The 71452-nt window shown below is 36.6% G+C and overlaps 8 protein-coding genes across 10 annotated transcripts; 4 read left to right on the top strand and 4 right to left on the bottom strand.

Moving 5' to 3' along the window:
* Nucleotides 1–1079: 1079 nt before the first annotated feature.
* Nucleotides 1080–4455, top strand: LOC125227523. The gene is made up of 2 exons (XM_048131857.1): nucleotides 1080–1750; nucleotides 2135–4455. The coding sequence occupies exon 2, from the start codon at nucleotides 2141–2143 to the stop codon at nucleotides 4376–4378; it is 2238 nt and encodes a 745-aa protein (XP_047987814.1). The 5' UTR covers nucleotides 1080–1750; nucleotides 2135–2140; the 3' UTR covers nucleotides 4379–4455.
* A 6446-nt stretch (nucleotides 4456–10901) lies between these two features.
* On the bottom strand, nucleotides 10902–27511 carry LOC125227522 (protein FAN-like). Its single transcript, XM_048131856.1, is given in 14 exon segments — nucleotides 10902–11973; nucleotides 16326–16470; nucleotides 17860–18067; nucleotides 18440–18572; nucleotides 19875–19963; nucleotides 20138–20561; nucleotides 20872–21133; nucleotides 21461–21583; nucleotides 22559–22802; nucleotides 23641–23843; nucleotides 25936–26007; nucleotides 26527–26609; nucleotides 26612–27135; nucleotides 27281–27511. Coding segments are annotated over 14 exon segments (2625 nt in total). The 5' UTR covers nucleotides 27295–27511; the 3' UTR covers nucleotides 10902–11872.
* Nucleotides 27512–30997: 3486 nt separating this feature from the next.
* Nucleotides 30998–41313, bottom strand: LOC125227040. The gene is made up of 6 exons (XM_048131231.1): nucleotides 41276–41313; nucleotides 39327–39406; nucleotides 37183–37266; nucleotides 34709–34933; nucleotides 33072–33138; nucleotides 30998–32415 (listed from the first exon to the last, which is right to left on the bottom strand). The coding sequence occupies exons 1-6, from the start codon at nucleotides 41311–41313 to the stop codon at nucleotides 32343–32345; spliced, it is 567 nt and encodes a 188-aa protein (XP_047987188.1). The 3' UTR covers nucleotides 30998–32342.
* Nucleotides 41314–41709: 396 nt separating this feature from the next.
* On the top strand, nucleotides 41710–47402 carry LOC125227525. 3 transcript variants are annotated; one of them, XM_048131860.1, is made up of 6 exons: nucleotides 41710–41959; nucleotides 42059–42203; nucleotides 42694–42789; nucleotides 42896–42962; nucleotides 44104–44389; nucleotides 47199–47402. In XM_048131860.1, exons 1-6 carry the CDS (start codon nucleotides 41858–41860, stop codon nucleotides 47328–47330), a joined length of 828 nt encoding a protein of 275 aa, XP_047987817.1. In that variant the 5' UTR covers nucleotides 41710–41857; the 3' UTR covers nucleotides 47331–47402. The 3 variants fall into 3 exon arrangements, with proteins under 3 accessions (XP_047987817.1, XP_047987819.1, XP_047987818.1); XM_048131862.1 differs by lacking the exons at nucleotides 41710–41959; nucleotides 42059–42203 and adding an exon at nucleotides 42322–42611; XM_048131861.1 differs by lacking the exons at nucleotides 41710–41959; nucleotides 42059–42203 and adding an exon at nucleotides 42324–42611 and having other exon boundaries at nucleotides 42694–42962.
* LOC125227526 (proteasome subunit alpha type-7-1) lies at nucleotides 47344–48594 on the bottom strand. The gene is made up of 3 exons (XM_048131863.1): nucleotides 48396–48594; nucleotides 47774–48244; nucleotides 47344–47582 (listed from the first exon to the last, which is right to left on the bottom strand). The coding sequence occupies exons 1-3, from the start codon at nucleotides 48495–48497 to the stop codon at nucleotides 47406–47408; spliced, it is 750 nt and encodes a 249-aa protein (XP_047987820.1). The 5' UTR covers nucleotides 48498–48594; the 3' UTR covers nucleotides 47344–47405.
* A 276-nt stretch (nucleotides 48595–48870) lies between these two features.
* LOC125227527 (coiled-coil domain-containing protein 43) lies at nucleotides 48871–50464 on the top strand. Its single transcript, XM_048131864.1, has 4 exons — nucleotides 48871–49050; nucleotides 49139–49360; nucleotides 49443–49588; nucleotides 49824–50464. Exons 1-4 carry the CDS (start codon nucleotides 48886–48888, stop codon nucleotides 49894–49896), a joined length of 606 nt encoding a protein of 201 aa, XP_047987821.1. The 5' UTR covers nucleotides 48871–48885; the 3' UTR covers nucleotides 49897–50464.
* Nucleotides 50465–50501: 37 nt separating this feature from the next.
* LOC125227524 (secretion-regulating guanine nucleotide exchange factor-like) lies at nucleotides 50502–54247 on the bottom strand. The gene is made up of 3 exons (XM_048131858.1): nucleotides 54106–54247; nucleotides 53170–54025; nucleotides 50502–51003 (listed from the first exon to the last, which is right to left on the bottom strand). Exons 1-3 carry the CDS (start codon nucleotides 54121–54123, stop codon nucleotides 50729–50731), a joined length of 1149 nt encoding a protein of 382 aa, XP_047987815.1. The 5' UTR covers nucleotides 54124–54247; the 3' UTR covers nucleotides 50502–50728.
* Nucleotides 54248–54774: 527 nt separating this feature from the next.
* LOC125227528 lies at nucleotides 54775–57530 on the top strand. The gene is made up of 4 exons (XM_048131865.1): nucleotides 54775–55205; nucleotides 55558–55707; nucleotides 56021–56111; nucleotides 56388–57530. The coding sequence occupies exons 1-3, from the start codon at nucleotides 55011–55013 to the stop codon at nucleotides 56042–56044; spliced, it is 369 nt and encodes a 122-aa protein (XP_047987822.1). The 5' UTR covers nucleotides 54775–55010; the 3' UTR covers nucleotides 56045–56111; nucleotides 56388–57530.
* The last annotated feature ends 13922 nt before the right edge of the window (nucleotides 57531–71452 follow it).

The raw sequence follows: 71452 nt of genomic DNA, 5'->3' as shown, positions 1-71452 counted from the left end.
GTTTTTACGCGATACGAACTACGTACTACAATTACGTAGGTATTTATGTGCACTAGTATATAACTACGTATGAAGGCCCCAGGAGGGAGTTTCCTCATCGACATTTCGACTGCCAGACATGCCCGAATGCTTTAAAGACATAAACATAAAAAAGTATGATTCATTCATAAGTTATTGGTAGTTAATATTGTGCACAAAGCTTACAGTGCTCTAAAATAACCTGAGTTTTCGACAGGAAACCAATTTTAAATTTACCTATGTCACACGAGTTTGGCAAAACATTAAACAAAAGACAACAATGACTCCTTGTGCTAAATGTTTTGACTGGCTGGCTACACAATAAGTAGGTAGAGCACGGGGAAAAAATATACGTGTAAAACAAGCCGAATGGCGAAGTAATTACTGTATTTATTCAGCTCTATATCTATAGCGGTAGCTATGGAACAACAATGACGTCGCTGCTGCTGGCACGATGCGATAGAGTATGTTTATGTAGAGCTCGCCCAACCAAGTAACAGCAAAAGGTTGTGTGCGAACGCTGTTAGGGTTGCCATTGCCGTAACTATTTCTATTTACCGAACTTTAAAGAAATAGTCAGGAATCAAACTTCTCGACATTTTTAAATATGCACTTTTTATCACTTATGCAAGGAATGCGTATTGCAAACACGTTGCAATCAAAGATTAATAAGGCTGATAAAATTAGCCTATGACACAACTGCATGATAGCAACTTACGCAGATATTAAGTAACTTGCATAAATTGCTGCGTAAAGTAGTAATATAATTTGTGGTATTAACAATTTTAAATGGAAATTCACGGGAACGTATATTTAGAAGATGGTATCACAGAATTCGAAAGACGGAACGCGCTTGCGCGAGCCCAACGGTGAACGCAGGGCCACTATTTTCATTGCATACCGAGCCCTTTCCTCGGCCAAACCAATACAAAAGATAAATCAGGGATGCGCTGCAAGTATTCGTACCCAGAGGCCATTTTTTTATAGATTCTATTGAAGCGATTGTAAGAGCGCAATAATAATAATAGTCCGGAGCGGCGCGGAGGGTCGCAAGGCCGGAGTGAGGCGCGCGGCGGGGCGGGGCTACGTCACGTCGAACAACGCACGAACACGGCTAAATATAAAATACCCCTCTACCTGGCTCTGGCGGCCATCTTGAACGCGCACCGCAATTTAGCCGGGTAAAAACTTGCCTGCGTCGTTCGTCCGAGCCGCCCGCTGGCGGAGTCGTCCAACGCGATTAGGCGAGGTGGGAACAACGAGATCAGTGTAGTAAAAGTAGCTGGCTCAGTGCGACTGTTGATCTTTATACGCGTGTAAATAAATTTCTCTACTAACGAAATCTATCTTCTACTAGAGTAATATCGTTTCGTAAAGATATGGACGGGCAGCTATAAAAAGAGCAGAACATTGCCGTCAAAATAAGGCGGAAAATAAATAAATAGGGTTAAAACTCTACATCGCCCAGTGATTTGTGATTAAAAGTGAACCTTATTGTGCTGCGGCGTTAGAGTGAATCTCGCACGAAGCAATTTGAGTTGGTGACCGAATTATGGAAAGAAATAATTATGATTAGTTGGAACAGTGGTGATAGTTTCGGAATGTCGGGCGGTGATGAGCGGTGAGCAGTGTTATCGCGGGTTGAGCGAGCGTTATCACCATGGACTGGAGAATTCGAAGGCAAGCCCGCCAATACCGGTGAAGTTCGTCGAGGCCGCTGCCTTTTGAACAGGTACCGGTTTTGAATTATCATTTTGTTTGATTTATAATGTTGCCTCGGTCGTCTGAGTGCAAGGTGCCTTGCGCTTTGTCAGTGTTATACATTGTTCGTGGTTTTTGAAAATAACGGTCCTAAGATTTGTTGAAGGTAGATCAAGTATAGGCCAAGCAAAAGTTTTTCTCAGGACATTAAACCCGTCTCGTATTTTTGTCTCTTCATACCAAATAAAGTCCTTATTATATGTCTAAAAAGACTTTTTGGTACGTGTGGAGTAGTTGTGTTGTTAAGGCTGAGAATTCTTTCGCTCGATGTAGGTACTATTCATTTTTGAAAAAAATTTATCAGAACTAATATATATTATTTACGATACTAATCTTGTTATTTATGTTGTTACAGATCATCATGGCTGACACAACACAACCTGAAAATCAGCTGGATTTAAATCCGGACCCAACAAAGGACATTAGTGATCAAGAGGCGGTTCCAGACATAATGGAACCTAGAACTGTAGAACAAGAATCTTTATTTGTGATAAAGGACGAAAAAAATAGTGATAGTGATGTTAACAGTGACGATCTAAGCTCGAATGATGAACAAAGCCATGTTGATAGCAGCAATAACTCTCAGTTTTATGAGAATACTGATAGCAAAGCAGATTACGCTATTAAAAGTGATGATAATGATACATTAAGTGATATAGATGATATTAAGACAGACACTGCGTCAGCTGATAGTGAAGACTCTGCGCTCGGTAGTCTGCCTCCTGATAGCACCAGCAATGATCGTGACGAGGAGGCCCAGGACCGGTCAGATGGAAGCGACTCTGGTATCGGATCGGAAACCACAGAAGAACGAAAATTTAACCTTGAACTGCCATGCACGAGCGGCCTAAATAATACTGAAAGTCAAGAACAATCAGCCGGTCTAATTAATAATTTCAATGAATGCACAGAATATAATTCTGAAGCACAAAGTTTGAAACCCCTCCGAAGTAGTCTAAAAAGGAAATGTAGCGACGAAAGTCAAGAAGAGCCACCAATGAAAAAAAGAAAAGAGGGCATTAAATTTGATAACGTGACTGTTTACTATTTTCCTAGAACCCAAGGGTTTACCTGTGTTCCATCACAAGGCGGTTCTACTTTAGGAATGGAAAGAGAGCATACTCATTCACAAAAGTTTACGCTGGCTGAACATGCTTTAGAACAAAGAAGATTACATCGGCAAATATTGCAGCAATTAAAAAGTGAGCGTCATTCGTTGCAAGGAGCGGCGCTATCTTCTAGCGAGGATAGTGACACGGAAGAAGAAGCAAGCGATATTTCTGAATCTGAATTGGATTTAGATAGCTATTACTTTCTACAGCCAGTTCCCACAAGGCAAAGACGAGCTCTGTTACGCGCAGCTGGAGTTCGGAAAATTGAAGGCTATGAAAAAGACGAGTGCAGGGACATTAGAACTTCGCGAGAGTTCTGCGGGTGTGCTTGCAAAGGTGTATGCAATCCAGAGAATTGCTCATGTAGTTTGGCTGGCATAAAATGCCAAGTCGATAGATTAAACTTCCCCTGTGGCTGTACTAGAGATGGGTGTGGCAATACCACAGGGCGAATAGAATTCAATCCTGTAAGAGTTCGAACACATTTTATTCATACTCTCATGCGACTGGGTTTAGAGAAGAAAAATGAAGAAAACCAAGCAGCAAAAAGACAGTGGGCCGAAGCTCACAGTACCAATACAATTTCTTGTGTTTCAAACACATCATATGATAGAGAACGTTGTCTGACACATGAAGACGGATTACTACGCGATGTCAACTTGACTCCTAGAGTAGAAGTCGAATCGTGTGTAAACGCTGGAAGTTTTAATAATGTGCACTGCGACATGAACAATGTTCCGATCCAAAGCAATAATGTGCAGGATAACAAAACTTACAATTACGCAACCAATACATTAAACCATAGACACATTAATGAAAACAGTGTTATGCATTTTGAAGAGAATTTGCACAGCAACCGCGCGAACTCATATACATGCAACATACTTCAGGGTAAAGGTCCCCCTTACTCCATGCCCAATAGTATGGGGTTTGACATGTCAAACAATGTACAAAGGTTTCACAACGATCTCAACTACGCTTATGGACAGCATTCTGATAACAATCACTTCAAGGGATTGCAAACGAGCTTCTCGGCAACAAGTTTCGAAGAGTTCGCGCACAACTCCCACATTTCTATGTTTAGTCACTACGGCCATATGTACGTTCCAGACTACAGCCATAAAGCGGGCACGAGCCTGCACGAGCATGACTCAATGCAGTATCCTTTATCTCAGAACCACTACGGCGTGTACAAGAATACTACGGAGTGTATGAATAACATGAATACTGATAACAAGCCAGATTCTCATTACAACATGATGTTGCCATATCAAACTAGCAATAAATTGCAAACGGAGGAGAACGATGAGAACTGGTTCAGTCATAATACCCTGCTGAACCTGGACCACTCGGACCAGACGACGCAGGATGCGTCGGAGCTGCAGCAGCAGGCCGCCGCGCCGCCGGCCGAGACCAATGCCGCCGAGACCACTGACAATTTCGGTGAACTAATTAAGAAAACTATGGTAGAATCTGTTACTGTGTAGATGAATTCTTGTTGTCTTTTATCGTCTTACTGATTATCATGTTATTAAGTTTTAATTATATTGGACTATTCAGCAGATCATAATTTATATCCTCTTAACGCTCACTCATTCCTTAATTATGAATTACTCCCATTTACCTATCTTCCCTTACCATATATTTAAACGGTCAGATATCTGAAGCTAAACAGGCGTCGCTCTCATATAAAACTCCAATGTATGTCAGTACCTAGTTACTTACAATCGTCACAAACACAGCTAATAACTGTTTGTTTTTTGGCATAGAAAAGGAAATTACACCAATAATGTTTACGGAATTTTAAAGCACCTAACACTAAAAACATACCGTAAAGTTTCGTATCTTCGCCTGCGCTACTTAACATCGCCTAGTTGACATAAGTTGCCATAAATTAAATATTTATAGTCCTAGCCTTACAAAAAACTGCTAAATACAAAGTATTTTTATGGGTGGCAAGATTCTCCGAACAATCTGCTGCTAACTTCATCAAGTTGATGATCAGGTGCCATAGCCGAATGGCACTTCTGCGACGCGAAACGAAAACGAAACGCCGCGATAAGTAGTCTGGCTCTGTCGCGCCAATCCGCAAGAGCGATAGAGATAGATATTCTACCCAACTAACAAAAAATAGTCTTATAGTGGCTTATAATGCCAAAAATAGTACTCTTATAATAACCTTGTAAACCCTTTACAAGAGGGCATTTGGGCACACCTTATAAGGCCAAAAACCTTATATCCCCCTTGTAGTTGCTATATTATTAGCTTTCTTATCTTGTACGTGCTTTATTATGGCATGCAATAAGAAAGTTAACCTTATAATGGCAAGAAAAGTGCTTTTAAAAGGCTAATGTACTAATAAGAATCATATTTAAAGCTTTAATAAAGGCAATTATACTTGTAAGAATCATATTCAAAGCTTTAATAAGGGCAATAGCTCTTGTACACGTTTTGTGATCATCAGATATAAGGGAGTAAAACTCATAACGGCGAAACAGGATGCTGTTTTAAAAGTTTATTGTGCTTTTCGTAGTGATTTATGTGTACATCATCATCAAGTCATCCATTTTGCAAGTTAGTAAACGGTAAGTTAACTTTTACATATTACAATTATTTGCTTATTTATTATGAAAACTGTGTGGGAATCCAATTTCATGGTGAAATGTGATATAAAATGTGTTGTATTATTAATGCGCCCTTGTATTTCAACGGTTTTGTACTAAAAATGCGGTTAATTAATTTTGACATGTCTTGAGCAAGGCTGTTATAAGAGTAAAAGCAGTAAGCACATCATTTACAAATACTCTATAAGAGTAAAAACTTTATAATAGCCACCGGTGTTACTTATGATTCGCCATTTTATATATCTTTAGGGTTCCTTCTCACAATTAGTGAAATCCCGAACCTTACCATCTAGTTAAATATTTGTAACGGATACCAGTTAAAAATTCATAACGTTATCGTTAGAGAGCAGATTTCAGGTAGCGATTTAAATATTAATATGAATATGACTCGCATACAATATTTAATATTTTTTCTACACACGAAAAAATGTATGGGAACATAAAAGTAAAACCCTTTTTGGATGCTTTTGTGAATATTGGACAAAAATTATAATGATATTAAATAAAAATAAAAAAAATATTTATTTATACTTATTTCTTTAATATTTCTTCTGCGCATTGCACAGTAAAAACTTCTATTATGGCTCAAAGAATATAAAAATGAAAATAATTCGCTTCTTATATATATTTAAATTGAAAGTCCATTATTTAGAATAAAATACTTTTTTTTAAATGTAGTTTGTTGAAAAAATAACATTAATTTAATCTAATTATTCAGTGAAGTTTGTGGTGTGCGATGTAGGTAATAATAATAGATTATAAACCACATGACATGTATTTAAAAAATTGCACTAGTCATATCCATATTCATATTTAAATCGCTACCTGAAATCCGCTGTCTAGTTATCATGTACTTGGCGCAAACCTTTGAAATTGCATTTTTGTTCGAAAGACCGTTCTTTTTAAACCGGTATTTTGGGGAACGCTTTGATAAAGGTTTGGTTCGATTAACCGGCATAGAACAAAATAAAACCGTGTAGTCCGCAGCATGTCAGGTAATACCGATATTTTCAATATTTCATTAGGAAGTTATATCTAGAATTTTCAATTTAAAACAAACTTGTGCTTCGGAATATTTAATCTTTTGGTGCCTTATTTTATTACTTCCTATTGATTTATTGTAAATGCTGAGTCAAATACTCTATTTGATATTTATTATTATGGTTATTGTTACAGAATCTGTGGATGAGATACATAGTCAGCCGTTTTTAGTGACGTGAAGATGACAACTCTTCTCCTCCTCTTAGTAAGTAAGTGCTATTGAAAACCACAGACGATTTCAGTACCGCCATCACAATGGACTTTGTGTCGATAACTATAAACAGCCTAGCCTAAGACTTCAAATAAATATTTTTTTTTTATTACAGATGAACTACAAAACGGCACGTATTCTGATGGAGAAAATCAGTCACAATCATTACTTACACCCAAAAATAAGCCCGGAGTAGTGGATCAAAAAACATGCAAAATGGAAGAGGACGCAGGAAATAGTTTAGGTTGTAAGAAAATCACACCAAGCAAAGATGGCGCTGATAATTCAAAACAAGAAAAATTTACTGATAGGTTAATTACAATTTCTACCACCGTGTAGGCGCTCTGAAGAATATATTAATATTTTGAAGTATGTAGACTCATTGAAACAGCAACATCGTGAGCAATAGAACTGAAAATATTAATCTTATAAAGTTACTTGTATCGGTTTGGTTTCGTTGCACATAAATAAATATCTTAAAAACAGTGAGTTTGTCTTTATTTGTCCTCAATTTTAATCTGTCTTAGTCCCAAAAGGACTACATATAAAATCGGTTTCTTCTTAAAATAGCAGAACATTGTATTCACTTATTCAGATCGTCCAACATTCACAATGATAATCCGCAATAAAAGATTTTTTTTTTATTTCAGACCAAAGTCCATAAATTAAGGAATACACCTTTGGAACTTATTCTAATAAAGTTAATCTTAAAAATTAATATTAGTAGGTACTGATGGATAAAAAAACTGAGTGCCTTGGTAATAGTCTCTTATACGCTCAGTTATGTATAATTGGCCACCTCCGAGTATGCACTCGCTAGTCTGGTATAACCGGTGGACACTCTATTTAATAATGTAAACATTGTAAAACATGGAAACAATGGACCAGTTACATTTGCCCTCCAGTCGAGATCTGCCCCGCGGCCCCGCTGTATATACCTTAAAATTTTTCACCGCAGAGCTACAGACACCTTAAATAAGAACAAAAAATATAATTATTAAGCTAAATCCAAACTCAATTCATCATTTCACGATATACCTGTATTACTGTCACTGCTGCTTGCCTGCATATTCTTATAATTATTCCATAATGGCATCCTCTACGGAACCACTAATCGATAAGTTGGGATCAGATTGTTCACATTCGCTGGATTTTCAAAATGACGAATCAAGTTTTATAAAAACTTTTAATACGACACTTTCAAGAATAATGCCTTTATAATTATTGTATAAGAGAAAATGTATTGCTTTAATTCTTTTAAACACTTTATAAAATGCTATAATTTGTTTGCTGGATAGACGTTTTATAATATGCTCCTATGAGGCATAAAGCATCATAGTTATCTTATGCATTACTTTTATAAGAATAATTGGCCATAACAAAAGCTTTTATAGTGCTTTGAATATTATACAGCGAAAAGGCATTTTAAATGGCTTCTATAAGAATACATATTTTTAAACCCTTATTGCAGTCATATAAATTGGACTTATTAACGTGTACATGGCCAAGTTATAAGAGTAAATGTACTATTGGCCAAATCCTCTTATAATGAGCTACTATAAGAGTAAATATTTTTAAACCCTTATTGCAGTCATATAAATTGGACTTATTAACGTGTACATGGCCAAGTTATAAGAGTAAATGTACTATTGGCCAAATCCTCTTATAATGAGCTACTATAAGAGTAAATATTTTTAAACCCTTATTGCAGTCATATAAATTTGACTTATTAACGTGTACATGGCCAAATTATAAGAGTAAATGTACTATTAGGCCAAATTCTCTTATAATGAGCCGCTATAAGGAACTCTGGCATAATGAATGCTATTTTAAAACTACTATGAGTGTTTAGCCCTTATAGATTGATTTTATAAGGATGTTTTGTTTGTTGGGTATGAGCGTTTCGTTTGTGCCATTCGGCTACGTACCCAGTTAGGTTTTTGTGCGACACGAACCACACTTTTTTTTAAGTCAGTGTTTTAACTTTGATTTTATAAAGTGATACAGAGCTGACAGACACGCTATAAATGATAAAATATCAGCCAGGCAATCATGGTCGCGCGATAAACGATAAATCATCGTGCCGTCCCTATCGCACTTACAAATAGTGCGATAGGGACGGCACGTTGATTTATCGTTTATTGCGCGACCATGATTGCCTGCCAAGCCGTCCCTATCGCACTGTTTTATCAGTTATCGCAAGACCATGGTTGCCTGCCTGGTAATGTTAAATTATTCACATTATTCTGTGCTATAACTATTTCTCTTTCTATAACTACTTATTACGTATAGAATTTACAACAGAACAAAACGTTAGTGATGGTAGTTTTCGTCCATCATGTTGCCAAATTTCACCTACCCGTACGGTTGTCAAATTCGTTGTGACACGTTAATTTGTTGAATAATAATACCAGTTTTTGACATCGAAACCAAAGGTTGATTTGATCTCAATTATGAAAATGACAATAATAAGCGGAAAGCGATAAGTTTTTGTTATTTGATTCAAATAATCAACATATTTTACCTAAAACAACATATTTTGCCCTGTGTGGTGACGGGTTAAGAATTTCACCATCCCCTTTCTTCCCGTGGGTGTCGTAGAAGGCGACTATGGGATATGGGTTAAATTGTGGCGTAGGCGAGAGGCTGGCAACCTGTCACTGCAATGTCACAGTTTCGTTTTCTTTCAACCCCTTATTTGCCAGGAGTGGCTCTGAAGCTTTGGTAGTTTCGTGTGCTCTGCCTACCCCTTTATGGGATACAGGCGTGATTGTATGTATGTTGTATGTATGTTTTACCTAAAAACCATTACTCCCCTTTACTTGACCAGTTGGTTAACTTTTGGCAACTCTAGCATCTTCATAGAAAATATATGAAATATCGTCAGATCGACGCTGAACTACGCCTACTGCCCATTTTTCAAAAATGGACATATTTTTGTGTAATTAAAGTTCATATTATTTAACCCACTCTAAGGATATACGACTTAACGTGTTTGAGTCACAGAAAAGTTTATTCTAAGCGGTAAAGCATGCCATAGGCGAAGTTTGGGGAAACAACCCAATCTTCGCCTATCACCTTTAATCCCGTTTATTGCCAAGTTAACCAATGAAATTCGAACCTTTTGAGGACTATACTAAAAGTCCAGAGTACTAAATGGAGTTTTTTTGCCAGAACGGACTAAAATGTCTCCAAACTTGGGTGATTTTTTAGAAAAGGTGTCAAAACCCAGGCGAAGATACGGTACCTACTAATTAGGTATTAGTCGTGTATTCGGAGTAAGTAGGTAAACACCAAAATAAATTTTATGATACATTTTATTGTCATTTAAATGGATCTTATACAGGTACCTTAACACTTTCGCTACCAAGAACCCGACTGTCGGGCACACCGCTCGTAGAAGCGTAGCCGATTACATGGGTTTCCCCGTATGTAGCGAAAATGTCGTAGCGCCGCGTAGAGCCCGGTTTCGAAAGTGTTAAACATATCACAAGGAGATTTAATACGAATAAATATTCTAGAAAGCAAACTAGCACGCTGTGCAAAACGCTATATAACTGTTCAAAACAACCTTGAATTTGTATCACATCTTAAAATTTTGAAACTTCTAGTTCATCGCTAAAATTAATCGATTGTATTCAATGCTAGACATTATATCTACTAGTGATTGGACGATTTTAAATAACACTATTCCGTAGTTAAGAAGTGAAAGGGACATAACACAGAAGGACATTTAGTACTGAATTTTAGTAATTCGTATAATGTAATTTATGTGTAGGTACCAGGCATCGGACAAAAAGTGCCTATGACGTCAAACCACTTATAGGATGATTTTAAATAGTATCTATGATTTTCATAAACAATTATCACTTATCTGTTTATCAACCTCGTTATTAAACGATATCGCCACTTGAAATGAGTAAGTACGTACGTTACGTTTTTTACTAATCTTACCTACTGTTCCCACCTTTGAGTTTTAAACCTATTTATCTGAGGTTCCCACAGATTTATTCAGTCCTAATTGAAGGGATGTTTACAAAAACAACATAACTGACTACACTGGTTGACACCTGTCACGATCAAAAATGTTGTTCTAAAAGTGTCAACCGCTCTAAGCAGTTATGTTGTTTTTGTAAATATCCCTTCAATTAATTTCAAATAATCGTACTTTATGTTAACAAATCTCGTGAATACATATTTTATTCACTAACATCATCCTACCTGTATTATGAATTCCATAGATTTATTTACGATTATTTTGTTACTTCATTAATACTACTTCATTAATAATAATACCAACATCCTGTGTAGAAGATTACCTTCGTCATTTTTACGTCATCCACACTTTTTGTCCGATGCCTGGTAGGTACTTATCTATTTTGTTATTAATTATTTTAAAACACTTATTGATACTTAATGCATTTTGTTCTGTTCAATATCTTCTTAGAACTGAACTGATTGGAACACAATCAATCCTGGTATTTTTACATAAAAGGGGGAACCGAGATTTTCACATGTATAGCGCGGTTTGTACTTACCTATTTAATAATTGCAATTATGCATTATGATGATTCAAAATTGCGGAAGAGCGTGCGACTTTCAATCCTGAGGTCGCAGGTTCGAATCCCGGCTCGTAGGTCAATGACTTTATTGGAACTGATGTGCGAAATGTCATTTGATATTTGCCAGTCGTTTTTCGGTGAAGCAAAACATCGTCAGAAAACGGGACTAATCCTATTACCCTTCGGGTTGGAAGGTAATCAAGCCAAATTTTGGGATTCGTTGTCAAAGCGGACCCCCAGGCTCCCATAAGCCGTGGCAAATGCCGGGATAACGCAAGGAGGATGACGAGGATTCTAAATTGATAGTATAAAAGACTAAAGATATACATATATGTTATAGACCAAGTGATTATTAGTGATTAATGAGGGCATTATGAATAATGTCAAGATGTATCGGGCCAAGTGATAAATGATGATCTCTAAAGACTGTTTTAAATACCCAGGATTGACTGCAAAACTTAAGTTAGCACTATATATAATTTATTATATAAAGAACAGTAAAGTATAATGAATAGCACTCTTCACTAAATTGAGCCTCTTTTGTCAGGAGCTTGAGATCATTTTCCAAAGTTTGACAGTTTTGTCTTTGCTGGCGGTGACTAAAGTTTCAGTAGCGGCGTCATAGTATACGCAGTTGATCACATCTGAAACAATACGGGGAGTATTAATCGTTCGTTTATTAGTAAATATTAAAGGACTGAGTGCACGCTCATATTGGGCGTACAGCGGGGTACACTGAGAGAAAATACCTACAACCAGTTTTCATGTTCGTTCAACAAGTTTTTTGGTTAAAATAGCGCCTACGTGCTCTTTGGTTCAAACAACAAGCTACTTGTCATTTGAATCGGCAATATATTTGAATCATCAAGTCGATTTTATAAAAACAACCTGACACATATTGTTTTAAACATACGTTTGGCTGATTCAAACGGATAAACCGCAACAAGTCGAACTTGTTAAATTCACAATGCAAATTTCTCTCAGTGTAGAGTACTCTTTATTATTTATTAATATCTGGGCGACCGAGCTTCGCTCGGTTCTATTTTAATATATCACGTCTTTAGATAAAAAAAAAACTCTTATAAATACAAAAACAAAAAAAAAAAGACAAAAACAAAAACTTAATTTCTGACCGGGATTCGAAACCCTGACACCTACGATCTATCTGCGTACATTAGACCGACCTCGTGCGACTGAGCTAAGCGGAATCGATGCGCGCGCGGCGAAATTAAGGACCATATTTTACGTTTACAAATGCGAAAGAAAAACTCATGAAAACTCGAAAATTCGCGTTTTCCGGGTTCCGAGATCGTCGGTATATATAAATAAATAAATAAATAAATAAATAAATAAATAAATAAATAAATATACAAGAATTGCTCGTTTAATAGTATAAGATACTGTGGCGGGGTGTGGCGTACGTCGTGAATGTCAAAAAATTAAAGTTCATACAAGTGTCCTGAGTGGACTGGACGTACACTCGCCCGCCGCGCTGCACGCATCACCGAACGCTTCGCTCCGAGCGTCCTCTCAGGCCTTACTTAGAAGACGTTTATATTTTGTACTTTTAGGTATTTAATAAATCGTAAACAAAAATTGGTACATTTTCGGGTAGATACATTTGTTGGTTAACCAACCAAATAAATAAATATTATAGGACATTCTTACACATATTGACTGAGTCTCACGATAAGCTCAAGAGGGCTTGTGTTGTGGGTACTCAGACAACGATATATATAATCAAAAGATATGTAACTCCGTACAGACAGCTAAAGTCTGAGAAAAAACTGTACGTCAAAACCATACAGAAAAAGGTACGGTGACCTAGATGGCGATACCCCTTTGGGGGACGCTCGGCTAAATGGCGCTAATATTAATATTTGACATTTTCACACATATCAAGCAAAGAATAATATGGGCCAAATTGTCAAAACTGAGGTTCAAAAGTCTTAAGCTTGTGTCGAGAGATGGCTGTCTATGCACTGTGATTACACATTTTACTTTGACAGTAACTCTCTATAATACTAGATTTATTTATTTGATATAATATACAAATACTTATATACCTCTACATAGAAAACATCCATGACTCAGGAACAAATATCTGTGCTCATCACACAAATAAATGCCCTTACCGGGATCGAACCCGGGACCGCGGCTTAGGAGGCAGGGCCACTACCCGCTAGGCCAGACCGGTCGTCAAAACCAATCGGATTTGTCACTGGGCTGGGAGACTGTTTTTAACCTGTTTTGGTTATACAACGTGTTTCCGGTATCACTCAAAACCTCAGACACCCCAACTGATTTTTATTTTTTTAAACTCATCTAGAGTATTCATCTTTTAATCTGATGGTTGCTTTTTTTTTAAATTGAATTTTTAATTTTCTGTGCAACTCTACTTGACTTTTAGCTCTACACTCAATAAAATAATTGCTAACTACCATCATAAACCATTAAACTATGTATTTATTTGTGTACGTTACTGCAACAACATAAGGTTTACCAATAGACAGCTAAGATGTCACTGTAAAACACTTTAAAGCTTTGCCACAGTAAACTTCAAATTGGACAGGTAATCGCAGTAAGCAAATTTAAACCCAATATATTCAAAATGACAAGGTTGTAATTAGGTACGAGTTCAATTTGTTATGACTTATGATAAACATTAAGATGAAATTGACAAACAACGTCAAACTCGTAGCGGAAAAAATAATCGTCCAAGTAACCAGCCAGTATTAATACCCCCAAATACTGAAAAAGGTAAACAACCTCTAGCAATGCGATATACACAATGTTGTTTTACGAATACAATAGAATAGGCACATAAAAAATAACTAATAATACTAATTTAAATTAAAATATGAACAAACGGTTTTCAGGTTTTTAGTGTTAAGTGAAACACGGTGTATAATTTTGTCATTTACCCTCAACTGGTTTAAGGAACCTTTTGAGGGTAAATTTTGTTTACTTTCAGTTAAATACCTAAAGATACAGACTATACACTGCGCCTGTAGCCTGCTCGTCTTGGTCATTCTGACCTGCCGCAGGCAGCGTGTAAGGAACCGTCGTCGGCAAGTTCGTCGAGCAACATTCGAACTCTACAATTTCATCCAAATTCCATCTAACTCTGACAGATTGCTGAGCTGTTCTCTTGGACTAATTAGAGCAAGCGAGCTGCGCCCAAAGATGGGTCAATCCGCGGCAAGAGTAACGTGAGTCACGATTTTATGACATGTTACATTTACGACGCAAGTTCAAGTGATAATTCTCTTAATGGACATTTTAAAAATTTGGGACACCCCAATTAGCCTAAGTTGTGTGTCATCTGTAGTTCAAATAAATACTCGATGAAGTCGTGACTTACGTTACTTTTACGTGGATTCACCCAGATGTTAAAATGAAAATAGATACATTTAAACGTCGCTCCAAGAGAGTCGAGTCGCGGGGTGATTTCGCTTACATGGTGTTCTAAATCGTGTCATTCACGATGACGCAGCACATATTTGTCGGAACGAACCTTGTTTGTATGACATTACAAACCCGAGCTTGCATCTTTGAATGAAACGATTTATACGAATCTTGAGAGGAAAGAAGACAAACTCATACTTCGATGGTGATATCTCTTTTTTAATCGTGCATGCATCTCGCTTGTACTTACCCGTACCTATGTTGTTACATGTATTGGCGAGAGCAAGACGCTCTGGCATCTACCATATATCATTTCGATGTTACAATGTAAGTTCAAATTAGTCTTTTAGACACGATTCGTTCGGAAAAAGCATGTGACAATTTACAGCGAACCATTTTTGAAACGCAGATGACATAACCCTTAATATCTTAGGAGAATCATTCTCAATATCTACGGATACTCATCTATAAATAAATTAAAGCAAACTAAACAATACACCTACATTTTACATCAAAAACGAAATATAATAAAAATAAAATAAATTAAAATAGTCACCCAAATCTTCTCTTAAGCTCGTATAACGAAGCTCGCAGAATGCATAATGTTCCTCTTTAATTTCTATCATACATTTTCGCAATCTTCATTTTTCTGTCATTCTTCAAAAGTGCGTACTTTCCTCTTCAGTCCTACACTTTCGTTCCATTCACGGATAATATAAGGTAAACGCGACGAACAAAACGTAAAACATAGAATGCAAATAAATATTAACACTAGTCTGATGAGATAAATGAAATATTGATATTTAAGATTCCTACAACTATGTATTATGATTTTCTTGCATGAGTTGTGTTCTCGTGTTTGACTCCATACATCTTGCACGACTTCAAGTATGGATTCTCGCGCGGGAACGCAACTCTTGCTAATAATCAAATAAAAGGTGGGAATGTAAATCTCTCAAATACCATAAAGTTAACTGATCGCATTTTGGCTTTAGGTGTTGAATTAATTAAAAAATAGCCTGAGAGCGTAGGCCTACACCCATGTCAAAGGCCGGCAACGCACTTCCATCCCTTCTGGTGTTTCGAACGTCCATCGGAGGCAGTGGACGCTTACCGATAAGGGATCGGTCTTCTCAGTTGCCTCCTATCGCATAAAGAACCCCTAAATTATTATATTTAGTCAGTCAAGCCTTTTTCGTCACTGGAAAGAAGCAGCATTTTTTTTAAATGTAGGGGCGAACGTTTATGGTTCCATCGAAAATTTAAACTTCACGCCTTGTTCTCTTGACAACCTTGTTAATCCCCGACGCAAAAACGACGGGGTGTTAGAAGTTTGATGTGTCTGTCTGTCTGTCTGCCTGTCTGTCTGCGTGTGAGTCTGTCTGTGGCATCGTAGCTCCTGAACGGATGAACCGATTTCGATTTAGTTTTTTTTGTTTGAAAGCTGAGTTAGTCGGGAGTGTTTTAGCCATGTTTCATGATATCGGTTCACTAAGTCGCGGTCGAGGTCGAGGCGAGCCGGGGCCGGGGGTTTTTTCAAAATTTTAATATTGTGGTTATTTGACTGGGTATATTTTTATCTACATACCTTGGTGCGCCTGCATTTCGGCACGCGGCTGCGCTCTCATCATGTCCCACTGCAGGAGTGCGCCGCGCTTCCCGCCCAGCCACAGCGCGCGCGGGCCCTGCCAGCACAGCGCGGCCGCACCTTCGGACAGTTGCGCGTGGTATACCTGTAGAAAAAACGCTTCATTACGTCGAGCAAGATCGAATTGTCACAAATCATTACAGAGATCTTACTTGATTGCACTTTAAAACAATAGCACTAAAAAGATTCCTGCAAGCACAGAGCGCTCTAAGTCACAAACGAGTAGGTATCTCAATGTCATTATCATGTCTGTATCGCGCGCGATGGTAACAATGTGGTCACTGGCGGGCAAAGAGGATCGAGTATTATAGAGAGTTACTGTCAAAGTAAAATGTGTAATCACAGTGCAAAGACTGCCATCCTCGACACAAGCTTAAAGCTTTTGAACCTCAGTTTTGACAATTTAGCCTAGCTTGATATGTGTTCAAATGTCAAATATTAATATTAGCGCCATCTAGCTGAGCGTACCCCAAAGGTGTAACGCCATCTAGGCCGCCGTATCTTTTTCTCTAGGGCTTTGAGGTACGTTTTTTTCTTAGACTTTATCCGTCTATACGGAGTTACATATGTCTTTGGTAGTAGTAAAGTATAGATAGATTCACTAAAGCTGGCACGAATGGATTGAATGAGTGAATGATAATATTTAAGTGTGCGTCACAAAATGATTACATACAGGTTGATACAAAAATTGATTATTGAAAACGTATTTGTAGATAAATTATACCGTATGACAGCCCAAATTCATCAGTATAAATAATACTACAAAAACTGAGTACCTACTGTCAAAGAAATTGATTTGTATACCATTTCGTACCTTGTCACAGAGACAATCAATATGAAACCCGGTAGATGTTATACGGTAAGACTTTAGGCAAGCTATGGAGTCGACATTTGCCATAAATCTAAAACCTTATTCATATTCATACTCATTTGTTGATTTTATGTTAAAATGCCTTTATAGCGATAGAGTATGATAATAGTACATTACTACAAAGGCCGGGACAAATGGGGTTGCCAGCCGAAGACATATAGACGGCCGAGCGAAGCGAGGCCGGATAGGTCTGAGGCGGGCAACCCCATTTCCCGCCGAGGTATGTATAGTGCTTTTCTCAAACATGGTATGAAATAAATAAAGTCTACTGAAAATAGTAACTTTGGATGGCTGTATCTCCTAAACGGTGCGTCGTAGCGCAAAAATAATCGAATTTTCGTTCCCCTTTAATATCCCGTATACGCCTATAAAAAAACAAAAAATAAAAAAAAAAAAAAAAAATTTTTGTATGAAAACGCACCCTAAAATCAAATAGCATAATTTTTATTTTTCTTGAATAACAAATCCCATTTTGTTGTTGTTTACAAAATATTAGGAGCCACCTGTATAAGAACGGCACTCACACTAACACTCGAAGTGACAGGTGACATAACTTTCATTCAATCCATTCGTGCCAGCATTAGTGAATCTATCTATACTCACCGAGTCACATACAAGTAGATCTGTCACACTCATATCCGTATCGCGAGCGATCGTAACAATTCGGTCCCCAGCTGGTATAAAACAGGCGCCGACGATAGGTGAGGTATGGATGGACATTTTGGCGAGTAGTTCGCGGGCCATGAGGTCCCAAACGTAGAGCTCGCCGTCGCTCGTGCCAGCTATTATGTCCACACTGTGGCGTCGACGTCTGAAACAAAAAAAATAGTCATTAAGTCGGTAAAAAAGTAGTAAATTGGCCAGGTAAGCGATTCTGTTTATCGCGGAGACTCCGTTGTCGATCGGGATAGTCCCAGTTTGAAAAACATACTTTATTCCCGTTAGTGTAAGTCATGGAGCGCAGCCGAGTTGACAATCGTTTGAGCTATACGAACGGCGTGCTGTTTTTTTTTCGAAATGCTGTTTATATGAAAGAGTGATGGGAAAACATAAAACGTTTTGTAGCACAGACGATATCAAGATGGAATTTTCTCCAACGGGAAGAAAAAGGACGGCATGTTGCCTATGATCATATTTCTATGATAAACATATGATAGTGGACTATCGGCCTAACAGTACATACCTGAAGGTGACAGCGCACACTTTCCCGTCGTGATCAAACTCGACGCGCAGCCCGCGTAGCGCCTGCCCCGTGCGCCCCAGTTCGCCCCATGCGCGCACTACTCCATCGTGCCCGCCAGATATTAGAAGTCGTTCTGAGAAATACAAATAAATACAGTTTTAAAGAAGAGGCAAAATGATTGGTCATTGGATACGACATGATACCTTCTTTAAAAATATTCTATAAGGAAAGGTAAAAGGAAGAAGAGGGCGAGGAAGACCAAGGAAGAGTTTTGTTGACCAGCTCAAGGACAAGGCCGGTGTCATGTCGTATCAAGAACTAAAGAGGAAAGCGGAGAATAGGAAAATATGGCGCATACTCCACCGACAAGAGCTACATAGCTCTTAAATAAGAAGAAGACAGTTGTCAAATTAGGATAAAGTAATGTAGAATATTCTCTATTACATAAAATATATGTTACGAAAGGAATGACGTACGAAATTAAATATAGGATGTGGGCGATCTGACCATGTATAAACAGGGAATGGCATCAAATCACGCAGGATGTCGGCCAATAGACACGCCACGTTTTGTCATTTCACTAGATTTGTTTAGGGATTTGATAAAATCCCTGAACCACGACAGTGAGTTGACGAAACGAACTCAAAAAGTCAACTAGTTTTAACATTTCCCTAATCAAATTTAGGGAAATGATAAAGTCTCAATTGGTGATTTGATCAAATGTCTGAACCGGTTTCGTGAAGTGACAAAGCCAAGAATCTAATATATTCAATTAGATTTATTAGACCCTTGCCTTTGTCACTTGATTTGATTGAATCCTTAGCTAGATTAGTGAAATGGTAAAATTGAATCCGTTTTTAAGAGTTTTTGGTTTTCTATAAATAAGAAAAAAAAAAGAATAAGTGTAGAAACAAAGCTAAAAATGTTTCATTTTAAATTATTTTCATATTTATTAAAACATTTTGTCTTTACACTGAACTTGTTTAGCGAAATGATAAAACTAGTTAAGTTTATAAGCTCGTTTCGTCAACTTACTGACGTGGTTCAGGGATTTTATCAAATCCCTAAACAAATCTTGTGAAATGACAAAACGTGGCGTGTCTATTGGTCGATTTTGTGATTTCACTAAACAGAGTAAGGGATTTAGTCAAATGACTGAAATCTTCTAGAGAAATGATAAAATGGATTCGCCATTTTGACATCCTGCGTGATTTGATCATATACCTTAGTGATTTGATGAAATCTCTGTTTTGACCATTTCCCTGCCACAAACATACTCATTTCTGAAGCGTCCAGTCCAGTGATAGAACGAAAAGTGATTTTGACTTTGACTCAGAGTAGAAAAGTACAGATACCGTACGTAAAATATAGGCCAAAATAATTACCATTACTGAGGTTATGAGGTACTTAGTATCATAGTAGTTCAAAGGTTTACCTTTTTCTAACCACAGTAAACAGCTTACGCAGTCATCATGCGCTCTAAAACTCTCCACCACCCTGCCGTAATCCACGTCGTACAGATATCTGAAAAAAAAAACATTTATCAAATGAAAAGACGCCAAACATTTCATGACACGCCACTAACGATATGCATGGCGTTCATAGTTCAAAAGGTTAAAGCAGAAAACCAATATCAATGTCAAGGAAAATTATCAGCAGGCAAAAACAATAGTTACATTTACTACACAATACACTCACATTTCATTGTCCCACGAGCCAGCTGCGACAATATTTTCATCGACCATGACGCACGAACTAAGCGGAGTCGTACTCAGTATGACGCTCCGTATTTGCTTCTTCAATGACGTATCATACACTTTTAAAGTCCCATCTTTCCCCACAGAAATCAGTCTTTGACCTTGCCTTAACGCACATGTAACTTCCTCTTTATGTATCTGAATACTATCAATACATTCCAATGTGTAAACAATATCGTTTTCTTCCAAATCCTCTTTTATGCTCTTAGGTATTTCATGCGTGACTCTTCGAACGTGGGGCTTGGTGAAAAGTTGCTTTGGTACTTGACCGAATTCCATTATTTGTACTTCTAATGCATGCCTGTCGTTCATATCGTAGATGTCATCTAAGTCGACGGAGCCTTCGTAGCATACGTGGTGAAAAACTGAAACGATAGGTGAACAATTACTACGAGTCTCAATACTCTCAATCAGTGGTGATCAAGATGTGTATGAAATCCTTTAAAATCAAAAATTATTCAAATATCTATTTAGAAATGTGTACCTAAGTAATTAATACGAATGTAGTTCCTTTCACGAACTGCTAGCAAGCTTTGACCGCCAAAAACGTAAACACAGGCCAACCAAAACAAAGCTTCGTGTGTTCGACAAGGTTTACAATCACGAACAGCGCATGATAGATAAGTGTGGCGTTGAAAGGGTTAGAAAGATAAAACAATGTAAGCGAATACAAACCATTATTAGCTTTAATAGCCTCCTCCCCTCTCTGTTTATATCCAAAAATGAGATCGATCCACAAATGCAAGTGCCTAGAGACATATTCCGACTCTAACGCCGCCCGAAGTTTTGCCACGAAGTTAGCCGGTGAATCCGCCCAGGGCGGGAGCGCGACGTTGTTCACTTTAGTCCCGTCGTGGCGGTCTCCGAAGTTTATTTGGTATTTGTTTATTAGGAAGTCGCCTTTGGCGTCTGTGTCGTAGAATTCGGGGACTAACTCCTGTAAATTAGAGATGGTTTTGTAAAAATAGTGAGTAGTAGGATCACTGACTAATATTAACACTTCGCCACGGCAAAATATGGGGTCAACGAAGCAAATCAAAATTTAACTCTTAAACTCACTCCTTGTGTTGCAGGCGTATGGACGCCGTTACGGTGACCGTTTTCCATCAGGCGGACCGTATGCTTGTTTGCCACCGACGTAGTATAAAAAAAGACTAACCCTCTGACTCAAATGGTACCGCCGTTATTGTCTTTATTTATTTCAATGATAATATTCTTAGACCTATAGTTTCATTATAGGTACAGGAAAATGTAATGACTTTACCTTAAAATCGGACATGTTTCTTAAACAGTTATTATAAACGTCTTTCACTGAGTTGAACATTCTGTCGGGATGGTCAAACCTTCCGTTTTGAAGACAAAGCATATATTCGGGATATTTTCGGACCTGAAAATTAGAACCAATCTATTTCACAGTCTTCACAGATGTATGAAACATTTTACACCTTATTCCATTATATAGGTAACAAGATGTAAATTGCAAATGGACTTCAGCTTATCATTGACGTCGTAAATATTTGCAAATGCAATCATAAATACTGCTCAAGCGAAGCGTCTCCATTTTAGCAAGGTCAAAAATGCTTTTTCATCACATGCGCACACTAAATGTGATTTTGCACGCTGGCAGAGCGTGAGTTATAGTAAAATCGTTCTCCCAAGGGAGTTATGAAATTTCTAGTACCGTATTTAACTTCTTTTTATCTTTTACATATTTTTTACATTGCGAGTGTGATGAAAAACATTGTGTGTAACTCGGGGAGTATGAATATTACTAACTCGAGTCTTTAAATCGCTCCGGCAAGCCGTCGCGATTTAACTTACTCTCGTTAGTAATATTCAACTTCCTCCCCTTGTTGCACAATGTACTATTGTATGTGCAGATGACATCTTTTACAGATTGTTAAGTTCGAATTATTTTTGATTATATTGTGGATACCTTTTTAATGGCAGTGTGGCTTAACATAATGTAATATAACAGTACAATAGTAGTTTATACGACTGTGCATAATGAAGGGCAATTCAACGCGTGTGGGTTTATGAAACGAGCCGAAGGCGAGTTTCATAATAGTATCACACGTAATTATTTTTCAAATCGGGACTTAATCGCGTATAAGAATAAGAATAATTTATTGGAAAAACCTTATTGCTAATGTTACATTTATGCATTTACTTATATTACGTGCAGTGTTACGTGCGCCCGAACTAGGAAAAGAATCCTGTATATATGACTACATATTAAACTCACCTCCAACGTTTCAGGGACGGCGTTGTCCCCGTGGTCTCGGAGAAGACTTCACACGAGCGTTGTGAAGGGTGAAAGCTCACCCGCATTATAATCATTAATAAAAAAATGTTTACTTACTAGATAAAATAGCACCAATCCTGGAGCAGAGTAATGTGAGCCATACATAAATTTAGGATGTGACATCTCATGGTATCTTTCCTTTAATTTCTCTAACCTATCCGGATTTAACGCCCCCATGGGCTTAGACAGGTCTCTGTATACATCAACATTGTCGAGGTCTAATTCTGTAGATGTGTAGTCTGATATTACCCAGGGAAAAACTGGGTATTGTGTGAGATCATTTTTACTTCTGTCTGCGAGGCTGAAAAACAAATGAAAAATGATAAGTGGATTTGCAATCAAAGTAAAAAGCTGAGGAGAGCATAATTCGTGTCATATAGCTACAGACAGCATTTAATAGTAACGGACACGTTTCGTTATTTCTATGGTAATGAAACTGTGTCACTATCATTTGATGCTGACTGCATACCAATAACCAATTTTATTTTCGACTTATTTTCGCTTTCAGGATCAGCAACTGAATTATAAAATGGGTCGTTTCAAACACGTTATAATACCTAGAAGTCACTATTAGTCCCATTTTTCCCACTCCTCCTAAAATACTCACAATAAAATATTTGATGATAAAGCGTAATTCAAAGGACTCCCCGGTCGGGCTTTTCCCACTCAAAACAAAATAAGTAGTATTTCTGACTAGTTCTTCTTTAAATCCTATTACCTTCTGACTAGTGCCTAAGAAATCAATGGTTTTGTAGTTTCAAACCTCACTTAGTAACAGGCGCGTAGATAAGGCCAATCGTTCATGCTCCGTGGCGTATCGGAGATACAGACCGATAAACATTAGTACAATTTTCAATTTGCCGCTTTTTCCTAGTGACGGAAAAACTTGACAGCTTATATCTCTCTCTTTAGCACTAAGGGTCTCCCCAAACCTACCGACGTGGAACCGGCTTTGACGGAAAAAAAATCGCTGGTTGGTAAGAACATACGTACGCCTGCGTTCAGCTTTCTGACGCATAAGTGACGTACTAACGAGCGATTTTTGGTGAGACGATTCCGCGTCGTTACGCATCGGAGCATAACCATTGCCTCCGCTACGAATCCTAAACAGATGAATGGTGAATACATAAAATAGTTACCAATTCAAATGCATCAAGTAGTCATAATTGGACACCACTCCGTTTTGCCACTGCAGCGTAGTTTCCTCGGCGTGAACTTTTTCTAGGCGAACGCTGGGGGACTGCTCTAAAATATCGTAGGTTCTGTCCCTGTCATCCTGGGATTGAAATGTTAGGTAGATGTGGGCAACAGAACTCTCTTCTGCGCTGTAGATCTCCAAGCCCTGTAAGAAATAAGAGTGCTATGTTTAGAAAATTAACATTCAAAAGGATCTTAAAGTCCGAAATATAATAACTACCTTTATCAACAACCTACAAAATGGTTTGTATTGTATGAACATTATAATAAATTAAAATTAGGTAGATACCTACTTAAAAAGTAAACTGCAGAATATTAGCTTAGCTTAATTGAAAACAAAACCAAAATTGGAGCACGTAATGTTTTGACTATCTTGATTACGTAGATAAGTCTATACATAGTGGCCGTATTTTAAACGCTCAGTGGGAAGCGAATACCGTCGTCCATGAACCCCTCCAACGCCAGAGCTGCAAGTGCAACGGCCTTTACGATGGGACTACGCTCTCTCCTCGAAGGTCGTGCCGGTCCGAAAGTTACGCTAACTATACCATACAATCACTACTAAGGTACAGCGGGGCAAATCTCGACTGGGGGACAATTGTAACTGATCCATTTTTCCATTATTACACTATGATGTTGAGTTCTACATGTATCCACTGAGCACGCCTACCATATATAAACCGGTGGACACTCTATTTAATAATGCAAACATTGTAAAACATGGACCAGTTACATTTGCCCTGCTGTACCTTATATTATAGGTAGCTTCTTATAACAATTTTACAAATTTTACGAATGAAATTGCTTCAAGTTAAGCTGTAATCTGACCTAAATGTATTTACTATGATCCAACCAAAAAAAAATCGATTACAGTCATTAAATGCTGTTATCAAATTAAGTAGGTAGATGAAAAGTTAATTAAATACAAACCAAAGAGAACCTCATCTATAGTCTAGTTCGTGTTATTCACGATGTCGTGCAGATTTGTCAAAACTTAAAGGTTTTAATACCATGACATTACGAGTCAAGGCGAGACTTCGCGAAAGACATGATCTATAGTGTTAAGAATACCTAATTATAAGGAAGTTGTGCAACTACAATGGAAGCCTCCGTTTGAACAGCAATTGCAAGTTACAGTGGCTGGCCATGAAGGTCGCACTCCATAAAGAAAAACTGCGAGCATTCATGGCGAATTGGGATTTAAAATATAAATACATCTGAAATTTTATTGATAAAGTATAGGTACATTGAAATGTTGGCCCACTTTATCTTCGTACTAATTATGTTTAAAACTATACTTTATTCAAAACATACTCGCAAACCATTTCATAATAGATATAAGTTTAAAGTATGTATTTTTAAATTAACATCATATTCTTTGCATTATCCTGGATTTAGTCAATGAGAGCCTGGGGGTCCCTTGGCAACTAATCCCAGTTATTAGCTTTTAAGATAGGTATGAATAAGAAAACTGGAAAATGTTTGTGTTATTTTAATCAAATTTAGATATTGACCTATAATATACAACATACATACAATCACGCCTGTGTCCCATGAAGGGGTAGGCAGAGCACATGAAACTACTCAGGTTTCAGTGCCACTCTTGGCAAATAAAGGGTTGAAAGAAAACGAAACTGTGACATTGCAGTGACAGGTTGCCAGCCTCTCGCCTACGCCACAATTTAACCCATATGACTTCTACGACACCCACGGGAAGAAATGAAATTCTTAATACGGGCTATAATATAGCTTGCTTATAATAAATCAGCAGATCTACCCAAATTTTAAGTTAAAACTCTGGATTAATGCCTACTAAATTCAAATTACAAATAACAAGGAAGTTCTCACATATTAAACTAGCTATTTCCCGCGGCTTCGCCCGCATACTAATCTAATCTTGTCATACAAATTTTGGACCGCCATTTCACCCCAGATGAATTTTGAAATATCCTTTCTTAGTGCTCCTCTACACCTTATAACGAACCTATGTGTCAAATTTTGAATCTCTAGGACCAGCACTTTCGGCTGTACATTGATATGTCAGTCAGTCAGTCAATCAGTTTCCTCTTTTATATATTTAGATGAAATTATTGCATGTTTTCAGGATAAGGATGTAAAGCTGATAAAGTGAACAAGGAAATGTCTACATTATGTGATTAAGCATTATATAATTTATATATTTTGCAAATATCGCTTAGCAGATAAGGAATAACAGAACAACATTGAGTGATACATACAACTTGCCTTAGTAAAAATCTGCGCTTGTACAGCCTCTTCAGGTGGCTCAGCTTTAGTTTCAAAATTGGGCTCTGTAAATAATTAATTGTATAAGTTAATGCAAAGATTGGTAAATTTATTTTATAGAAGTCTAGCTTTTGCCCGCGGCTTCGCTCATGTTATAAAGAGACAAAAAGTAGCCTATGTCACTCTCCATCCCTTCAACTATCTCCACTTAAAAAATCGCGCCAATTCGTCGCTCCTTTTTGCCGTGAAAGACGGACAAACAAACAGACACACACACTTTGTCATTTATAATATTAGTATGGATATTTCAATTGAACTAAGATTAAAAGTTAGGAAAAACTAAATACTTACATACAAATACAATTAAAATATAATTTTTAATTATTAAAAACAATCAATAAAAAAAAGTAAGGAAAATGTGCAATTCCTCAAAAATTAACAGTATTTAAAATCAAATGTAGCTATTATTCAGCAACAAATGATTAGTCACAGCTATCTTATCTGGTAAACAAAGTGTATTTCATAATATTTGCACTATTATAATAAGCTCTGATAACAAATATGAATCATATAAATATACTCACACTTTCAACATTGCTGAAGGGCTGAAAATATAATGTTGTTGGTGTTAAAGCCAGCTTGCCTTGATGCCTAACTAATGGTGATATTTTTCCGCCTGCAGCTCACAAACTATCTCCTCAGTAAAGTCATCCATCATGACTGGGTCAAATACCATCCGCATGTACCTAGAGTGCAGAATAGTAGCCACCATACTGTTGTGTTCAGGTGCATTCAATGTGGATGCCCTTTGCAACTGGTGCATTTGATACAACGTCTCTTCTGCCGAAGCAAAATCGAAAAATATATAAAAAGTTTTCTTTTCATATTGAAATTTATATGGAGCCAATATGTTTTCCTCCAGCATTTCTGCAAACTGCTTTATCTCTACTTTGATCACATTCTGCGGACTTTCAGAAGTCTGGGGTTTTATTACATCTATGCTTGTACAGTCTCTGAAGTGTAACTTAATTAATGGATATGTCCAGTCTCTAGGCTCAAACACAAGAGACTTTGAGCAAAGTTTCAGTCTACCTTGCCTGGAATTACCTCCATGTAATGATTCCAGATCATTGAAAATACATGAATAATCTTCAAAATAAATTTCACCTGGCTCTAAAAGGAGCATCGAAAATCTGCAACAGAGTTTACAGTAGTTGATAATGGCAAAAATAAGCAATACTTATATTTATTACAATAGATTATTTTATAAATCGTGCAGCATCAATACATCTTATGACTCATAATAACAAAGAGGAGTGTGATTCGTTGAATAAATACCTTGATTTGTCCATAACTTATTTTGTATCCAAAGTTTTTACTAGATGAAGATGAAGTTCTTAATTTTTCCTTGTCGGTACAATTTCAAATAACACCGTTTAGTCATTTACAACAGGAACATTAACAAAAGTATTATCACAATAATAAACTGGTATTTACTTTTTCTTTGTACTTCGATTTCCTTTCGTTTCCGTCTGAACAAAATGAAAGGCTTGTAGCAGCTGGCTCGGGAGGCGCTATATTTTGACTTAACAGTTTGACAGTGACAGTACTGACAGCCCTGAAGGACAATCAAAAATATGAAAAAATTGGTTGTCTGTAAAGTCGTTTACGGACGGTAGTTTTACGTGATAACGTCAAACATTACAGTAGTATAGACAGGGGCGGTCAGAGTATAGCAAAAGGGGCCCGATTCTGGGACTTTTTTCACGTTTTTTTATTTATTTATTAAAAATACCAAAAGTTAACAGTATTTCACCAAAGCACTTATGTGGTAATATAATTATGTACATGTTAAATTGACATAAATAAAAGCAAACACACTTAAAAGTTAAACTATGGTTATTACATTAATCACCTAAGGAGTGTAGAGTCTATGAACCTTAAGAGTTTTCTGTAAAACACACCAACACTATCAGCAAATATGTCAATATCGTCTGTCTCCAACATGATGCGGTTAAGAGCAGCTCGGGCTCGAGCGGTGCGCCGGCCGCCGCGAACAGGCGCCGCCGCCGCCGCGCCGGCACCGCGCCCGGCATGCCAACCACCACATTCGCTCTTGGCACTTGCAGCCCCATTCTCTCAAGCACGGATGCGTCATCTACTCTATGGTGAAACAGTTGGCGGTAATGCATATTATAATATGCAGCAGTTTCCGTCTGGTTTCTAGAGTTTGAATACCAACCATTCCTGTTACGAACGTGATAACGTCTAATAACTCGTTACTACGGGCAGCATGCACGAAAAAGATGACGTCATTGTCCCGTTTCCCAAGAGAGCGAAAGCGCCATCTATTGGCGCGCCTAGGAACTAAGCGGCTGATCGATGCGCTCGGTATGGTTGTAGCGTGTGGCCTGAGTAAAGCACCACAGCTGCGACAAATGGCGCGCCCGTGTTTATTATTTTTGAGTGTTTGTAATTTAAAAACATGAAAGATTGCATTAAAATAAGCATCTTTTATAGAATGAAGTTGTTTGAAAAACCTACTTATTTAGGAGTTAGAGCATTACGAAGTTGCGAATTTTCCCATAGTATTTACTAAGGCGCCAGAGACTTAATAAATTTACGATGATTTTTTTTACCAATATAACCTATGTTAATATTGATAAATCATATAGATATGATAGAACACGTTTAAATAAGGATGTTTTGTTATATAAACTTTTTCTTCTCCATTAATATTTACTGAGATATTAGGGTTCTAAGATTAGTAAATGGCACTAGCACTTTAATAAAATTAACGCGTGTCTCGCAAACGGTCTAGGATACAAAATGACGACTTTTATATAGGTATAGGTTAGGTTCGTTAGGTATCTTCAAACGGCCGAAGGCTCCTATTCTGTGCAGTTTCTGTAATAAGCGGGGCTCCGTCGATATCGCTTTCTGTCTCTGGCGCCTTATTAATGCTACGGGAAAATTTTGCAACTTTGCACCAGCCCGTCGTCACTCCATAGTATGATAATATCATCAAGCAATGATTGCCAACATTACGACACAAAAAAAATGCTATCAAATCAAAATGACATCTATTGTTAATAGTACTAAAGTCCATTATATTTTGGTAGCACAAATACATAGATAATGGAGTTTCATATTTCCTTAGTATATGGCCTGACCTACGTGTTTTTTTTTTCAAAACGTCAAACGTCAAGTCGTCAACGTCAAATCTGTCGTTTGAATTTTGTAAGTAAATAATAAGATTATTGAAGTTTCGGGCAAACCAATAAGAAAGTGTGAAATTTGTGGTGTTAGATATTTGAAAATATCAACTTGTGGCTTGTTTTTACCTAGCTTTGCACTGGATATATGCAGGTCGGTAACTATTAGTATTTTATTCTATTTTCGTTTCGAGTTGCTAGCAATTACTGATTTAATCAATTTAAAGTAGTACTAATCATGTACAGTCTACGATTTAAGCGAAAACATTCTGTAAATAAGTTTTTCGTAAACAAACAAATAACCTAAAATACGAGTACCAATAGAGTGTGACCAACTTATCGATAATCTCTTTATTTCAGATGACGATTATGGGTAATTTTAACAGGTAACGAAGAATCGGCATATTTATCCATCTCCTGTATGAAGATAATGTTGGGCACTATGGGACCGGCAAGAAACTCGGCGGGCAACTTCTTTCAAAACATTACATCTTATAATTAACATGCATTAAATAACAACATACAATTTAACATGCAAAAGTATTCATCAAAGAATATGAACAGACTAGGTACTCTATGGAAATCAATTTCAAGACTTTTTGCAGTAAATATTAACTTTCCCTGGTAAACATGCAAGGAACACGAAGATTAAATGAAGCAACAAATACTGGCTTATAACAAAACTCTTAATTAGGAGGCAGTGCCAAATATGAACGTCAGGCACAGTAAATCATAGGAATTTTCTGCAAACGCCTCAAAATTAGTTCAACTGAGAAGTGCTGTAAAGTAGTTGAAAAATTACTTCATGTAAAAGAAAAGTGATGTTATATTTTGCTTTTGTTTTATTCATTTTATACAGGGGCGTATTAAAGGCGGCATTTTTTCTTAAATTTCATACTTTATCGTCACTTAACGGGGCGGTAATCCTGACTGGCTCAGGATGCCAACGCCAAATCCTTGAAATACGCCTCTGACAGCCATCCCAGACATTTTTTTAAATATATGTATAAATTTACTGTTAAGTCGCCATACTGCGAAATATCGCACATTTATCGATATCGATAAATATTAGGGACTGGGTTGGTCGAGCCCTAGCGACTTTTGCTTTGTGTTGGTAGCAGTGACATGACCTCACGACCGTCGAAAAAACGCCTGCATAAATCGGTTCGAGGGTTGTTCGAGAGTGCCGACTCTTAAAACGTAGTGATTCAATGCTCTTTGCTTTGCACCACTCTAACTCCTAAATTAGTAGGTTTTAAAAAAAACTTTAATTTATAAAAGATGCTTATTTTAATGCATTCTTTCTAATAAGAACAAAACACTATGCTAGAAAGAGTGCAGAGGAAGTTCTGTAGGCACATTTACAAACGACTGTACGGATATTACCCATATATGTATCCATCTCTATTCGTAACAGGAATGGTTGGTATTCAAACTCTAGAAACCAGACGGAAACTGCTGCATATTATGCATTACCGCCAACTGTTTCACCATAGAGTAGATGACGCATCCGTGCTTGAGGCTCGAGCCCGAGCTGCTCTTAACCGCATCATGTTGGAGACAGACGATATTGACATATTTGCTGATAGTGTTGGTGTGTTTTACAGAAAACTCTTAAGGTTCATAGACTCTACACTCCTTAGGTGATTAATGTAATAACCATAGTTTAACTTTTAAGTGTGTTTGCTTTTATTTATGTCAATTTAACATGTACATAATTATATTACCACATAAGTGCTTTGGTGAAATACTGTTAACTTTTGTGTATTTTTAATAAATAAATAAATAAAAAACGTGAAAAAAGTCCCAGAATCGGGCCCCTTTTGCTCACAAACTACTAAGAAGATACTACGTATCAGACAAACATCTTCCATACTTGAACTTTAGTCGTTAAGTATCTGTGGTCGTGCTATGTCGATACTGACGTTTATTTTTTTTTTAAAGAAAATGGCGGGAACCATCATGAAATTTGAATTGTTTGCTCACCAGAAAGCGGGAAATTCAAAGTTCAATTCTGCTCAAATTTCATGATCAGGTTACTTTCAAAGGGGAAAGCTATTTAAGTTCATCCAGAATACTTCCAGATAAACTTAAACAACTTCTGAAATGAAAACACCACATATAAACACTATCATTTATTTCTAAACCTTCTTTTATATTTTCTGAAAGCCTGTGCTTGCATTTGAGACAAGTTTTTAATGGTCAGTCGTGACACATCAGTACCTTTTAAAATTTTATTTATAGTAATGCACCAGTTGAAGATCGACAATGTCAGAGATACAGATATAAACGTCTGCCCTGCTAAAACACGCTGCATTTCGCATTTGACAAAATCGAATGAATATTTGGAAAGTACAACTTGAGTAATTTGTTTTTTGATGTTTGCTTTATGGGCATTGTTCCAAATATTCATTCGATTCGTCTACAACGTTCCCAAAAAACCTCACAGCATGTTCCGAGGGATAGGTCAATTTATTCTTTTTACATTGTATTCGCTTTTGGATATCCGTTTCTTCCGTTGTTAAGTCTTTCTCACAATCATTCAATCATTTCAATATTTTTAATACTATTCTTGTGACCCATCCCGCGGTATATGCCCGTGAGTGTACATCCAGACGCTCCCGTGTCGCTTGCACGATTACTTGTTCTGCGCCGTCTTCACGATCGGTGAAGGTTGATAATGATGAAGACGCAGAATCAACCGATATGGTACTATCCTCGATCATTGCATTGTCTTCTTCAGTGTGCGCAAACAACTACTGAATTTTAATAACTTCCTCAGCACAGTCTTCCTCACAATTAAATGTATTTTGGTGAATTTTTATTAAATTAGTCACTATTAGTGACTTAAAAGTGCACTCAAAAGCATGGAGGGTCGTTATTTCTGGCGTTGCAAGCCCGCACTTTTCCGAAAAAAAATTCTATTGCGTCGGAATTAAAATACCGCGGGCGCATTATCTTGATGTTTTTTTCGTTCATGACCTGCCACAGCCTTTGGTAGCTTTTTAAAGTTGTCAACCAATTTTTTAACGTCGGAACTTTTGTCAATTTTCCGTTGATATCACGGAATTCTATCGTCTTCATCCAGAAATCGTTGTTTTGAGTTTTCAGTTACGGCAGTCCGCAATTGCTTTCCCTTTGTATGCTTTTGGTGGGTGCTGGCACCGTTGACGCTGTCGAACAGGTCATCGAGGAAGGCCACCAGCTCTGCCGTTTTGTACAGCGTAGCGTTCACAGGCGTGCCGTCCGCGTAGTGCGCTGGAAAAATATTACAAACGTCGTTAAATTGTGGCGTAGGCGAGAGGCTGGCAACCTGTCACTGCAATGTCACAGTTTCGTTTTCTTTCAACCCCTTATTTGCCAAGAGTGGCACTGAAACTTTAGTAGTTTCGTGTGTTCTGCCTACCCCTTTATGGGATACAGGCGTGATTGTATGTATGTATGTATGTAGTAGTGACTCTTTATTGTACAAAAACAGATTAAAATAACATACATTGAGATGTAAATTACTACACAGGCGTACTTATCCCTATCTTATCTCATTGCTTAACCTCTTAAGTCCTTTTAAGTAATTTGTACTTACACAAGTACAAATTAAATTCAAGTTTTGAACTGTTATAGGAGTAAAAGAAAGTCCAAATTTAAAATTGCAAAAATTGACTGGTTATAATATGATGATTATAAGGATTATGAGGGCTCGGCGACAACGTAACTTGAACGAATAAAATACTGTATTCATCACTCAAGTACTAATAGAAACACAAAAATAAATGCCCGCTATGCAGGATTCCTTCTGATTATGTTACACATTGTAATGAAACTGCGCTGGTCCTAAGTCACAAGAAATCTGCTTAGTAGAAATATAATTAAGTATTATGGTCATTGATAGACATTCCAAATAGATAGATACTCACAAAATGAAGCTGTGTAGGATAAAGCTGCTGCCATGATTTGACTGAAAACACGCACACAGTTTTTCACCTGTAACAAGACAATAGTAAATATAAATAAATTAATATTATATCGTCCTGTCTAACGGGAATAAACGGGGGAAAAGATCAATAATATACACATGCCACGATATAATTTCATTAATTTTACTCTGAAACCATAGATTAAATATAAGAAGATATACATTAAAATGCGACCGCCTTCGAACGTGCAAAAAGTATGGCTTCTAGTAAATCCATACTAATATTATAAATGGGAAAGTGTGTAAGGACTGTTCAATTTACTAAGCGGACACACTAAAACATCTTTAAAATTTGTAATTTAAAAACAATTGATAAACAGTTGACGGTGACGACATTAGAAAAGCTATCAACGTCGATCGCTACATAGTTATTCTTCCATAGTTAATTATATTTTACGATGCAGCGTACTACTTTGAACGATCGCAAAGTAATCTTGCACAAATGGTGTACTGGAAAGTGTTCTCTGCAATAAATCGCAAATATGGTACAATTTTTCAAAATCAGCGGTGTTCCAAATCGTTACAAAATTTGAAGAGCATCATAAGCTTGAGGATTTACCAAAATCTAGGCGTAGAAGTGGTTCGGCAAATCTTCAAGTCGAGGATAAAGTTAGACAGTTGTTAAAATCGTAAAATTATCTATCGGTTCACCAAATTGTAAAAAAAGTAGGCATTCGCCCGACCGGCCGACCGACGACGACCGGTCTGGCACAGTCGGTAGCGACCCTGCCTGCTGCGCCGCGGTCCCAGGTTCGAATCCCGGTAAGGGCATTTATTTGTGTGATGAACACAGATATTTGTTCCTGAGTCATGGATGTTTTCTATGTATATATTATATATATCGTTGTCTGAGTACCCACAACACAAGCCTTCTTGAGCTTACCGTGGGCCTCAGTCAATCTGTGTAAGAATGTCCTATAATATTTATTTATTTATTTATTTTATTCGCGTAGGTACCGTTCAAAATATAAAAAAATATATATATAAAGACTTATAAGAAGCAGAAAATGCAGAAGAGAAGTGCAGATAACAAATTGCGATCCAAAAAATGGTGCGGAAAGTTGTATAAAATGTTGCTAAAGAATAAATCTCGTTGCATTTTCATGAACGACGAAACGTACGTCAAATTTGACTGTAGTACATTACCGGGACCCCAATCCCACAATGACGTCGTAGGAGAGTATGTGCTAGATGAGGAGAAAACCATAAAAATGGATAAATTCGGGAAAAATTTGACTGTAGTACTGGAATATTCCGCAATTTTCGAATTTAACGCGAGCAAAAGCTAGTAAATCATAGAAATAAGCTTTTTACTCACGTACCGTACCTACTATTAGAACACTCAGCAAGCTTATATAAAATACTATTGAATGTAGGTGAACATACTTAAGTAATTGAGTAGATTTATTAAATTAAATGGGGTGAAAGCTAGAAATACTAATGGATCGTTCTTCTTCATCGATCACTAAGTCCGATTTAGCGTTTTATTTCTTTAATCTGAAATAAGTAATAGCAAAAAAGAGATATAAATAACAAGTTCGCTTTGTCCTTTATCATGTAGAAAATAAGTAGGTATACCTTCATTTTCTTGATTTTGTCCGGGAGTATGTGCTCGTCGTTGAGCTTGCGCAGCAGGCGAGCTTGCGCGTGGCGGCAGTCCGTGCGGTACACGTCCACCAAGTCTTGCCACTTCGACGTCCATTATAATATTCTTCGTCAAGAAGTTATTCCTCACTCCTTTGATTAAATGTGGCGGGTCATACACTACACTAAGACTTTGGCCATTTAAGTGCATAGTGTCGTCTGGAAATATAAAAAAAGCTATTAATATAAATTATAAATCTTACTTTGATAAAACAGTAAGTTACCTAGCAATAAGAGCAAGCGACGTTCAATCGCGGCGGCTGCCGGTTCCAACCCCGGTTTGGAGATGGCTACCGTATGGCCGATATAACATTTGATGTGGACCAGTTGATTTCCGGTGAAGATAAACATCGTGAGGAAACTGGTCCAATTTCAATAAGGCCTAGGGTACCTAGCCTCAGTTCTGAGTTGGACTAGAAAGCGACTTTTTGTAAACCGCCAATATCCAAGAATAAATTGACAAGCGGATCCCAGCTTTTTATTACTTTGTGGGAGATTAGTTAGGCAACCACGAACCGCGGCAAGAAGCCGGGATAATGCAAGGAAGATATTGATGATGAAAACAACACAGCAAGTTCACAATATTTTTAAAATGGATTACACATTAAATAAATGAATATAAGTGAATTGTATGTAATTCTTATGAGATTAAATGATCCTTAACCTAACAAAAAATGGATTACACATTGAACCCGTCATCATCATCACACAGGTTATTGAAAATAATTAATTTTATATTACGTGCGAAACCAGAAGAATATAAAGGCTCGCATATGATTTATATCCACATCTGTCATTATAAAATTATATTAATTTTATGTTATATTGCCATACAAAAACTTAAAAAAAAAACTTAAAAAAAAAAAATGTTTTTTTTTTAATGTGTTGTCATGCAAGCGACACCTCCAGATTTTTCATCAAAGTAAGCCTCTTTAATAAGCTATCAAATGAATATAAATACTTAATTATATCTGTGGTAGAACAAGGTATTTTTTTAATTGAATACATCACAATACATTTTACTCCCATACACGCTTGTTAAAACGAATCGCTGACAAACTCCAGAGAAACGTGCACGTTCGTCATAAACACTGGCCACTAATAAAACTTAATATTTTTTATAAAAAAAAGTCACAAATTGCGAAAAACTTTTCTTATACTTTTTTTTTACATGGTGTTTTTCTGATGCCAATCGATTCCATTTCTATTCAGTGTCGAAAGTTTCTTTGAGCTCAACTTTCGGTAATGTACTAAAGAGCCACAAATTGAAAAAAACTTTTTCCACATTTACCCTATAACAAAATGTATGGAAAATGTGTCCATTGATTTGTGGGTTTTTAGTGCAAAGCATGTATTGATACTGGATAAGAATGGAATCGATTGGCATCAAAAAAACTGTTTGTAAAAAATAGTTTAATTTTTGTAGATTATTGTAGATATACTATGGGGAAAATGTGCAAAAAGTTTTGTACAATTTGCGGCTTTTTAGTATATTACCGGAAGTTGAGCCCTAAGAAACTATTGATACTGAATAGGAATGGAATCGATTGGCATCAGAAAAACACCAATATTTTTTTTTTCATACAAATTGTATAAGACAATTTTTTCGCAATTTGTGACTTTTTTTATAAAAAAACATATTCATATATATATATATATATATATATATATATATATATATATATATATATATATATATATATATTATATATATATATATATATATATATATATATTTTTTGTTAGTGGCCAGTGTTTATGAAGTACATGCACGTTTCTCTGGAGTTTGTCAGCGATTCGTTTTAACAAGCGTGTATGGGAGTAAAATGTATTGTGATATATTCAATTAAAAAAAACACCTTGTTCTACCACAGATAAAATTAAGTATTTATATTCATTTGATAGCTTATTAAAGAGGCTTACTTTGATGAAAAATCTGGAGGCGTCGCTTGCACGAAAATAATTTAAAAAAAAATCATTTTTTTTTTAAAGTTTTTGTATGGCAATACAACATATAATTTATATCATATGATTGTCCTACCTATATGCACAATATACGTAACGCACGTCAAAATATCGAAGAAAGTTCAAATTTCGTTTTCGCGTGTTTTTTTCTTCAACACCCGATGCTCGTGCTGGCTCTGGAAAAAAAATTGATATTATTGCAATAGTTCACTTTAATTGAGATAACCCGTTAAGTATAGTACCTAGCCACCTTGATCAATAAACTAATTTCTTGCTTCAACTTGCTTTAAGGTATTATAAAACCTTAAGTAATGTACATAGAAATCATAGCAGTCCGCCGAGGCACTTTACGCTCATATTCATTTCCTTTATAGAGGTATTTTTTAAACTAATGAGAATTGGATTGGCTTTGAAATGAAAAGCCTTTATTGAATATAGTATACCTTTAGGAAGGTCATTGTAATTGACGGATGGCCCCGGAGTTGTGACGCAAGCCTGAGCCACATTAGACTTTGATGAGTCCACCACTGAAAATTATAAACATAAGGACTGTATCGTTAAGTATAAGGACAAAACAAACCTCGTCTAAATGTTGACATGTGCATAATTTTGTATCATTATGTTCCGAGAGTATGATCTGAAGGTATTGGTAAGCACTATTTAATATAAGAAGGTCTGATATTTTTTTTATTTTAGGGACTTTATGGTACTTTCATTAAGGTCTAGCAAATAAATTTCGGACAACCCCTATCTGGCTTAATTTGAGAATATTTCAATGACTCTTTACGACTGTACGATTTCAACAAACAAAGGTTAATATGCTGCTAAAATATATTCTTTAAGAGTCCTCTTCGTGGTTTTTCAATTGGGTACTTGCAGAATGAATGCGGTGAATTTATATAATTTAAAAAAACGCATTTTTGAGCAACGTTCCGGATTGCCGTAAATTTTTGATGAGAGCAGGATAAGAGAAACAGATAAAAAAATTTGCCATAGGTCAAAGTCTAATTGATATTCGTGGTGTTTGAACAGTGCCTAAACCAGATCGATATAAACAGTGTATGATAGTCAAATTCGACATCAAAGTCGGAGTTAGAGTAAGCACCATGCCACATTCTCTAAATGACCGCCATACACAGATCCTGAACTTTATATTTTTAAAATAACAGTGGCTAGACTATGTCCAGATATTCTGCTTTGTGGATCATGTGTCGTTGAGGTTCGCACCGTACAATTTTTTTTCACAATCGTATCGTCTTTTACGCACTTTGTGAATTTTCTAGTAGCATTTGTCCGGAATCGTAATTGGTACTCGGGAGGATTAAGTCAATACTGTCTAAACCATATGCTTTACGTCGAGTTTCTAGGACAAAATGTGTACCTTATTATGTGCCTTATTAAGCCCATGTCTTGTTAAAAGAAAAAAAAAATAATAGCAAATAAATACGGCTACTCAAAGTTGTCTTCATACTTAACGATACAGTCTTTATTTAGTTTAATTACATACTTAATTACGATAAACACGGACCTGTGGGGTCATTAGATGTTATAGACTTCGTAAATAGTATTACTTGCTATATTACTAAAGCAATTAACATTTATTTGTTTTACAAGGGGCCGAAGTTGTTTAAACCGCACGTGCCAATATTGTTACTCGAGCAAGCGAAAGATTCAAATTTTGAACCGGCTTCAAATTCAAGGCACGAAGGTTAATCAAACTTTGCCACCCAGTGAAACACAAAGTTTTTCTCCGCACCAACACGAACAACAGTAAAACATGAAACAAAGTCAAATCCATCAAATTGATTAATCAATATCTATAATTCAAAATCATCATTTATAGGTACATAAATTATACCAGCCAGAGTAAGACATCAAATTAAAATTTGTATGACATTACTTTGCACTCTTGTGGATAAAATTCAATTGTGCTGTCTGGTTTCGAAGAATCAAGAGAGCCTCGTGGTGAAAAATATATTTCATCCATCACAACTGAGAGACCTTATTGAATGTTGATTAGAGGCCATTTTTAGGGTTCCGTACCAAAAAGGCGCAAAAGGAACCCTTATGGTGCGACTCTGTAGTCTGTCACATTACCAAATATCTCGAGAACTACTTGTACTATCGATTTGAATTAGTTATGAGCATTGTTAACTTCTACAAATTGAAAAAATATTTTTTTTACTTAATAATATTATGAAATAAAAGTATGGAGATGGATTATACCGCGTACATGATGAATTTAAAGTGTGTGAACCTGCCTTAAAAATGTATATTATTTATGGTCATGGTCTTAATATTTCTTGTATGTACATTGTAATTTTTCCACCCTCCCTCTGCGGCGTCCACTATGGCAGAATCGAGCCGCGTCGAATCGAGTCCTCATACATTTTAAATGCGATTCGACGAGGCTCGATTCCGCTTTGATTCCAAAATGAAATTAGTCCTTTTCTACAATAACTTGTCACTTTCGCTAACTCGGCATAAGTGGATTTCTTATTGTTACGGGCGAGCCGTGTATGCCTCATTGATATAGTACTAGAAAAGTAGCCCTTTACTTCGATTATCCAATGTATGTTATTGCTACCTGTTTGTGGTGAAGTTGGCTCAAACGATGACTTCACAGCCGCGACGAGCAGGCTTGACTTGAGCTGGATTGGACGTGCTCTGAAAATGATAAACATAAAATATCTTTATAATCTAAGAAAATTTATAATAACTAAATTATGAATAACCAATATATAATATTAATATTTTTGACGATCATGATGAGAAGATAAACATAACTTTGGCATGTAACAAATTTATAGTGTAATTTTTATCATGAAATAAAGAAATCTAATCTAAATCTAATAACCTTTGAGCATGCCGAAAAATAGGCACCGAGCGGCTAGCCCTACACACTCTACACTCCACGTTTTCCACGCGAAGAGATTTGAGGCCGATCTCTAACTGAATGGACTTGGCTAATAGCTTATTCTATTGGATAGATCAAGAAATCAATATACTTAATATAAATTATGTTTGTACACCTGAACAAATTATTTGTAGTATTTACCTGAATTAAGACAGGATGATGGCTCAATAGACAGTTCTACACTCGATGTAATATGTTCCAGTGTAACTCCACCTGAAAACGTAAAATAATACCTACATGAATAAATTATTTAAAGTTAATAGGTAATTAAATGGGATATGGACGCTTTCTAAGTTTCTATGAAGTCTGGTAGATCACTAACAATTGTATGTTCACTACACCAATTTATAAAGGCAAAAACTGATGAGAAAGTTGCAAGAATGCAAAGTAATTTCATACAGATTTTAACTTGGTGCCCACAGCTAGCAGGTAAACTGCAGGTTGAATAGACATTTATATGATGATTATGAATCCCAAATGTATGATAAATTTATGGATTTGATCTGGTTTGTTGTTCTACAGTCAATATTTTCTCCTTGTTGGTTTGGGAGAAAATGTTGTTTTTCACTCAGTGGCAAAATTTGTTTAACCTTCGTGCCTTGAAATCCTCGCAACACTCAAGATTCTACATTCTCAACCACTTGCTACACTCACAGTTAAATATTGGAATATTTAGCTTGCTCGGGTATCAATATTGGCATGTGGTTAAACAACAACAACTTTGCCCCCTTGTATGTCATCGGGAAAAGAAATAGCCTGCCAATGTTTCCGAGATGGAAATACAAAAACAGATTTGCAGTCACTTTTTGAAGCATAAACACATGACATGAGACATGACATTAAATGGAAATTACATATTATGAAATTACCTGAATCAGCTCCAGTTGTGATGTATGGCGGTAAAATAGCAGCATCATCTGAATTATTTGTTGGTGCGCTCATGGCATAAGTGTGATCAATATGACATCTCCTTGCATACGAGTGGTCAGAGTTCCTCATTTCAAGTTCAATGAATCCTGGTAAAAAAAGGCCCAATTGTATATTGTGATAACACAACAATTTGACTATAGAAATATATACCATTTATTCAAAATTATTTACACCAAAGCAAATTACCTAAATATTTTTGTGCCTGAATATTACATACTAGGCTACACAATCAGCTAAGCTCAATTAAGGCCTTTGTGGTAGGTACTTAGATAATAATACCTTGACATTAAAAAAATAGTACTACTGAAATACATAGGAAACACCCATTACTCAGGAATCAATATCCATGACTATGAGACCCATGAAAGTTCTCTCTAGAATTTGAACCTGGAACACTCTCCACTAGGCCAAAACACCACTCAATTAACGCAATCTTATCCTATTGGAAACATTTTATAAATACACTGACTGGACATGAATCTGATTCAATTTTAAAAATGCGGCGTATATACCACGTGCGATGTTACATACTATGTATAAGTACTACCTACCTCGTTCAACTGAAGGGTGAGCCGTTGTTCCCGTGGTGATTTCTTCTTCAGTAGGTAAATAATGTTGGACACGTGTTAGGCCGTAAGCGCAACTTCGAAGAGACATATCTGGCTTCGAAGTGTTTGTGGCAAACGTACAGTTTGCCGATTTCATTTGATGTCAAACTTTCCAACATGTTGAAAACTGCTGATTTATACACCACATTGTCACTTTTTCACTGGCTGCTGGCATTTTGTGCAGCATAACGTCTTTTCGTTTATTACTGCTATCACAGCCGGGTATAAAGCACTTGCGAAGCATTTTGAAGATCAAAATGCCAAATAGCACTGAATATCACAATTATTACGGAGAAATAAAGGTACGGAAATTAATCAACGCAAACACTTGTAATGATGAAAATTATAACGGCGAGATATTTGACACTTTTGACGTCCTGAGTGACAACCGGTGGGGAGAACCAATAGGAAAAGGCTTTGTAAACGTCAATATCGAAATTCTCTACTACCTCAAGGTCATCGCTATGGCCACATTTCGTTCTTCGTAGATGAACGCCCGTGATCTTATTAAACTATCGAGTTTTGCATAATTACTTACAATGCGACCACTCAGTATTCAAAACCACGAATATCTCGAGTTTTGTCAGGCAGTTAAATTTATATGGGTTTAGAAAGGTAACTTCTCATCTCCAAGATCCACTGTGCAACTCGAGTAATCCTTACATGCATGAATATGTACACGACTATTTTCAACTTGGTATGCCTGAGTTATTAAACAAAATTACACGAAAAGCATTGACTATGAAGAAAAGTTTCAAGCCTAAGGTAAATTTCAATCTTTCACCCATTCTTTAGAATTAGAGCTACCTAATTGTCGAAATTACCCTTCACCGTGACATGAGTTAACAACTGCAAATATTTCAGAGCCCTAATAGTTATGCAGACCAAACCGTACTGACTCCACTACAAAAAGCTCGTCGCGCCTTACGCCTAGCTCTTAAAAAGGCTGCCCAGGACTTGTTCATACAGCATTCTCCAAACTTATGTACATTCAACTTTGGTTCTAGCGGTAAGATCACTTTATTTGTATTTTCCATTAAAGAAACTACTGATATGTATTCAATAGTATACCTAGTTCACAGAACCAGTAGATATTCTAGAAGGCCAAGCCTTCACACAAGAAGTAATAATTCTGTAAATTATCTAATTAGACACTTTATAATACCTACAGGTAGGTATTTATGACTAGCATTATGGTATTATGGCTATGTAATGCGAAGGCATGAATGTCATGTGACGAGAAAGGTATTTCGAATGAATGAGGAAGGGAGATGGACTGTGTCAACTGTGTGAGACATGATTTGAAACGAAAGAATTTCATCATAAATGACGGGTGATAGAAGTGCCTGGGATAAGGGCAAGAGAAGATAAAGCGATATAATTTGGGTAATGCATGTGGTGGGCTTTCATTCCATAGGTAGGTATGACGATGACGAGTGATATGTCCGATTCATGGCCACTATTTTTTTTTTTTATTTACCTACTAAAACATCTTCCAGACGACGGCGCAGAAGGGTATCCTGATGGCGAGGAGAACATTGAGTTCGACTGGCTCACCACAGAAACCGCTTTGGCTGAAGAACCCTCTGCACCAGGTCTCACTATCCATGTTTCCTTTATCACGATTTCCTTTACTCTCCTTTCCATTTTACTCCTTAATATTCCTTTTTCTGTACCTAACCCATCCTTTTCTTGACTTAGCTATTGAACCAGAACCAGAAGCTGTGAGAGCAAGTACCGTGGATACGGGAAGTAATGATAATTACGAGTAAGTGGAATTAGTGACATTGCATACCTAAAGGGTACTTAAAGTACAATTATGCTTCATATGCAATAAGGGCGAATCACTGTCGGAATTTTAGATGAAAACGTCTTCATTGCATTTTAAGCTGAAGAACAGCCACATTTTAACGTTTTAAGCGTTTAAAGACATTATATTTTAATTCGCAAGTAACGCTGCAGGTTACATACAACATGCGCTCTCGCGCCCGAGTAAGTTCAATAGGTATACCTACCTAAAGTCGCGATGTAGACTCACGCGCGAGAACGCAAGCTGCTGTGCTAGACCGGAGTTCCAGGCGTTCATAGGTTGCTGTGACATTCTTATCACCAGCTGGCCCTTATGCTTATTTTTTGCTATTATTTTAAGTTAGGGTAGACAAAGATTTGCTTCATACAGGGTACCAAAGTTTGTTTACCAAGTAGTAACATGGTTGAATGATGGTTTACTGATACTGACGTGTAAAGCATAGTTAACATAGTATTGGCACGCGTTTAGCGACGAATAAAAAAAATATATTTAAAAATAAAAAAAAACTGATAATCACATCTTAATTTTAATACGTTGATAACTCTATATTAGAAATTTGGTTGATCTAACTTTTTGCGTTTGTAAGTTATTGATGATGGACGTTGACCGTCGAAAATGCACTGTGAACAAATACGTGAAAAATCCCCTTGGTCTGGGTCAATGATTGCTAAATTGTTGAATTTCCAGAAAACTACTAGGCAATAATTATTGCTCAAATCATTATTTCATTAAAGGACAATTAAATAATAGTGGCAAAATAATTCAAAATATCCACTCCTTGCGGTCCACACGGAATCAACAGACAAAAAAGATGGATGAAAATCTTGTTCAGAGGATGATGAATACTATTTTCAGAAAAGTCCGTAATTTTGTGCATAAACATACTGAATGATTGAAATATATGTGACACGCTATAAATTAATAAACGATCTTTTATATTCTGCAATAAAAAATATTGTTTACTTTTTTCTTTTCATTTAAAAATTAAATTCCTCCCATTGCGTACCAATTCTAAATTAACTATGCTTTATTAAGAATTACTTACATCCGTTTTCAATCTTTATTTCCAAGTCTAACATGAAAATATCTTTAATTTCAGAGATGTAAGTGAAGAGAGTCTGATAGTGTTCCATGGTAATCATCATGCTAATGCACCTTCTCAACATGACAATGATAACTTTCCAAACCAATTCTTATCCATGCCGGATCTTGACGACCAAGGACCATGTGAAGACTCTGGTGTGGAGTTGCTTGCAGAATTCAATATCAACAATGACAGTGATGAAGGCATTGCCACTAAAAAAGAAGTGGGAAACGAGAATGACTTGAACTCGTTAAACTGCGTGCTGCCTTCAATTGGCAATGATCCGATTGATGATGTGGTGGTAAATGCACAATTTTGTAGTTGTCTGTACTGTTGCTATAATAAGTTCGTTTTTTTTTAATTCATAGTAAAATGTACAAATAATTACAAGTATAATAGTACAAGTACAGAAGGCTCACTCCTTTGATGTTCACAAAATGCGCCATTCTTAAATTATTGCCTACATTAACAAAGGGATCGCACGCGAGCAGCCGACATTGAATTCTATTGCGCCGCGCGAAGGTCGATGGGCCGCGAACTCGCGGCCTCGCTGCCACCGGCATGTCCTTGTAACGCGGCAATATAATCGCAGAGTGAGCCGCCCCTGTTTAGTGAGCGTCAGGACCCCTGGACCACTACAGATATTTGATGTTTAGTACATACTAAAATTTAGTACCTATTTGATACTATTTGGTACCTGAGTACACAGATGTCATATATACCATAGATCAAGCAAACGTATCTACTTAGCGTGTCAAATGAACTCAGTGAAATCCACTGAGTTGTCCGTCTTTAATCGTAGCTTGCAGCTTTCGGGCGTCAATTTTTGTAAGTTGAAGTCAATCAAAACATAAAAAATGCCTCGTTACGTGATATTCAATTGCAACAACACAAAAATTATGAACAATCAAGAGCCTGAGACATATTTAAAATTACAGGCAAGAAACAACTTCAGTACAAAATTTGACACGCTCGGCCCCTATACAAATAGATGACCTTGTTTCTTCTATCTAAATATAGTTCTGTGCCTGAGTACATATATTTGGTACCTCCACTGATATCGAAAAATCGAGCGAATAAAGTGGCCAGACATTCTGACGTCAGGATGTCTGGACCATTTTTGGTTTACATAGTTCTATACAACACTACTGATTGATATCTTAGTCAATATTTACTACCTATTTGGTACCTGTCAATATATTTTTTTCAAATTTTTTTGGCGTACCAGAAAAAAGTTATAATGGAATTTAAAGTTGTGAGCCCAGCCGTGGCGTTGAAGTATGTAGCGCCTGTCAAAAGAATAGAGGCAAATCCGCCTGCCCTCCTGCGGGTCAACTTAAATAGGAATTTATTTTTAGGCACTCGCACATCATCTCTGTCTCTACTGACTAGTGGCATTAATATAGTCGAAATATAAAAGTAATTAGTGTAATTACACTAGTTTTCCATTTTCCTTCTGAGAGAACCTCCTACAGTCTCAATAACGTCTAATGTCATGTCATGTCCCTGAGAGACATCTCCTGGCGGAGAAATTTGTAAATCAGTTTACCCCTGACAGCCGGTCATTTTTGCGACTGTTCAGCAGCTGTAGAGCTGTATGGCATATTTGGCGGCATTGTGGTTGTAGGTACTGATAGTAGATGATTGATTTGATGTCTGTATTTATTCTTAATTCATAATTGACACTAATCGATGCAAAAAACAAATGTTACCGAGAGCAGTGGTTTATTTATATGATAAACCCCTATAACGGAGCTCGTGAAATGTGGGTTTACAGAAGAGTCCTGAGAATATCATGGACGGATAGAGTGACTAACGAACGAGTTTTGCAGTTAGTAGATAAAGAGGTCGAAGTTTTAAAATCAGTTAAAAAACGCAAACTACAGTATTTTGGTCATATCATGCGAAACGAGAAGTATGAACTCCTTCAACTCATAATCCAGGGAAAGATCCAAGGGAAACGATCATCCGGACGACGACGTAACTCCTGGCTCAAGAATCTACGAACATGGTTTAATCAAAGCACTCGCTCATTATTCCGCGCGGCTGCATCTAAAGTCCGTATAGCCCTTATGATAGCCAACCTCCGGTAGGAGATGGCACTGGAAGAAGAAGAAGAACGGAGCTCGTGGACCATAGACTGGTCCACATCTTCAAAATACATCCTATATACCAATATTACCAATGACGCTGTTAATTATAACAGTTTATGCTATTTCCCCCCTAGAATTTGCCCAACTGTTGCCACGTGTTTAGGTCTCTCAGGAGGAAAATGGAAAACTAGTGTAATTACACTAATTACTTTTATATTTCGACTATATTAATGCCACTAGTCAGTAGTAGAGATGATGTGCGAGTGCCTAAAACTAAATTCCTATTTAAGTTGACGCGCGCAGGAGGGCAGGCGGATTTGCCTCTATACTTTTGACAGGCGCTACATACTTCAACGCCACGGCTGGGCTCACAACTATAAATTCCGTCATAACTTTTTTCTGGTACGCCAAAAAAATTTGAAAAAAATATATTGACAGGTACCAAATAGGTAGTAAATATTGACTAAGATATCAATTAGTAGTGTTGTCTAGAACTATGTAAACCAAAAATGGTCCAGACATCCTGACGTCAGAATGTCTGGCCACTTTATTCGCTCGATTTTTCGATATCAGTGGAGGTACCAAATATATGTACTCAGGTACCAAATAGTATCAAATAGGTACTAAATTTTAGTATGTACTAAACATTAAATATCTGTAGTGGTCCAGGGGTCCTGACGCTCACCCTGTTTATAGTGCCCCAAAAGGGTGTCACGTGTTTTTGCAGTGTTTGTGAAATATCATTTTTAACCCCCGACGCAAAAACGACGGGGTGTTATAAGTTTGACGTGTCTGTCTGTGGCATCGTAGCTCCCGAACGGATGAACCAATTTGCATTTAGTTTTTTTTGTCTGAAAGCTGAGTAAGTCGGGAGTGTTCTTAGCCATGTTTCATGAAAATCGTCTACTATGTCGCGGTCGGGGGTTTTTTCAAAATTTTAATTTTGTGGTTAGGATATATCTCAGGCGACTATACCATTTTGTTAAACAAATTTAAACTCTAGTATCTCAATTTCAGAAAGATAGTGATGACCCAAACCACCATTACCATGGCGAGTGGGACCAAATGTTCAATGGACCTGAATGTGGATCTGATATGAAAGAGTTCTACTCACAGATTTCAAGAACTATAGATTTACTTAACTCATAATTAAGACAATTTATTATTTTCAAATATATTTACTTAGAAACCAATAAAATATAATAAGAAAATGCGTTTTTCATATTACTTCTTCTGTTTCTTCTTTTCGGCTTCCTCCTCTTTTTCTTTTTCAATCACGGATACATAAGAATTGATTGTATCAGCGTCCAGCATCTGAATAGGTTGTCCGCGTTTCATGACAGCAATCTCTAGGTTCTTCTGGCCAGACTGGACAACTTCCAAAAGAGCCCGGATAGCAAGCTGAAAGAATAAAACATAATTTTGACTATAATAAACAAAGTCTGATAAAATATAACAATACTACAATGAACTTAGAACTACCAAGTTTGGTAGTAAAAAGTCTTGTTTTAGCATGCATAATTAACTTAAAAGCTGTATTTGTTAGCTCATTTCAAAAATATTAGTTCATTGATAAATAAATAAATAGTAACCTTCACTGCTCCTTTCTCATTAGCAACCTCATCATTTTTGTAGTTCTTCTCTAAGAACTCTCGTACAGTCTTAGCAGATCGTCCTGTTGCGTTTGCCTTCCACTCATAGTAAATACCAGAAGGTTCTGTTTGGAACAAGTGCGGTTTCCCATCATAATCAAAGCCACCAATCAGACAAGAAATTCCAAAAGGCCTACGGCCATTACTCTGGGTGTATTTTTGTTTTAGGCCAGCAATGTATCTCGTGATGTACTCTAATGTCACAGGATCTTCAACAGTTAATTTGTGAGACTGGCATTCAATTTGAGCCCGATTAATTAGGATGCGAGCATCAGCAGTCAGCCCAGCAAAAGCCATGACAACATGATCATCCAGTAAGCATATCTTTCGTACAGTCCTTTCTTCTTGCAGTTTCGCAACAGATTTCTTTTCAACGCCGAGGACTACTACATCGGTACCTCTAACTCCAACCTAAAAATGATAAAAACAAATGGATTCTTATACTACTTAAAGTTACTTCTTGTTCATAATGATTAAAAAACACAGCTCTTGCACGAATACTCTTAAAAATCCAAAAGTATATGAAAAGTAATAGGCAACAAAGGCAAGAGGCTATACGTACTGCAGTGGATCCTTTACGAACCGCTTCCTGTGCATACTCTACTTGTAAGAGATGGCCATCCGGCGAAAATACAGTAATGGCACGGTCATATCTAGCCGACATTTTATATAATAACAAAAATAATAGTGTTTTAACGATAAAACCTTCGACACCGTAACGCGAACGAAGATGACAACGAGAAATTCGAAGCAGAAGCAAGCTTTTTTGACAAGTAATGATAGGAACCGTTCAGAATTATAAAAAAAAGGTTTTTCTCAGATTAGGTAATTAGTCAGATTATAGGTAATTTCGCATTAGTATAAACAAATTAATCACCATTACGCTTTTTCATAATTTACAATTTTATTATTAGGGATATTTATAAATAAATGTATTCTTATAAAACATTGTTCCTTCCAAGCTGTTTAAGACATTGTTATATACGCGGAAGGAAATTGTGCAATCCGCCTTGTTTTATGTTCAAAATTGACAACATTGACATTTAGTCAATATGGCGGCAGCGGTAACCGACTTTGAGCCATGGTTAAACGATAAATTAAAATCATTAAAAACCGATGAAGGTGTGTTTGGATCATATATATCAGGAATTTTAGAAGGCGAGGATACTATTGACGAAAAAAGAGATGCTTTAGAGGGTCTTCTGTCTGAAATAGTGGTAAGTCGTGGACTTTCAACTTCGTGAGGGTTATTTCAGATATTTCAATGAAATAATTGTCTCAATTATATTCTGATGTAATCTACAGGAGAATGATATATCGATCCATGTCACTGAAATATTAGAAAAATGGGAATCAAGTCGCCCTTTGGAAGAAGCTCCAAAGCCAGCTGCAGATGTAGATATTCAGTTAACAAAATTATTGGAATCTCAGTCCCTCGCCACCACCACGCGACGCGAGTACACAGATGAAGAGAAAAAGATCCGAGAAGCAATATTATCGCAGTACAGTCAGCTATCAGATAATGAGGTAGGTGACAATGCTTGACATATATAATTATTATAATGTATGAATACTTAAATGATAAATGTTATTAACTTCTACCTCTCAGGCTGATGCGGAAAATGTGGAAGAAACTGAGAGTTCAGACCTAGTAAAGAACACCAATGCTCTGGATGTAGCAGCTGCTGCGAGAGAGCGCCGAGAGCAAGCACGTCTTGATGCACAGCGTAAGAAGGAAAAAGATAAAGAGGATAGGTAAGTTTTGAAGTTTTCAAATTATTTTAAGTAACCTCTCATTCACTGTGGTTATTCAAACTCACTTTCATAGTATAGTTTTGGGATAGTGCACTATTAATGTGTTAACCAAGTGAAAGAATCAATATAACTTTTAATAATTATATTTACTGATGTTTTTTTAATAACAATTTAGTATATTTTCAGTGTGGTTAACTTATAGTTAATTTTGAATTTATCACATTTTTATTTGCAGAGAAAAACAAAAACAACTAAAGGAAGAAAAGAAGGAAAAACGCAAAACACAAAAGGGAGAAAGGAAGCGGTAGCAGCTTCTTAATGTAGAGAGTTTTTTTAGGGTGCTCCAAATTATGTAGTAATAGATAAATCTGCTGGATATTATTATGTCTTGGAATTATCTTTTAGCTGCATTCATGACTTCTAGGTATTTGTAACTATATTTTTAAAATATTTGTCTTGAAAAACAAGCACCCAAGAAAAAACACATTTTAAGCAATGTTCTAACAGAATAATTCCAAGACATTTACCCTTATAAAAAGTATGATTTCTATTGCATAGTCTTACCAAATTGCATTTATGAAACTGAGAATTTCATTATAAAGTGATTCATATCAATTGATTTTGACAAATGTAACATTCATTTGCAAAGATTTTCATTGTAGCAAATAATGTATCTCCTGTCAAGAGTATATTAAGCCATTTATTTATAAAGATACCAATCTATATGCTTTATATTTGACAGATACCAATTCTCTTGTAACATACAGTATTTTGCCTTGTATTGAAATAGTGAAAAATAATAAAATAATTGGGTTGTAGTGCTTTCATTATTCTTAATAGTTGTTATTTATTATATATACATTATAATGAAACATGTGTAATATTTTGTAATAAAAATTGCATTTTGTAAACAATGTTTTATTTATTGTCATACAGTAAAAATAATAGAATATAGTCATAAGATAACATTGATCACTAAACATTTCATTGTTGTCTTAAGAAATATGCTATTTTATTCATGAAAGTGACATAACTATCAAAAACTTATAATCAATTAAAACTGGTATAGCACCATAAAAATCAAAATAAGTAATACTTGAAAAGTATGACTAGAGAGTTTGTGTAAGTTCTTACAGAACTTCAATCACAATCTAATGATGTTTCCATTTCTTGTTCCACTTCTTGATTAGCATCTTCAATGTATATGAAGTTGTGAGCTCCCCCAGAATAAATCTGTGTTATTCTTTCACTAGGTTTAATGTCTAAAAGGACCCGAGTCGGCAGAAACACATGTTCCGCTGAATCAGTGCCTGTGTTGGCATGCTCATTCCAACCCCAAGCCCACAGAGTGTTGTCTGTAGCCAAACATATTGTATGTTCTGATCCAAGTGCTATATCTTGAATCACTCTATTATCTGAAATAGAAAGACAATGAAAATTACGATTTGTGTTATATTTTGGAATATCTTAAAGCAAGATTTTTTTTTAATACATATTGCACATTTTATAAAAACTAACAGTAATTTTAAAATAAAAAATATTATTTAAGAGCTACATTTATCTAATTTTAGAAAATGTATAATTTGTTACATAAATATGTTAAAATTAAATTCATGTGACATGTATTCAGGTAAAAAAATACTTATACAAGAGTTATCATGAAAAAAATACATATTAAACTAACACAAATAAAACTACACTATGAACCATTGAGGTATAATGTACTAGAGAGGACACGGCGAACAAAAAGTTTGCGCCACGAACATAAGTCCAGTGGACTTATGTTGCCTCAGTCAGTCTCTGCGCGTGGTGGGAGGAGGTTGTCTCTGACTGCACACAAATAAAATGAAAAAATGCCTTCCTGTGCTATAGGATACTGTTGAAGCCATACGAGAAAATCTAATAAAAGTGACGGTGTCACATTTCATCGGTTAGTAGAGAAGCTATTTTGATCTAACTTAATTTAAGTAATTCTTATAATGAAGGGACGGGCTCCTTAAACGCGATGCTATGGCCGCCATTTGACAACTGGAATCATAGATGAATCGCACAGACATGACATGTAGGTAATAAGGTACATAGCTGGGCATTAACTCGTTAATCCGTTAATCGTTAATTAACGAAGTTAACATTTCGATTAACGGATTAACTTTTAAGTTAACTTTAAAAAATGTTAACGGACTCGTTAACTTCCGTTAAATTTCATAGAGTCCGTTAATCGTTAATCCAGCACCCCAAGCGGCTCGCTGCGCCGCGAAAACCACGTTCTTCCTGCTACTCTACCTAGGTTTTATCGGTAAAAGCAGATCCGTCGGTTATAAACAGTCTAAAGACCAATTGGCGACTTTGGATCACATCGAGATCTTCTAAATCTTATTAGGCGTGCTAGATCGATCACTAACCTGGGAATAGAGTGCAATCATCAGGCATGACAGACATATCACGCAACCGACGCATCGACGAGTTAGAGTCCGGCGCGGGCCTTAGATTACTCTACCAAGTTATCGTGGCCCACAGCATCGAGTTGTCATCTCAAATCTCAATCTGAAGAACCGACGCACCACGATCGCGACCGCATGAATGACCCAATAATTACCAATCCGAAGTAAAACCTAGGATTTAGCCAACCAACGGCGGTACACGCCGAAGAGACCGAAATTATTACATTTCGGTTTTTTACCGATTGGTGTCACAGGTTTTAATGGTTTTTGGTGGATACTTAGTAAATAGAAATACATAATACCTACAGTGGAGTCCTATTTTTATGACGTGTTAACGGATTATCGATTAACTTTAACTTCCGTTAAATCTACCGAAATGTATCGCTTTAACGATTAACGAAGTTAACTTTTTAAGTAACGGATTAACGATTATCGAAGTTAACTATTTGATTAACGGTGCCCAGCTATGATAAGGTATAATAATTGTGATCATATTCTGTTTTCAATATATAATATAAAAATATTTATTTCAATTTATAGTTTTGAATATAACACGGTTCTAATACGAATTTTAGTCGATAATATTATACAATAAGCATGATTTTGAATTATTTCTGAATTATAATTCTCATTATTGACGAAAAATAGTGACACCAAAACTGAAATAGTATTTAATGCAGCAGGTGTTTAAGGGAGGTAAAACAAGGTGAATGGCGCGATTATTATTCTGAGCGACAGAAACTTACAAAACTAATTTTATTCAAAGGAAATTAAAATTTATGAAAAAAACAATTACTTATTTTTATTTCACTGAGTAGAAATTAAATATAACACAATGTAGGTATAATAGTGCTAAAAGTAAACTACTTAGTATTTCACACACAAAGTATAAAACAAAGGTCTACACTAAAAGTGTCGCGTCTAGGTGGTCAAGGGACTTATCTTACTCTATGACACGGTTCGCTTCACGCGCATGCGCCTCGCGCTAACACAGAATATGTTCGAGTTGTCGTTTCTAGTACGTAGTACATAGTAGTTCAATGCTATGAACTAATAAATTAACCTATAACTAAGATAAATCTACCTATAAAATAAAACCCTATAATTGGAATTGTATGCCATGTTTTCTGATAAACTGACCTGGTAGATTAACCTTAATGATTTTCCCCACAAAAGGCTGCTCAGTGCCTAGTTGACCATAACTGTTCCTTCCCCAACAAAGTAATGTTCCATTCTCAAGCCACAGCAACATGTTTGTCCAGCCGCTCAAAAGTTTCCTAATTCCTTGTTTCACATCAATATCAATTTTCTGTGGGGTGTAAATCTTTTTATACTTCTCAGGGCTGAGTAGCAGTTGCCCATGCTTATTGTCTCCCCAAACATATAGAGCGTTTTCTTCTGTACACCATGCTGCTGTATGGTTTTGCCCACATACAATGTGAGTTATTTTACCAACTTTTTGAACATTTTGAAACCTATCAGATTGTAAATTTTCTTCACCCAAGCCAAGTTGTCCATGTTTCCCACATCCTGTGACCCATACTTCACCTTTAGAGTTTACAATAGCTGTGTGTCTCAATCCCATGGACACGGAACATGCATTGACTTGTAACCTAATGGGTTTCAGTATGTCTGTAAAGTATTCTTTTGGTAATCCAAGTTGGCCATGACTGTTAGATCCCCATACAAAGAGAAAGTTGTCATCAGTCACAGCACAACTGAAATCCCAGCCACACACAATGTTAGTAAATTTTATACCACTTAATTTCCACACTCTCTCAAACATTTCAGTTTCATTTTCCTTGCCGAGCTGTAATTTATTGTTCCAGCCACATGAAAACAGTTTGCAATCTTTGTCTAGCAGAAGACTATGACCACCTCCACAGGCAACTTGTTGCACTCCATGACTGTTACAACATTCATATACCACTTTGGTAGGAGTTTTAACTTGTTCGTTAGTTTCACCGATGCTTAATTGACCGTGAGAGTTGGCACCCTATAAAATAAAACAATCAATTAGAATTTGATAAATATACGACACTAAAATCCTTTATATTGTAGAGTTTTTATTCTCACCCATGACCAAAGTGACATATTCAATGACTGAGAAATTAATGAATGAAAAATAAGTAATGGATTTAGTCATCAATCACAATTTGCAAGTTTACGTATTTATTAATTTTCCTTCGTAATGTTTGTGTAAAAACTAAAGTATTTTGCGATTTGATAACATTAACTTGACAAGTTGACAGTGACAAAAGGCAAATGTATTTTTCTTATACTTTTATTGGTCAATTATCCATCCATTTATAAAATTCTAATGTTGGCTAAATTGATTTTATATCATTCTTCTCGAACAAATTTATAGTTTTATTACCATGCCATAAAATGAAAAGTGATTTATCTGTGGACGTAAAAAAAAACATTTTTTGACAGCTAGTGATGGTGAAAACCTCGCCCGACGAATATCACATCTTTACTTCGATTAGTCTTTACACCGTTCATTTCCATTTTATGTCATTTTATCAGTCATAATAACATTAAATTATAATTATACATATATATATATATATCCTAATAACAAAACAGGAGATAATAGTTCTTCATAATTCCGTATTTCTTATTTATAACTTGCTGTTGGCATTCCTGTTAATACCCGAATAACTAAAAACGCCTCAACTGACTTTGGCAAAGGCCCTCGAGGCTGCCATTCCCAAAAAAAAAAAAAAAAAAAAAAAAAAAAAAGAAGAATGTTTGTTTGTGCGAGGTTTTTGCAATAATTACTTTTCTGCATAATATTAGAAAATTCGGCATCATGTAGGCCACTAAACGAATAAATCCCATTATTATCTGGTAATTGCAGTAAAGCCAAAGATTACTACTAGACGATATCAACAATCAGCACCGACTGACAATCCGGCCGTTCTAAGTGGTCTTATAGCCATTTGTTTACACATTCAACCGCGGTATTATTAAGAGAAATGGATACTACAAAGAGACATGCAACCGCCGCCCAAGTGTCGGCACTGATGGACTACATGCAAGAGCATTCAGAAGTGGCGAAGGGCATGAGTTCAGGTCTTGAGCGGGAAGACATAGAAGCTCAGTGGCGAGACCTCACATCAATGCTCAATTCTATGGGCGGAGCTGTTAAATCTACGGAGAAGTGGAAACAGGTAAAATTAACTTAATCTTCTTATTTTTTTCCTTTTAATACTACAGCTGCTGCAGATAGGTAATTTCTAATATCCGTTTCTACCTATTTCCTGTAATTTAGGTATTGTACTATTCAAGTACAATATGGACCAATGAATCAGTATTTTTGTTTGAATTTCAGTTAAAGTTGCGTTTACCAATGTATGAAAACACCTAACCAGTAATGTTTCAATAAGACACCGAACAATTGTTTTCTGTAATTTTTGCTTATTTCTTTAATTTTATTTTATAGTGTCATCAGATAAACCTACCTTTTCATTAATGCTAAAACATATTTTGAGTTTACCTGAATCCAAACATTAATGTTTTCAGACATGGAGAGACCTGAAATCAAACACAAAGAAGCGGGCCCTGAAACATCAGCAGTCCCTTTGTGACACTAGTGTAGGGCCCAGCTCCGATAACTTAAATGCTGATGGTCAGAACAGTGATGGTGACTACATGCCACCAAAAAAAGATTTGGTAATTGTTCTCTAGTTTATAAGATGTTTTTATTATTTATGGAAAGTAAGATAAAAATAGGATAAACAAATTTTTAAACAAGCAAACAATGCTTAGAATTAATTTAAAAGTTCAATAATAACTGCCCTGTGTTGGTTGGGGTTTGGTTGGTTTATAAGCTTCAAATAGTGTTATTAAAAGTATACTTATAAACAGAAAAATACATCCAATGTAAATGTGCCATAGTGTTATTTTTTCTGTGAAGATGTTGATTGACTTTGTTGATACTCAAAATTCACTTTTTATATAAATAAAAATATGTTTTTGTTTTCAGCTTCATTTGATGAAGAAATTCTAAGGATAGAAAGAGATAAGTTAGAAGTGGAAAGGGAATATAAGGTCCAGAAGATAGAAGTGCTCTCTAGGTGTGATTTATATTTTCTTAATAAGAGACATTTTGGTTGTAAATATTAAGGTCAGACCGAGATTCCCGGCCGCGAAGAAATTGTATGAAGTCTCGGCCGATAGTCTTGGCCGGCCTTCACTACTAACTTCATGCAATTATTCGCGGCTGGGAATCTCGTCGGACCTTAGTGAATATCTATTAGTGTCTATATGAAAAAAGCCACAATTTGATATGAGATCATATCCTACTAATTCAAAATTTTATTTGTAATTAATTTTATTTTATTTGCTTTCAGGATAGCCAGTGCGTTAGAAGAGATAGCAAGAAAGAAATGAATCAACTAGCAGCATCATGATTTGGAAAATGTTAGTATTGTTGCATACAATATTGGTTATAAAAGCCTATTCATTAGATTTATAATAGGTCTGTAAAAAGATTCTTCTTGGTTTCATGTAAAGAAGTAATAATTTTTATGTGACCTGTATTTTAATATCTATGAGATATGACATTCAGGGTACTTTAAACCCTCTTTATCTAGTTATAAAGTGAAATGACACACAATAGCACTATGCATTGATATGGTTTTACAGTGAGCAAAAAGCCGTGTCCACACAGAGGGAGGCACATAGCGAGGCAGGCATGCTATGTTATGTGCCTCTGCCAAACCTGTGCGCGCGTTCTGCCTACGATGGATGGAGCACATTGCCTCGCGCCGTGTTTCACTCTGTGTGGACCTGGCTAATGGTTGTTGTGTGGTTGAAGGATGGTCAGTGTACATTTGTACAATATTTTTGTTACATGCTCAATAAGTAGATTTTAAATTAATGAACTAGATTCTTATCAAACTGAACTAATCAATCATCAATATCATCATGACTTGTAAATACAATTGACATTTTCTTGATTATAAAAAAATATATTGTAAAGAAGAAATACAGTCATCATATGGGTCATTATAAAGTGAACTGTCACATTTGTTATTATTAATTACTTACAGGAACAAAAAAAAAACTAGAAAAAAACGCTCACATAGCGTAGACCACAAAAAACATAGAATTAAGTACTTATCCAAATAATATTAATAAGTGGCTATAGTTAGGTATGAAGACTTTTTAAAGAATTTTACTAGTTTAGTGTATATAAAAAAAGTATTTAATTTTGGATTATGAACTACGTTTATTATGGAGAAATGGATTCGATCGGATATGATTAAATAACTACTATTTTTTTTATGAAGCTTGTCTCTTCTTCTGTTGTATTAATATAAAATTATGATAATTATGAAGATAATTTTATTATTACATATCAAATATACTTAACCATACCTACGGCTGTAAAATAATGCATTATATGTCGTACTTGTTTTTGTTAGTCTGAAAACACCGAAATAAATAATGAAGAATTACAAAATGTATATGTTTTAATTTACGTAGGCACATACAAACATAATCATCATCATCACCATGAGTCATGGATGTTTTATATGTATATATATGTATGTATTTATCTATATAAGTAAGTACATCGCCTACTCGCCTAACACCCATAGTACAAGCTTTGCTTAGTTTGGGATTAGGTTGATCTGTGTAAGGTGTCCCCCAATATTTAATATTTATTTATTTATAATCCTCAGGGACCATCGTAATTAAACCAGAGCCACCGAGTTACCCGTTACTTAACAGCATAGAGGAATAAGTACCTAAGGGAAGAGTTGTAACTCCATACATCAGTAAATGCAAGTTATTTGTATAGGCATAGTTAAGTGACATCTAGCGACAATCACGCGTCAACTAGCGTAAATTATCAGTACTGCTACTTGTCAATAGATGTCGCGACGAACGAAAAGTCTAATGCTCACCAATTTTTAGCCAATATTACAATAATACTAATCAGTATTCTATTTTCAATTACTTCTGCTTGTTATATGAGTTGTAAACTGTTCTAATACTAAATTTTTGGCAGACGAGGAATATTATTATTATACAATTTAGGGTGGATCGAAAAAACACTTTTCTGGAATTAGCAAACCTAATAGTTATCAATCAATGACCCTTATGGCTCAGCCACGACATTGGGCTAAGCGCGGCAGCGGTGAGCGGCGGCCATATATTGGAGCGAGACACAGCGATGGGACTTTTCATTCGCACGTATGGCTGCCGCTCACCGCTGTCGCGCTTAGACCAATGTCGTGGCTGGACCGTTAAGGCCCACTTGCACCAACCACTTAACTCAGGGTTAGTGGGATGTCATCTGTCAAATTCCATATATATAAAGTTGCGAAAATAGCGTTAATAATCGCCAATTTTCAGTATTTTAGCAGTTATTTTGGCCAATGTTCTGAAACTATAGGCGAACTTTGGCGATTTTTGACTCTGTTTTCGCAACTTTTGATAGTTTCTGATAATAACATGTATCAGTAACATATTATACTAAAGACCTGAAAACTAAAGATCATACTCTCGGAACATAATAATACAAAATTATACACATGTCAACATTTAGACCGGGGCCCGTTTCTCGAAAGGTACAAGCCTTGTATTACAAGTGTGCGAACTGTCAAATCGTATGGGTTGTCATGGAAACACACTTGTAATACAAAGCTTGTACCTTTCGAGAAACGGGCCACAGGCTTTTTTGTCCTTAAACTTAACGATACAGTCTTTAATTCTTACATTCAGTAGCTAAATAGGTACATATCGATATGTGTTTTCTGTGAGATAGACACGTTAAGCCGAAGTGGAGGCCTAAGCGGCCGTGTATGGCTTTAGAAGTCCATACACTCAATTCAAGCTTGAATAAGCCTAAGCCTAATTTGGCCCAAATCTGATATAACTATAATCTTCGTAAGTCCCAGCTTAGGTACTTGCACAAATACAAATTTCGAGTTTTAAACTGTATGAAAAATATAGTTCTAAAATTAAATTCAAAATTAAATTCGTGGTTTTACGAGGATAAAAATATTCTTCGTCTTCTGAAAGATTTCGTTACTCCAACAAAGCAGTAAAGACCACTGCACGTTAAGCGAGGAAAACAAACATAAAGTGGTTCTATCGGTTTAAAAAAACACATCGCAAAACATTTGCCTTTGGTCGAAATATAGCTACTTAATCTAAAGCTTGATTTCTTTTTCGAAGTCCAATTTAAAGTGTGTGTGTTTTTTTGTTCTACCTACACACCACTTTTATTATATTCATAATTATTAAATCTTTATGTTTTTGTAATAGCCACTTACTAGCACGACACGAAATGATCATTAAGTTTAAGAAGTGTTTTGCTCACGAAACTATTTTTGTACATATTTGTTATTTTTTCTCAAATAAGTGAATTATTGTTATTCTTTTGAGAAATAAACATCTGTTAAGGTGTCCCCAATATTTATTTATTTATTGTTATTCTTTTGAGAAATAAACATCTTTAACCCTTAATTGGACAGTGTTCGCTGTGGCGAACATACATTTCAAAAAAATCTACTGGACGCATTTTCATCTTTGTTTATTTTTCTTTTGACTCAAATTGTAGATTTGTATTTTTTTAATTGGTAGAAAATTAATTCATTACTGTCGCAATATTTGTATGCCAGCAGTGCACGCAAAATCGCAGCAAGACGGCAACCGCGAAGTATCATCTAGTTATTTATGACATTATATTAGATTTTTATGGTATCACTTTAATAAAAACGATATTTATCGGTTACCAATTAGGTAATGAATCGAACTAAAGAGTTTCTAGTTTAGTGTAAGTCTTAATTTAGTGACAGTGGCACTTAAAAAGTCATGTTCGAGGTGCCGAACACTGCCATCTTCACAGTCAACTAGTAGGTTGGTTGCATGTTCGGCGTGGCGAACACCGCCAGCTACGCAGTGTTTGAGTTCCAGGCTTGCATGTTCGATGTGACGAACATTGCCAACTAATCGGTGGACTTTATACCAAAATATTTATTTCGCAAAAGAGCACAAAAGTAAATTACATTACTCTTACATCTGAATACGTAAAATGAATAGCTAACTCTAACCTAATTACGCACATCCCGATGCAAAAGTACCTACCCGTGCTCTTACCGCGTTACGTGTTGAACCGCGATGGATGCCCTTTGCACCAGGAAGGTCCTACAGCGAGGATTTAGACCCCTCTTCATCATGAGGACAAAGTATTTTAGGGGAAGTGGGAAGATTCCCCAAAAATACTTTGGCCTCCGTACACCAGAACCCGCGCTGTGAGGCATCCATACCCGAGGTTCGCTTCACTCAAAGTATAGTTAGGCGTGCAATTTTTGTCCTCGATGTCAATAAGTCCAACGGGCCTGATGTTATACCAGCTATTGTGCTGAAAACGTGCGCTGCGGAGCTAATCCCGGTTTTAACGCATCTTTTTCGGTTTCATACTGTTCAGGTAAATGCCCGTCATCCTGGAAGACTGCTTGAGTCCATCCAATTGCAAAGAAGGGTGATCGCACAAACCCTGCACACTATCGGCCCATTGAGGCCCAGATTAGAGAATCTCTCTTCTCTCCAAGGTAATGGATGGTTAATAACCAGCTCTTAGCGTACCTGAAGAGCACTAGCTTATAGTGACCGGCAATACGGCTTCCGCCATGGTCGTGGCGCTGGTGATCTTGTGGTATAGTTTACTCATAGTTTGGCCACCGCCATTGATACAAAGGAAGAAGCTCTGGCGGTTAGCCTAGATATCGTTACCTAAAGTTTTTGATAGAGTTTAGCATAAAGACGCATCTTCCCTAGTTCCCCTCGTACGGGCTCCCAGTAAGGGCTTTGCACGTGGGTAGCCAGCTTTCTAACTGGGCGGAGCAATTCAGTTTTCATCGACGATCAATGTTCAGAAATCCGACCCATTAACGGTGGTGTACCCTAAGGAGCTATCCTATCACCGACCTTGTTCATCCTTCATAACAATGATATGCTAGTAACTAGCAATATCTATTGTTATGCGGATGACATCACAGGTGATAGACAGTAGACAGGTCGTGAAAATGCCTATCGTGAGCAGATTTTGCTATGCAGAATGCAACTTGTGTCTCAAGTCGAGGCCTCTTTTGAGCAGGTATCCGAGTGGCGTAAACATAATCTTGTCGAGTTGAACCCCAGTAAGAAGTTTTGCACATTTTCCGCATATAAAACCCCATTTGACATAACATAGCGCCTAAATTCCAGGACATTCCCCTTACCGTCTCCAAGAGTACCGGGATGTTCGGTGTCAACATTACGAAGGAGGTCCAGTTTTGAGGTCACAAAGTACACAAAGGACACACAAAGTGTAAACAATACTTTTATGTTCATTTTCTACAAATAAATTTGCATGTTTCTTAAAATTTATATAGCAAATTATTTCGCACTTTTTATTCTTGATTAGCTGGCAGTGTTCGCCACACCGAACATAATTTTCCTGAAAAACTGAAAGATTGTGATTTTTTTCATTATTTTTTCGGGGCTCCTTATGACCCACAAAAATAGTATTCAACAAAAAAAACGGTATTTTTAATGTTTTCTATGTCTGCCAAATTAAGGGTTAAACCGAAACCGAAAACGTATGTCAAGCCGTGTCTTTTACCAATTTTTTTGCTAACTTTCAAATATCGGCTATCGGGCCTATCGGTCCTAATAACTTCTAACCATTCGCTTTTTAACGGACTACCCAGCATGTAATAAATCTTTTGTAGACGATAAAAAATATGTACGGATGAGCACGTGATTAATCACTGTGTCTGCGAACTTCGCTTTTGTCTTCGACATTCGACACAACTCAGCTAACTTTTAAGTCTATTGTTTAGAGACAGAAGGGACTGATATTGTAAATAAGTTATTTGTACTAGCATATACAGAGTGGGGCCTGTAACAAAGGCGAAGAATTGAACTCTAGGCTATTCTCCTTATACTGATCAACATTTGTTCGGCGACTTTTAAAAATAACTTGTATTTTGATTTTTATCACCCTTGAAAGTTTTTTCTAAGAGGTAATGTATTGCGAATTCTGTTAAGTCTAAAGTGTGACAGACAACGTCAATAACAACAATAATGGCGTACATTGAAGCTAATATTTATTTTGTATGAAAAATTAAAAATTTAAAGACTTCATAATTTTTAAAAGTCACTGAACAAATGTTGATCAGTATAAGGATAATAGCCTACAGTTCAATTCTTCGCCTTTGTTACAGGCCCCACTCTGTATTATACCGCCCAGACTTCGTACGAGTAGTAAGGCATGCCAGCATAAGCGATTTTGTAAGTCATGTCAAAACCAATTTAACTCATAAAAAAATAGATATGAATCGAAAGCGAAACCACCAAATAATAGAATACCTAAATTAATAAGTTAACGGCTAACTGCCAACGTTAAATACAATAGTTCTAGCTAAGAATCTGTCAGCTGTTCCTATTCCCAAGTAGGTACTTTTTTATAATCTATTGTGGTCTACTTCTGGCAGTAGTAAAACGATAACTAATTACCCAATATATATACGTTAATATACCTTATGTGTGACCACTATTTAAAATTGAAAGGTATAAAAAGAACACATATAGCGGTATTCAATTATTCCAATTTCCGCAGTAGCACATCCGATACAGCTGAACAAGAAATATTCGCCTTTCAGTTTCGGCTGAGCGAGCAATATTTTAAAATTAAATTATAGTCGACGTGCCGCCCCGTCGCTCGCAGTCATTTGCTGGAACAATAAATTTAAAGGTAGATTGTACGTGCTCGATGAGGCCGCGGTCTGTGTACAACTCATTTACATTTCCGAGCTTCAAGCGAGTCTTCTAAATTACAATATTGACGTAGGTAGCGGCACGTCTTCGTCTTCCGACCAGCAGGCGTAGCCGAATGGCAATCGTCGACGCCAAAATGCAGAAATCTGGCTTTGTCCCGCGTACATACGCAAGAGCGATAGAGATAGATAACTACGAAACATATATTATCGTGAGCGTTTGTGCATTTGGCTACGTAGGCAGAGGGTCTACCGCGAAGATTGCAAGTTGCGAGCAACAGCTCTACTCCATGAAGATATAATAATTGTAACTGAGGAAAATGCCCTCAATTTGCAAACTCGGGTGTTCTTGGTAAGCCTTTTCAGATTACCCTCTCTATCTCTATCTTGTCTCGTTCTGAGATGAGTGGAGTTTGTTTGACAATATTTTTGTTCAAGTAAATTATTCGAATTACAATTATTAAGTACGTAAGTACTCTGTTAATTTGTTAAATACTTGAGGAGCTGTGTATTCGAAACTTCGTTAGTTTATTTACGTTGTGTTAGAATTAACCAGTGAATAATTTATTTTGCTTGTCTTTTCTTTAATCGTTGTACCTGTACCTACGTAAGAAATAGTTCAAGCGTGTAAGTTGTGGTTTAGGTAACATCACTTTGAGTATTAACTAGCGAACAAAGCTCAACTACTACAAGCTACAACGTACCTATAGGTACTTATATACCTACCTACTGTATTTCTTCATACCTAGTTAGCTAGTTACCCATTAACCAAGAGGTATATATGTATTATAGAGGTGACTTACCTATTGATTCGCATTAGGTAGGTAAGGTAATATGAAATATTTAATTAAGGTGCATTATTATTAGGGTAATTACGAATGACAGAAATGCTCGGGTAATTTTGAAAGGGGAATCTTGATATGATGGAAATAATGGTGATTTTTATGCGACTTTCGGAATTACCCTAATGCACCTTACGCCCTTTTAACATTTAATATCTATTAAAATATATGATTGACGGATCACAGAGCCATATTAGTTACTTAAAATTTGTCATTTCACAACTCTCAAACTACAAAAAGGTACTGGTTAAAACAGCATTATTCTACATGATAAACATTTGGAGCTTCCTAAAGATACCAAAGTAACTCAAAGTCTACAGCCATTTAGGTACATACAATTTTCCAATACTTACCTTTTACTTAACTTGCCATCCTGCGTTTTTCTGATTATGTCAGCAACAAACTTACATGCCTTTCAAATGGAAAGAAACAACTTTCAAATGGAAAGTCGCCACGGAAAAGTTGCAAGTCGATTCTCTTTATTCTTTCTACGAAGCCGTTCTTAGGTGCTTTTTGAAATTCGTGATACCTAGGCGAGCCCTACTTAGCGAAGTTGAGCGCGCTTGAGCCAATACGCCTCGAGGACACGACTCGTTTCACTTCAAGGTATAACAATCCGCTTTGAGAACTTCTGCCAGGAAGTTAACTATGTGTGGTAGATGTTACGAGTTTCCTACCTATTGTGGAGTTAAAGGAAACATGAGAAAATTCAACGACGCGGACGATATTCTGCAAGAGAACTTCCTGATCTATCTTAACAGCTGCAGAGTTTCAAAATATATTGACAATCCAAGGTGATAATGCTCTGCCTTCTATACGAAATTGAGATGAAAATAAATCCTCATTGAGAAAAATCACCCACTAACGATTACCTGATAAAAGATAAGTGAAAAAATCGGCGCTTCAAGCGAGATTTGGCGCGCGATTCCGGTCAAAAAATGTAAACAACTACAAACTCAATCTTGAAAGACGTTTTAATAATAGGTGTTGCTTGTGCTTAGGTAAATATAACAACAGTCTCGATAGCTTGGCGCGACATGGATTAAGATGGGTGCAAAGATTTGCGGAGGATCTGCATTTCGGATCTGTCTCCCCAATAAGTATACCTGCTGCCTTTGTACAATCTTGGCAGTAACAATCCAGCTTCATACTTGGCACAGCACTTCACAAGAACACTGAAGTCTATCTCAACCGACTGAAATGATATTCGTAATCTGTTAAAACATTGTCGGCATCGGACAAAATGAGATATTGAAAATAATCCGTTCGTCAATTGTGCGTAATGCAACCCTCAGCCCCGCTAGTTTAGTTCAGTAGAGTGAGCGCTATCCTTACCCGGGACGTCACAGGCCGGTGCCCAATAACGCGCATGATTGGGTTTAGAGCCACTCGCCCTGTGCTCACTGCTTCCGCTCGACGAGGCTATCGGTTATTTTTATTTTCAAATTGCACGGATTGATCAATTTTTAGGGTTCCGTAGCCAAAATGGCAAAAACGGAACCCTTATAGTTTCGTCATGTCCGTCTGTCCGTCTGTCCGTCTGTCCGTCTGTCCGTCTGTCACAGCCGATTTACTCGGAAACTATAAGTACTACAGTGATGAAATTTGATGGGAATATGTGTTGTATGAACCGCTACAAAATTATGACACTAAATAGTAAAAAAAAGAATTGGGGGTGGGGCCCCCCATACATGTAACTGAGGGATGAAAATTTTTTTTCGATGTACATACCCGTGTGGGGTATCAATGGAAAGGTCTTTTAAAATGATATAAAGTTTTCTAAAAAACATTTTTCTTAAAGTGAACGGTTTTTGAGATATCAGCTCTCAAAGTCGTAAAAAGTATGTCCCCCCCCCTCTATTTTTATAACTACGGGGTATAAAATTCTAAAAAAAATAGAGGTGATGCATGCTAATTAACTCTTTCAACGATTTTTGGTTTGATCAAAGTATCTCTTATAGTTTTTGAGATAGGTTGATTTAACTGTAATTTTGGTTAAATATTTGCTGCTACGGAACCCTTTGTGCGCGAGCCCGACTCGCACTTGGCCGGTTTTTATAAAACTGCAGAGAACGTGCCAAATTTTACAGAAAACGAACACCTACTTTGATACAAGAAAACAAGTAAGCGTATGTGTATAATGTACATTATACTTAGTATTTATATGTTCTAAGGGAGGTTTCCTGTCCGCAGCACCCCGAATAAATAGGTACCTCATTTTGCTATTACGATGTTACTTCTATGCGATTAAACGCCGCGACTCGAGGAAGCTGACGTGCATTATACTAAAACTCAATGACTTACATAATGACTATGTGCCACGAGCACGGTATATACCTGTGCGAGATTATACGTCGTGAGATACAATATACATAGCTGCAAGAGCGAATTTCGGATGCAGCCATCCGTGCTATTACATCCCAGACATCGACACGTCCCCAAGCGATGGTGTTGCAGACACTGACACTGTCTAGTTACTTTACTGTATTGACAAACTTGTTGGACATGGACGACGATATATTCACATCACAGTTACAGAAGTAAGCGAGCTCGTCACTCTCGTATATTTTATTTTCTTTATAGGAGAAACAAACAGGGATATTTACATTTGTACATAAAATATAACATTCGAGTGGGTATAGCTAAACCAACACCTACCCCCTAAAAAGGCGTTTGTAATTCACTACTACTTACTAGCATCGTTCATTGACACACAGTACAGGAAACTACTTTTTCTCAAACATGGTATGAAATATTGATGTTATGTGCCTTATAATTGGCAGCGAAGTATGACGTTGCAGGTGCGGCTAGGACGATTGATAGATAATGGAATTTCATACAAACCTTGCAGGCCAAGGCCGGCAAAGTCCTCTTTTTTTTTTTTTATGGGATAGGAGGGAAACGAGCAGACAGGTCGCCTGATGGTAAGCGATCACCGCCGCCCATGGACACCCGAAACACCAGAGGTGTTGGAGGTGCGTTGCCGGCCTTTAAGATGGGTGTACGCTCTTTTCTTGAAGATTTGAAGGTCGTATCGGTCCGGAAATACCGCAGGCGACAATTCATTCCACAGTTTAGCTGTGCGGGGCAGGAAGTTTCTGGAGAAACGCACAGTTGAGGACTGCCAGCCATCTAGATGATGACGATGGAAAAAAGGTACAACAGGAACCCTTATGGTGCGACTCTGTCCGTCTGTCTGTCCGTCTGTCACATTCCTAAATATCTCGAGAACTACTAATGCTATCAACTTGAAATTTGGAATAGTTGTGAACATTGTGAACCTCTACAAATAGAAGGTATAATTTTTTTAAATTTATTAATATTTAATTTTAATTGTAGAAAATGGCCAAAATGTAAGGGGGGCAAACTGTAAATTTCAAGTTACTAGGTCAAGTGGGGTATCGTTAGAAAGAGCTCAAATTAAACGTAAATAAACTATTTTTATAATTTTTTTGTTGTGGAAAAAAAAAGAATTTTGAAGGAAAATGTAAAAAAAAATACCGTTCCCCCCCTTATCTCCGAAGTTTACCAACGAAAAATTATGAAAATTTTAGGAAACATTGGTTTTATACTAAATATTACAGGAAAAATATAATCGTGTTTGTATCTTGAAAACTTTTTTTTTAATTCACAAAAAACTTTTCAGATTTTTACTTTTAATTTACCCACCTTTGTGGATGTATATATAGTACTTCAAATTAATACGAGATGTTACTTAAATCATCTTCTTTCCAATAAAGTAAAAATTGTTTAAATCGGTTAACATTACAAAGAATAATCCCTGAAAAACCAACATACTATGGTCGCGGAAATTAGTTAGCGAATTCACCGAGAGATGGCGCTATACACAATAATGCTCATTAGTACCTATACTTTTGTCTTCTAGTCAAGTCGTTAGAGTTATGTGAAAACATGAGATTATTTTAACTGGGGAGTTTGAAAGTTTGTACGGAACCCTCGGTGGGCGAGTCCGACTCGCACTTGACCGGTTTTTTAATTTCCAAACACAGATAATTGTGACATAACATCCAGGTATTTAGCCAATTAAAAAAAAAACTATAAGGGGCTTTATAGACGTGCCGACTGCAACTGGTACGGACCCTAGACAATATTTGATTTTGGGTGCGTTTTCATACAAAAAAAAATTTTTTCGTTTTTTTTGCGAATTTTTTTTAACTTTTTGTTTTTTTATAAGCGTATACGGGGTAACAAAGGGGAACGAAAATTCGATTATTTTTGCGCTACGACGCACCGTTTAGGAGATACAGCCATCCAAAGTTACTATTTTCAGTAGACTTTATTTATTTCATACCATGTTTGAGAAAAGCACTATACATACCTCGGCGGGAAATGGGGTCCCGGCCTCTGTAGTAATGTACTATTGATTTCGCATCTATAAAGTAAAGGCCAATTTGAATGCACTCTATATCAAAATGTACGTCTAAGTTGGTCTTTGAATCGAATTGAATTTGCGACGAAATTATAATAAAAGTTTGAATTTAAACAAAATTACTCATATGAAACTAAGTTTTAAGTATACGTATTGATACAACACTTCAACATTGTTGATGTTATACCTACTGTATTATTAAGTTTGAATTTAACAGTAAACCGCTGTACTTTCTTTTTGCAAGTGCTACGCCGTAACCGTCTCGTAGCAAGGTCTGCATTTGCACTAATTTGGCCGTCTATCTCTCTTGGTATAATTTTACTCATTCCTTAAAAATACAGTTAAAACTGTTAAAAGTGTAATATCGTCCCACCTAGCCAACGTCACAATCCTATTGCTCTTCTGTATCGTTCTTCGTGTGGCGCGACAGAGACAGACTGCCTTTCGATATCCTTGCAGCGACAACGATAGACCGGTTGATACCACTATTTTAACATAAAGTTTATGATGATATTGATGATTATATGATAAATAGTTATTTGTTTTACAAGGGGGCAAAGTTGTTGTTTAACCGCACGTGCCAATATCGATACACGAGCAAGCGAAAGATTCCAATATTGAACCGCGTGCGTAGCGAGTGGTTCAATAAGTGGAATCTTGAGCGTTGCGAGGGTTTCAAGGCACGAAGGTTAAACAAACTTTGCCACCGAGTGAAACACAAAATTTTTCACCACACCAAAACGAACAAAATACTGACAAAATACTGATATTATAAACATCAAGCTAAATCAAATCTAGCAATCTATTCAATATTTATGATTGAAAATCATCATTTATATTAAGTAAATTCTACCAGCCAGCTTAAGCCATAAAGATAAAAGTATGAAATTAACTTTGTACTCTTGTTTATAAAATGCAATTTTGCTATCTGTTTTCGAATAGCAAACTGAATGAAACCAGTTGGTGTGGTGAAAAATATTTTGACATGCCTAAGGCCGAATGTGTAATACGTTTAGGTATCGACCTGGTTCCATGTGGCTTTTACTAATAAATTACTTTACGTTAGCAGTAAAACGGATAAAACGCTGGCCGCAACCAGGTGCACTACACGAGGTAATGCAGTTGCCTCCCGCTAACCTTAAACTAATTTAAACTTCGATACTCTAACGGCGTTTTCAGACTCACATCAAATGCGGAAACTTCTAGTGCAGAAAGTTACATGGGTTAGGTTAGAATGAGTAGGTACTCGTACCTAAACTTTATTGGTCAATGTAGGTGTTTTCCTCATTTACTATTGACCATGCCTTTTATAGAAGTAAATCGCTTTCGTTTGGCGTCGGAGAAATGCCATTCGGCTATTTAGGTCTGTCTGAACTAAATTAAAAGAGCGGTTCGTGGGAGCGATTGAAAGAGATCGGAGCGCTCCGATCAACGAACGAAACGGCACAAGCCTAAAGTAAATAGATTTATTTATCATTGATCGGAGAAGAAGCGCTGGTGGCCTAGCGGTAAGAGCGTGCGACTTTCGATCCGGAGGTCGCGGGTTCGAACCCGGCTCGTACCAAATGGGTTTTTTCGGAACTTATGTGCGAAATGTCATTTGATTATCGCTTTTCGGTGAAGGAAAACATCGTGAGGAAACCAGACTAATTCCAATAAGGCCTAGTTTAGTTACCCTTTGGGTTGGAAGGTCAGATGGCAGTCGTTTTCGTAAAACCAGTGCCTACGCCAAATCTTGGAATTAGTTGTCAAAGCGGACCCCAGGCTCCCATGAGCCGTGGCAAAATACCGGGATAACGCAAGGATGATGATGATGTTCGGAGAACTAAGAATTATTAGTACCACCTTGACAGATTTTTGTATTTCTATTTTGCCCCCTCTTGTCCGTTCATAAACAGTATGAGAAGGTTAATTAGATCCCAAAAAGCCAGAAACTTGTCCCAACGAAAACTTCCATTACATTTCCGCTTAAAAATAAAATGAAATGAAAACCTAAAGGAAATGTCATAGCATGGTGAGTTCCGTAGAGTAGCCATGATAATTATATCGTAGCTCTCACAAATATCAGCCGGCCTAGCCGAATGACAACCGTTGATGCCAGACGCCGATTGAGACGCAGTTTGCCTCTGTCACGCCAATGTGAAAGAGAGATAGAGATAGCGATAACGATATTATCGTAAGCGTTTGTGCATTTGGCTATGTATCCAGAACGCGCACTCTAACGTCTTGATAAGGGCCATTTTTTTCAAAGTTGTCGTCAACTCCACTTTTTTTGGATTTGGAAATTTTTATGTGTTTTCCACTCAGAATCGCGAGCTCTTTCAATCCTAATAGGAGAAAAAAGTGCCATAAGGTTTTTTCCCATTCCTTTACCATTTTTTCATACATTTTGTATGGTGGTAACGGAACGAAAGGTTCGAAAAAATGTATAGAAATCTTGGAACATTTTTTTTCTCCTATCAGGATCGAAAGAGCTCTCGATTCTGAGTATGAATCACGTAAAAAATACCCATGTTACAAAAATAGTGGGGTGGACAACTTTGAAAAAATGGCCCATAAAGCAGACGTGCTCCGATATTTATGAGAGCTTCGGCAGGCGGCAGGCATATATTTGATGGACTGTACCTACGACACAGTGATTAAATAACCGGCTGCAGGTTGATGGCGCCCCTCCGGTGCTGCACTCTAAAAAAAATTTGGTTGTTCCTATCAATATTTTGATAGTCGTAGTCAAGCATCTTGATTCCATACGAGCCTGATAAGATCTTAGACACATCTAATAAGGTAATTTTGATTGCTCTTACTTTTGCAACGTAACTGAATCGATTAAGATCTTGTTCAATAATTCCATGAAAAATAATTATGCTAGCTAAATTACCTTAGTAAGTTCAACTAAGGATTGAATCAACCTATGTTACATAGTTATGCCTAATGGCCGCTGTACACACATGGCCAACAGTTCCACCAACCCCCTTGGCCATGTGTGTAGAGGGCTACTTGGCCGTAAGTTGGCAGTTGGCGCTTGCGCTTGCCGGCCAACCGATTCGTGTCGGTTTTTTGTCCACACATCAAAGGATCTTGGCGCCAATGGCCAACTGCGTTTACACGTTGGCGCTTCATTCAGTTGGTCGTCAGCCGTCAGAGAGGACAGTAGTGATATATTTACGAAAATAATAAGTTTATCTATGCCAATAATAGTGTAGATTTTAGGAAATAAAATAACCTTGCAAATGTTTAATGTATTTCCTAAAAAAGATAAATGTTCTTATCAGAATATTCAAAAAATTGTTAATATTGCAAATAATTTAATTTTACTACGAGGTTATTATTTTTTAATATTTTTTTTCTGACAACGTCTATGACCAAGAATTTCCTAGATTTTTTCATTCCACGTCCATCTTTCATGA

Source organism: Leguminivora glycinivorella, chromosome 6 (assembly GCF_023078275.1).
Source record: "Leguminivora glycinivorella isolate SPB_JAAS2020 chromosome 6, LegGlyc_1.1, whole genome shotgun sequence".
In the NCBI taxonomy this organism is placed as follows: domain Eukaryota; kingdom Metazoa; phylum Arthropoda; class Insecta; order Lepidoptera; family Tortricidae; genus Leguminivora; species Leguminivora glycinivorella.
This window is presented reverse-complemented; position numbering and strand designations above follow the sequence as displayed.

Coding starts and splice junctions, on each gene's coding strand:
- LOC125227523 (XM_048131857.1), top strand. CDS start 2,141: ATGGCTGACACAACACAACCTGAAAATCAGCTGGATTTAAATCCGGAC.
- LOC125227040 (XM_048131231.1), bottom strand. CDS start 41,313: ATGTTGGAAAGTTTGACATCAAATGAAATCGGCAAACT. Junction 34,934..37,182: donor TTACAATGACCTTCCTAAAG/GTATACTATATT, acceptor TTATATTTCCAG/ACGACACTATGCACTTAAAT. Junction 33,139..34,708: donor ACAAAATCAAGAAAATGAAG/GTATACCTACTT, acceptor GTCTTGTTACAG/GTGAAAAACTGTGTGCGTGT.
- LOC125227525 (XM_048131860.1), top strand. CDS start 41,858: ATGCATGAATATGTACACGACTATTTTCAACTTGGTATGCCTGAGTTA. Junction 42,204..42,693: donor ATTCAACTTTGGTTCTAGCG/GTAAGATCACTT, acceptor AACATCTTCCAG/ACGACGGCGCAGAAGGGTAT. Junction 44,390..47,198: donor ATCCGATTGATGATGTGGTG/GTAAATGCACAA, acceptor TCTCAATTTCAG/AAAGATAGTGATGACCCAAA.
- LOC125227526 (XM_048131863.1), bottom strand. CDS start 48,497: ATGTCGGCTAGATATGACCGTGCCATTACTGTATTTTCGCCGGATGGC. Junction 48,245..48,395: donor TTCGTAAAGGATCCACTGCA/GTACGTATAGCC, acceptor TATCATTTTTAG/GTTGGAGTTAGAGGTACCGA. Junction 47,583..47,773: donor ATGAGAAAGGAGCAGTGAAG/GTTACTATTTAT, acceptor TTATTCTTTCAG/CTTGCTATCCGGGCTCTTTT.
- LOC125227527 (XM_048131864.1), top strand. CDS start 48,886: ATGGCGGCAGCGGTAACCGACTTTGAGCCATGGTTAAACGATAAATTA. Junction 49,051..49,138: donor GTCTTCTGTCTGAAATAGTG/GTAAGTCGTGGA, acceptor TGTAATCTACAG/GAGAATGATATATCGATCCA. Junction 49,589..49,823: donor GAAAAAGATAAAGAGGATAG/GTAAGTTTTGAA, acceptor TTTTATTTGCAG/AGAAAAACAAAAACAACTAA.
- LOC125227524 (XM_048131858.1), bottom strand. Junction 51,004..53,169: donor CATTAAGGTTAATCTACCAG/GTCAGTTTATCA, acceptor TTTCTATTTCAG/ATAATAGAGTGATTCAAGAT.
- LOC125227528 (XM_048131865.1), top strand. CDS start 55,011: ATGGATACTACAAAGAGACATGCAACCGCCGCCCAAGTGTCGGCACTG. Junction 55,206..55,557: donor CTACGGAGAAGTGGAAACAG/GTAAAATTAACT, acceptor TAATGTTTTCAG/ACATGGAGAGACCTGAAATC. Junction 55,708..56,020: donor TGCCACCAAAAAAAGATTTG/GTAATTGTTCTC, acceptor TTTTGTTTTCAG/CTTCATTTGATGAAGAAATT.